Source organism: Zingiber officinale, chromosome 6A, assembly GCF_018446385.1.
Source record: "Zingiber officinale cultivar Zhangliang chromosome 6A, Zo_v1.1, whole genome shotgun sequence".
In the NCBI taxonomy this organism is placed as follows: Eukaryota; Viridiplantae; Streptophyta; class Magnoliopsida; order Zingiberales; family Zingiberaceae; genus Zingiber; species Zingiber officinale.
In genome coordinates, this window is record NC_055997.1 from 111,948,716 (window position 1) to 112,009,663 (window position 60,948).

General features: G+C 38.6%; 2 protein-coding genes and 1 long non-coding RNA gene across 3 annotated transcripts; all 3 read right to left on the reverse strand.

Annotated features, from left to right (window-relative positions):
- Positions 1-1,114: 1,114 nt before the first annotated feature.
- Positions 1,115-5,528, reverse strand: LOC121994310. The gene is made up of 3 exons (XR_006115677.1): positions 5,097-5,528; positions 4,921-4,991; positions 1,115-2,483 (listed from the first exon to the last, which is right to left on the reverse strand). It is a non-coding gene; the product is annotated as an uncharacterized LOC121994310 (long non-coding RNA).
- A 29,072-nt stretch (positions 5,529-34,600) lies between these two features.
- LOC121997455 (protein TOC75-3, chloroplastic-like) lies at positions 34,601-41,408 on the reverse strand. The gene is made up of 7 exons (XM_042551867.1): positions 40,195-41,408; positions 38,611-38,832; positions 38,370-38,477; positions 35,937-36,128; positions 35,608-35,856; positions 35,090-35,344; positions 34,601-34,990 (listed from the first exon to the last, which is right to left on the reverse strand). Exons 1-7 carry the CDS (start codon positions 41,314-41,316, stop codon positions 34,751-34,753), a joined length of 2,388 nt encoding a protein of 795 aa, XP_042407801.1. The 5' UTR covers positions 41,317-41,408; the 3' UTR covers positions 34,601-34,750.
- Positions 41,409-45,952: 4,544 nt separating this feature from the next.
- Positions 45,953-48,035, reverse strand: LOC121997456 (fructokinase-like 1, chloroplastic). Its single transcript, XM_042551868.1, has 2 exons — positions 47,143-48,035; positions 45,953-46,866 (listed from the first exon to the last, which is right to left on the reverse strand). Exons 1-2 carry the CDS (start codon positions 47,962-47,964, stop codon positions 46,174-46,176), a joined length of 1,515 nt encoding a protein of 504 aa, XP_042407802.1. The 5' UTR covers positions 47,965-48,035; the 3' UTR covers positions 45,953-46,173.
- Positions 48,036-60,948: the final 12,913 nt, after the last annotated feature.

Genomic DNA, 60,948 nt, shown 5'->3' on the forward strand with positions numbered 1-60,948 from the left:
TTAAAATTATATGTTACACCCAATATGAAGAATATTTTAAGTCTTCTATAGCCCTTATGTTGAGAAAGATAGGATAATTGGTCAATAAATAATGGATAAATAATGGAGAATTTCGTGCACTGAGTTATTTTTTTTATTTATCTAAGTAAATAGTTTAAGAAATTGATTTTATCCACTTTCCTCAATCAAAGTAAACAAACATAAGTAGATTGTGGATTCCTTTCCCTCTCCTTACCTCTAAGTTTGTTTCATCCACCCCCACCAGGTAAACAGAGCATAAGAGAATTGTGTAATTTGAGAAATCTAAAAGTCTTTCACTTCATAATAATAATTTAATTGGAGAGCTTTCAATTGAACTTTGGAGAATCCCAAATTTGACAACTATATTTATCAATGACACCAACTTCTCTGAACAACTGCCTATGGAAATGTGTGGGTTTAAAAGTTTGGCTAACATTGTCATCTATAACAATCAATTCACCGGAGTCATTCCTCAATGCTTGGGAATCAACAATAGTTTTATGGAACTTGATTTTAGAAATAATACTTTTGTTGGCAGTATCCCTCCCTATATCTGTTTTAGAAATCAGTTGATATTTTTTATATTGAAAAATAACAAGGTTAATGGGACAATACCTCCAGGAGTTGGGAACTATTCGAGTTTGCATAGATTGATTCTTAGTAACAACAATTTCAGTGGTTCAATTCCACAATTTTTTGTGAAATTAAATTTGTTGTATATTAATTTAAATTCAACAAATTAAATGGACAGATTCCTTACTCTGTAGGTAATATTGTGAATGTTACTAAGATAAAATTTTCAATGAAGAAGCTTGATGAACCGATCCCATGACAAATAAGAAGCCTAGCCAACCTTCAACGTTTAAATATGTCCTACAATAATTTATAGGGTCCATTGTTTTTTAAATTATTAGAATGTCGCAAGTTATTTGTGTTGGACTTGAAATTCAACTCTTTCAATGGAATAATACAGCAAGCCTTGAAAACTTATCTACTCTCTCTCATTTGATACTGCAAGAGAATCAATTTAGAGGAGAAATTCTGAATTTCCTATCCAAGTTAAATCAACTGATTCAATTGCAGTTTAGAGGAAACAAATTGTGATATAGCATCCCACCATCATTGGGCTCATTGCAAAACTTTAATACAGCCTTAAACTTCAGTGATAATAGACTAGTAGAACTTTCATTTGAGTTGAGTAATTTGAATATGCTACAGAGCTTGGATATTTCTTTGAACAATCTAACAAGAAGCTTGATGCCCTTGGCTGATCTCAGTTCATTTACGTTTATCAATGCTTTGTACAATGGCTTTAGCAGTTCATTGCTAAGAGGTTTGCTTAAGTTTGTAGAATCAATGCCAAGTTCATTTATAGGAAATCCTTGACTCTGCATCTCTTGTTAGACAGGAGATTCTACCTGTACAAACATTACTAAATATGAAATTGAAATTGATAGAGGAGCTCATGGAATACTTTACAAGACATCTCTTGACTCAAAAAAAATATATGTTATAAAAAAGATTACTTTTCCAAGTCAGAAACGATCATATCCAAGATTGATAAGAGAAATCCAAACTATTGGGAAAATCAGGCATAGAAATTTAATAAAATTGAATAAATTATAATTTGAATATAAATATGGACTTTTATTGGATCAGTATATGACAAATGACGGCCTTCACGATGTTCTTCATGAGATTAAGCCTGCACCAATCTTGTAGTGGAAGGTGAGGTACAAGATAGTTTTTGGCATTGCCCAAGGGCTAGATTATCTTCACAACGGCTACAGCCCTACGATCATACACCGCGACATAAAGCCGAAAAACATAAAGGTACAAGATAACTTTTGACATTGCCCAAAGACTAGATTATCTTCACAACGACTACAGCATTGCCCAAGGGTGTGGATGATCGCAAGGTTGTAGCTGTTGTGAAGAGAATCTAGCCCTTAGGTAATGTCAAAAGTTATCTTGTACCTTTATGTTTTTCGACTTTATGTCACGGTGTATGATCGTAGGGCTGTAGCCGTTGTGAAGATAATCTAGCCCTTGGACAATGCCAAAAGCTATCTTGTACCTCACCTTCCATCCAAGACTAGTGCAGATTTAATCTCATGAAAAACATCGTGGAGATTGTCATTTGTCATATACTGATCCAATAAAAGTTCATATTTACATTCAAATAATAATTTATTCAGTTTCATTAAATTTCTATACTTGATTTTCCTAATAATTTGGATTTCTCTTATCAAGCTCGGATATGATCGTTTCTGACTTGAAAAACCAATCTTTTTTACAACATATATTTTCCTTGTGTCAAGGGATACCTTGTAAACTATCCTATGAGCTCCTCTACCAATTTCATATCTCTGATCGAAATTCTCAGTGGCTTCAATTACTTTCTTTAGTAAGAAAGAGGAATCTTCATAAGAGGATGGGCATCATCTCTCTTTCTTTTACACCTGAGAAAGAAAAATTTAGCATGAATTAGAGCACGGGGCAAAATAGAAGCAACAACTATGATTACAATCACGATCTTAGATAAATCTTTGGAATTTTTATTTGGCATGTTGTATTGTTCTAATATGGTGATGTTTGAGCATGTAGAATCTCCTGTCTCACAAGAGATGCAGAGTCAAGGATTTCCTATAAATGAACTTGGCATTGATTCTACGAACTTAAGCAAACCTCTCGGCAATAAACCGCTAAAGTCATTTTATGAAGCATTGATGAATGTTAATGAACTGAGATCAGCCAAGGGCGTCAAACTTCCATTTAGATTGTTCAAAGAAATATCTAAGCTCTGTAGCATATTCAAATTACTCAACACAATTGGAAGTTGTACTATTAGTCCATTATCACTGAAGTTTAAGGCTCTATTCATGTTTTGCGATGAACCCAATGATGGCGGAATGCTACCTCCAAATTTGTTTCCTCCAAACTACAACTCAATCAATTGATTTAACATGGATAGGAAATCCAGAATTCCTCCACTAAATTGATTCTGTTGCAGTATCAATTGAGAAAAACTAAATAAGTTTGCAAGGCTTGCCGGTATTGTTCCATTGAAAGAGTTGAATCTCAAGTGCAACACAAATAACTTGCGACATTCTAATAATTTAAAAGGCAATGGACCGTATAAATTATTATTGGACAGATTTAAATGTTGAAGGTTGGCTAGTTTTTCTATTTGTTGTGGTATCGGCCCATCAAGCTTGTTCACTGAATGAAAATTTTATCTCAGTAAGATTCACAATGTTACCTACAGAGTGAGGACTCGGACCATTTAATTTTTTGAAACTTAAATCAATATACAACAAATTTAATGTCAACAAATTCTAAAATTGAACCACTGAAATTGTTATCACTAAGAATCAACATTTGCAAACTCGAACAATTCCCAACACTCAGAGGTATTGCCCCATTAAGATTATTATTTTTCAATATAAAACATATCAATTGATTTCTAAAATAGATATAGGGAGGGATGCTGCTGACAAGAGCATTATTTCTAAAATCGAGTTCCACGAAACTATTATTGATTTGCAAGCATTGAGGAATGACCCCCGTGAATTGATTGTTATAGATGACAATGTTAGCCAAACTTTTAAACCCACACATCTCCATAGGCAGTTGTCCAGAGAAGTTGGTGTCGTTGATAAATATAGTTGTCAAATTTGGGATTCTCCAAATTTCAATTGAAAGCTCTCCAATCAAATTATTACTCTGAAGTGAAAAGCTTTCTAGATTTCTCAAATTACCCAATTCTCTTAGAACCATCCCTTCTAGTTGATTCTTAGACAAGTGTAACGAAATCAAGTACTAGCATTGACCTATCTCGAGGGGAAACGACTCTAACAAAGAGTTATTGTATAGTATCAAGCTTTGTCAATAAGCCAAGTGTTGATGGTATTCTCCCCGACAAGTGATTGCCATAGGCAGAAAATATTTATAAATTAGTGCAATTACCCAAGCCAATGGAAGTTCACCATCAAATCGGTTGGAAGTCAAAATTAATCTTTCCAACTTGCATGTTGTTTTGAGCTAAAAGGGATGTTCCCCACTAGATCATTTTGACTCGTATCAATTGTTATGAAATCATTTATAGTCCTAGGAATAAGTCATGTCAAGTAGTTCGTATATAATAAGAGCTTGTCTAACTCATTGCATAGACAACTTGTCTAAGAACTGAGTCATTGAGGTTGTTGTCATTAAGATAAATAGTTTCAAAAACAGTCTGACACAAAAGAATAGGTATATTGTCACTCAGAGAATTATTGAAAAATGACGAGAATGACAACTTCTTGAGATTATGAAGGGTCACTAGTATCTCACCTGAAAGAAAATTTGTTGAGAGATTCAAGTATTCAAGAATGGTGCGCTTGCCTAATTTGGAGAGAATAAGTCCAGAAAGTTCATTAATACTATGATCTATTTTTCTCAGACTACTTAGCGACTCAAATTCATTGTCCAGCAAACTAGAAATTCAAAAATCAAGAAGCTCAAATGAAATCACAAATTAGGCTGTTGGAAATTAAAGGGCCAATAGAATCTCACAATCAGAGTTCAAGACGTTGCTTAGTTGAAAGACAGACAAGAGCAACAACACGAGAGGTTGAAGAATTAAATTCATTATCATGTTCACGGTTCCAAATGGAAACAAACAAGTCTGCCTCTCTTATGTATCCCATGTTTTCTTCCTACTCAAGCTTAGAACTAACTACACATAATAATAATTTCCAACATTTTCCGAATAAGAAATTGAAAAACGAGTAAGCAAAACCAAGTAAATACTAGAGAAGAAGAAACTGTCCGATATAGCAGAATCATAAAAGCACACACAATTAACATACTGGGGGTAAAATAACAAAGCAAGAGTTTTGAGGAAAAGAGGATCACCTTGCTTCAACGTACGTTGCTCTCGTTCGTTTACCCGTCGGTCCCCGTGCGCAGGTTTTTCAGAAAAGTCCCTGTACAAGAGAAATACTCCTCGATCGGTCAGTGTTGGTAAATGGAAGACTAAAATGTCTATCATCAAGTGGAGACGCGAGAAGAAATAGATAGGAAAGATATACCTGTACTCTAAATTTCTCTCTCGATCTCGTCTTCTTCTTCTTCTTCTCCCTAGTCGGGAGGCGAACCCTTCGAGTGCCCGCAACCCTCTCAGCTCAGCTCAGCTCAGCTCCCCTCGCAGGGATCCCCACTCCCTCCTCGGCTCTGCTCTCTGTAGTTGCTTTCTTTGAGCAACAGGCCAGTGGTAGCTGAGTTTAACTTGACTCTTGTGGTGATTGACGGTGGCGGCAGCAGGGGAGAGGAAGACGATAAACCCGGCCCGAGCTGGGGTACGCCTGCGCGGGACTTGTTATATTTCTGCCTCCAGTGGGGAGCCTCATCATCTTCTACTTCCCGAAATGGAAAGCCTTGGGAGGGAAGTTTCGGCCTTGCGACAACTTCTGTGGAAAGCCTCGTCATGACTTCAGTGGGAAGTCTGCACGGGACAGCGTGTATCTCTACCTCTACCTCCAGTGGGCCATTAAACACATGGGTCGACTTCAGTGCATTTTCCTAAAGATTTTTCTGAACATACAAAGCTATGTTAGCATCAACCATTATCAATTAGCTTTACCATCCCAAGCTTGATGCCACCACCGTAGGAAGATCCATGTCTAACGCAGGGATAGCGTATTGTCATCATAAAGTCTTGAGGTTTGAATCTCGATAAAATCGAGATAAATACCTTCTTTGTGTACTAGTTATTATTCTAAATGTTAGTAGTCATCCGTGATTTACCTCATCCATATTAGTCCTGGGACGGATTGATAGGGGCGCTGGGGACGAATGTATTCATCTTTTACAACCATATCTAACGTGGGGGAAAATTAAATCCGGTTTCCTTTCACATCCTTTGAACTGCCAAGGTCGTTCCCATGCTCAGCCAAAAAAGTATACTCAGATGTCTTTAGGGGAATCCGCAACTCAGCTGCGAGCTGAAATAGAATGGAAAAATAATCACGACTAGCACTCCAGATCTCTGGAAACAATAAGGAACCTAATGGAGATAGAGATTTTGAAGACGGGAGTGGGAGAAGCTTGTACCGCAAGAATGTTCCTGCAGGCACCCAACTCTACCATGTGACAGCCTCTCATTGGGTAGGGTCATCCGAGAGTAAATGCGTCGCAGCTCGGGAGGTCTCTGACACGGCCACAGTGAAAAGGTTGGGGGTGTTTTACCACTATAAATTTAATGTCCATGTTACACATTAAAATAATATTTTGTTATATAATTATTTTCATATTATTTTAGTATAAATTTAATGCAATCTAAATAACTGACGTTCAAAATAGTATTACTGCGGCAGAATTGTATTGTAAATTTGTAATGTTCACAACTGAAGAACCGAGATGCCCGGCCCAAACCGGATTTAAGCCCAATCCAAATTGATTAGGGTTCGTGAGTGTGGATTTCACCCCTTGCGATTTTAACTAGCTAGGTCCGGAAGTGGCTGTCAAGTTTTTGAGTTCAATCCGGCCCATTAACTAACTAGTTGGACTCGTGGTCCAGATAACTGGATTTAAAGAAACAACTGTCAAGAATAGTTGAAAGGGACTGAAAAGAGAGTCAAATTCAACACGATGAAATCACAAGTTTGAGAGCCACATTTCAAGAAATTATGTTATAGGAAAGACAGGCCGTGAAGTCTATAGCACCTAAAATAGATAGTTGTCGTAAATTCCCCTCTTTTACAAACTAATGGGCACATTTCAAGAAATTGAGCGCCATTGAGAGCCGTTAAATAGCCGTTGAGCAAAATAATGGGCATCAGACGCTGGCTTTCGTGCCTTTGGGCCATTAATTAAACATCAAGACAATTTTCACTTACTCAACAAATCGATACTTTGTACAAGGTTGAGGTAGATGAGCCTCCAAAAAGTAAGGTTATGAAAATCCAGATGTAGAGGTACCGATGACTTTGTGATTTTACATATTGTAAAAACTTTCTACTCATGATCTGTCTATCTATATTTGCTACTGTTGCAATACTCCTTACATGAAGAAGAAGAAAACTAAGAAAATAGTTGAAAGATATTGGGATTGGGATCTCACTAATGAAACCCAACCTATTTGGACGAGCATTACCTGAGATATGAAATTATCTAATATACTCTGTGGCTGTTCTTTGTTTAGTAATAAATATTCCATTTCCGCAGCAAAGAAATCGTAAAGATGTGACTTTTGATGAATATGTTGATCGGTTAGCTTCTCTGCACTTCACAACTGGGGTATTTGTTCTGCCACCCACCAGAATTTTAGTTAATAGTGAAGATTTTTAAATAAGAGTTTGTCATATATATACTTGTGTAGGCCTCACTTTTAATAGAAAGAATTTCAGATTGAAAAGAAAAAAGCTTCTAAATTGAGTTCCTATAGAGTTTCTGAAAAGGTTCACATTGTTTCATCTTTCGGGCAGTTTTGTGAGTGTTAAATTGTTGTGTTCTAAACTGCTTCTTTAAGTTCTACTCCAAAATTATTATCTGGCTTGTTGTATTGGTGATCCATAAGCTTAGTTTTTGTGACCTTGTGCTGTAGAAGTTGATTATTACAGGTTTTCAAACCTGGGATAGGTTTGTTCCTGGTTTTAGATGGCAATTGATTATTGTGAGGATCTTTTAGTGTTCTTAGGATATAATTGTACTAGTGGCCATGCTTGTTTTTTACTCAAAGAACCTTTTTCTTTTTCTGAATATGTCAAACTTGAAGAATTTGAAGTTTCCTGCCTATATTTTATGGATGTTTTGGTTGTGGTTTTCTTCTTCTTTCAGGGTGGAGTAGAATTTCAGTCCATTCTTTTTATGCCCTCTTTCAAGAAGGATGAAATCATTAACTCTATATATGTTAAGTGCATCTTCATATCTGATGACTTTGATGGGGAATTGGTATGGATTGGCTTCCTGAACATGTTGATTTGTTTCATTGAAACCATACTGACACTCTAATGTTTTTTATCAGTTCCCAAATATTTCAGCTTTGTGAAAGTTGTTGTTGATTCAAATGGCCTTCCCTTGAATGTGTCGCGTGAGATCCTTAGCTTCAAGAGAGTCGCATTGAAGGTGTTTCTGCAAATTATAAATTTCATAAGAAATGTATTAATCCATATATATGCACGTCCATTGCTAATTTCTTAGTTGTTCTCTAGTTGGGTATCATGAAAAAAAAATTAGTTCGAAATTTTTTTGATATGATATATAATTTACATCACTGAGAATGAAAACAAAGAACTAAGTCTTTTTTTTTTTCTTTTGCAGCAAAATCAAATATGGTGTTCTTGAAAATAATATTTTTTCCAGTTCTCATATTCTGACCCATCAAAATCTTTTTTAACGAGGATGGCAACGTTTGCTTGTAAGTAACTTGGGCATTCCATAATTAAAGATTTGAATGCACGTAAATCTTTTCTTTTTATTAGCTTCCTTGTTCCATATAAGCATGAGTGTTCGATGATCACTGATCTTTCTTGTCTGAATATTACAGGTAATTTGCAGGATTACCCCTGATGATCCTGATGCTCACAGAGCCATAGACCTGTTGTATGACATAGCTCTAATTTCCGGTGGTTTCACTCTGAATTGTATTCCTTATAATTGTTCCATGTTTTAGCGAATACATTGAATTCGTTCTTAACGATTTCTTTGATCTGGTTGGTTGCTTCTTGATCTTTTAGCTCGAATACATTCGCTCCTGCAAATGTGCAACATGAAACATCAAGCCACACCCTTCGTCACCACAATTACACACAAACACCTGAAGCTGAAATTGTTCAACCATTCGAAGCCACGGGCAAGAAATAAGTCTTAATTTGCATAATTTTATTAGTTACTTTCTCTCTCTTTCTGTTTTAGCCTGCATTCGTCCCTAATATTAGGCAACTGTAGGATCAAAGTCGAGGCTTAGTCGCAGTTTGCATGTAGGACAATTTTAGTTCTGTTTTGAACAGTTCAGTTTTGTGTTGTTGAGCTTAGTAAATTTGTAATAGAGGTGAACACAGCATCCTCTCGTCGATATAATCTCCCCAAATACAAAGAAGTGGAGACAATACTATAAAAATGTTAGGCATCCATCTCGTCCTCTCCAATCCAGCTGCAGTTATCATCGTGGCCATGAGGAATTAAGAGGAGGAGTCAAACAACCGTGACTTTCCGGGCTAATTAGGGTTATAACATAGCAGGACGGTTATCTCCGTGACCAGGAGGAGGATCGAAGGAATGTAGGTGATTCGGGCGGAAAATGCGACCGAATATCTCCTTTCTGCTCTCCTCCTCCTCCTCACGTGATAATCGTAATAACTCTGGATCATGTCCGAAAATGGGAAGGTGAAAAACTGAAGATGTAACAGCTTCGCTGACCAGTTGTAGACCTCGTTCCACTCTGCAAAATAAGTCACGTCAATGCCTAGCCAGAGAAAGGATCCCAATGTTGGCCCTCCAACGCTCAAGTCAGTTACCGGAAGTGTAGAAGGAAAGCGAAGAACAGTAATGTAGGCACAACAGTGAATAACGCATACCTTCACCGGTGACTGAATATCTCCTTTTCCCTCTCCTCCTCCTCCTCACGTGATAACCATAATAACCCTTGATCATGCTGCCCCCACGGGCTGGATCAGCTGGAGAGGTGCCTGATTCTTGCAGCTAAGGTTCTGGGGTCAAAGGTCGCCAGTTGCACACGGGGTTAAAATCCTGGTCTGCTGTGCCAAAAATTCCTGCGACCCCCAGTCACCTCTCTTGTCTAGCATTAACCGTGATTTACTCCCTCTGGAATCCTGGGGGGCCAGGCCCAGGGGGCCGCTAGGGTGGCGGTTCCACCTTTTGCAGCATAATAACCCTTGATCCGGTCCCCTCGGATGGGTATAGTGGCTAGCGCATGAGGTGTTGCCACCATGAGGTCTGAGGTTTGAATCTCGGCAAAGCCGAGGTAAATACCTCCCTTATGTGCTAGTCACTATTCCAAAGACTAGGAGCCGCCCGTGATTTACCACCTCCGTGTTGGCCTTGGGACGGATTGGCGGGGGCGCTGGGGGCGAGCGTATTCGCCTTTTTTGCCACCATAATAACCCTTGATCCTGAGGTGTTGCCATCATAATAACCCTTGATCCTGTCCGAAAATGGAAAGGTAGAAAGTTGGAAAAGTAATGGCTTCGCTGACCGGCTGTAGACCTCGCTCCACTCTATAAAATAAGTCATGTCAATATCGAATCAGAGAAGGGGTCCTGGCATTTGCCCTCTGACACTCAATCCAGTCACCGGAAGTGTAGAAGGAAAGCGAAGCAATAGTAATGTAGGCGCAACAGTGAATAACGCGTACCTTCATCGGTAATGAACCCCCTTTATATAGATCCCTGGTGGGTAACGTGCACGCTCCTCGAGGTGTGGACACATTCTCCAATATGTCTCATGAAGGGACATGTCAGAAAAATACCTCTGACCTCATACTTTAACAGGGCATGCATATCCTTACAAGACAGTAGAAGCTTCCATCGTACGATCCACCTGTCAACTATACCTTGTGTCAGCAACACTATCTCCAAGAATATCGAGTGATACGCCCACAGTCCCGCTGCTTGGCCAAGCGGGGTATCCGCTCAGCTAGGACTTGGCTCCGTTGATGGACAAATCTCGCTGCTTGGCGAGCAGGGTATCCGCTCGGCTAGGCCCCCTTCGCTCTGTCTCAGTCGTTCTTCCCTGCGATGACTGTGTAGTAGCATGACCTCCACGTTCGAACAAGCTCTCCGGTTTCCGTGGCATTCTGTTGTTCCATATTGAGCGTCTGAGTATCTTGTCATATTATCCCGAACTGGATAGGTGGTCCGCTCGGACAAGTCTCGCGTCGGTAAGGTATTAACTGTCCCGACTGACCGTTGCAATTATCCTCCGCTCGACCCTTTGACACTTTAGAGTTGACTATCTTGACTTTGACCTCCATATTGGCAATTGACCCCGTGCCAGGTGGGCCTTCCTATATCGCCACGTCAACCCTAATTAATCTAGAAGGACTCTGCTAATAACCTAGACAAACCAGTTGAGATCCTCTGGTCCACTTTTGCAGATCAGATGATGATCTTTTTGTATATATTGATGGGATTGATGGTCCCCACTTGTAACCATCAATTTCACCAATACATGTAAACGGAATATCCCCAGGTGACATTTTGTGGATTGAGGACCCGGCCTCCAAACAAATGCGGCTTCTCTGCACGGACACTGGCGATGGCTTCGACGATGCTATATCTTCCACCGCTCGACCTCGCCGGCAGACTGCTTTCCCCGCTCGGTCTTAGACCAGTGGTGGATGTCTTCTTCACATCCTTCAGTCGTCTTCCTCATGCGCCCTCAACAACCAGCGTCATTACTCTTGGCATGTGAATGACTTCTCGGATCCCCGACAATAAGCCTTCAATCAGTATCCTCGGCAACCCGGCGTTATCTCCCCATCATAACTAGATTCCAGAATATTCTTCTCAGCATAACCAAATAGAACTCCGTAACTAAATTTTAGAATTCCAGCATAACCAGATTACTACTAGGCCTGAGTAGTAGGCACTATAGTTTGTTAGTGAGTTCAGTATTGAATTAGATTCATCCTTACACTACATAGCATTGATAATGATTCATCTTTTATTACAACACTGAACTGTTCTGTTCAAAATTCTGTTCACAGTTTACCACTTCATCTTGCAAGCTTGCACATAAATATAGATATCAGAATGCTTTTTGCCTATTATTTGCAGTAATGTGCTATTGTGCTTTTTGTGAGAAAATCTTATAGAGGTTAAAATTTTATACCTTTAGATTGTCATGTTGATTTATGATGTTCATAACTACTGTGGTAAATGTTTAACAAGGTCAAAACTTCATAGGCTTACAAAATTTCCAGTTTACAAAAGCATCCAACCTAACTTTTTAAAGCACCTTTCTCTTATATTCTGATTCTCCTCTGCCTGGCTCCTCTTTTGCATTTTGAAAGATTAGGAGAATGTAATCTACCATTCCTCTCTATTCTTCCAAGTGCCTGTTGTAAGCTTATTGTATGAACAAGATCTCATCTGATGTTCTTATGATCCTAGTTGTCGAATCCTATTTTTTTCGCTATTTTACTCTATAGCTGAGTCGATTAAGCCCTGGTCTTTATACATGCTAAATGCGAGATTTTACTCAGGGTTGTTCACCTGCTTGAATAATGAAAGGAAAAGACAGTCACACCAAGAAAGAAAAGGATGAAAGTGTTATGCCCGGGTAGCTTCTGAAGTATGCAAACTGATCATCGAGTCTAGTGTTCGACACTATCTCCGTAAACGATATTGCTCTGCTACTGTGCTTAACGGATTGTTGCAATTCGTTCCCAAGATACAACGACGACGAACGTCTCGGAATCGTAGCACTCCGACTTCCGAGACCAGCGAACCTTCTAGTAGACTTCTTGGACTCTTGAATGCACAAGATGAGATGAATGCTTGAGGAAGAGAAGAGAGGATTGAGTGAATATTCCATCATCTGGAGAGTTCTATTTATACTGAAAGAAGAGGTTGAGTGTCCTTTGGGTGAGTGGATGTGTTCCTTGGGCTGGATCGATCTAGATCATTCATTCTGAAGGGTTGTAACCCTTCATCAAGCCCACTTTAATCTTATCCATCAGATCTGAGGAGTTGTGACCCTCAGATCCCGCCTATTGTCATCGGCCATCGGATCTGGATCCATTGATTCGATGCTTCAGATCAAGTCTCATCCCAAGCCGTCAGATCGTTACTCTTTGCGATCCAACGTTCTAGATCGCATCACAAGCGATCCATCATACCTATTTGATCAATGTTGATCAACGGTAGCCATCCATTCCCTAAGTCAACTGTCCAGTCATCTCCCTTTGCCCACGAGGATGCTGCATAGGTACTGTCACGTCAGGTACGAGCCTGACACGTCACCCGAGTGCCACGTAGGCACTGCAATGTCACCTAGAGCATAAATTTAAGCTCCTCAATGCTCCTCGCGATGATGCGAAGTGCAAAGTGCGCCTAAAAAGCGCCCATTGCGCACGTGGCGGGTGGCGGGCTCACAGGTGCGAGCACCTGCTCGCCCTGGGCTAAGGGAGCACCTGTCCTTTTATTTTTGTGTTAACTCCATTAACACATCTTCATTAATAAGTAGAGAACACACATCGAGAATTTTCGATGTGGGACTATTCTCCCATGTACTTTATTAATGAATAATAAATGTTATTTTGGGCCGATTTTAAACATTAATTTCTCATTCACCCTTAATCGGTTTTGAGCAAATTAATAGTCTAAATCTATCTACGCGAATCGTAGATTTCAATTTTGAAGTCAATTACGACTTTCAACAATTGATGGATTCCTTCCTCAAAATCGTTTTGGTCCATTTAAGGCCCCAATATCCAACAATCCCCCACATGAATGGAAATTAATGCAATGCGTGTATGCATGCTGACACTTTACAAGAGTCCAATTGATAAGTCACTGCATCGGGAGAGGTAGCTTGTGGCTTTGAACCTTCCGTAGTGAAATGCTATCGAGTATACTAGGCTGCGCAGTGAACGTGATGTCTTGAACTGCTCAGCTGTTGGTGTATACTTAGACAATAACACCCACACAGAGATCTATCTCACCTACTTTAGGTTCTCATGGTTGGTTTCGTTTCGGCCATGGATACCATCTTGGATTCATGAGTGTTTCATTGAAGCGGTCTGTCTTCACACTCACATAGGTGACACTTCTATCAAGAGTATCCTACCATACTCCACCTTATCAGGTATAAAAGTCACTAAAAGCATAAGCTTAACCTCACTACATGAGGTAGGACAACACAAATTCATCCTAGGATTGGGATAGAGATAAACTATCTAATGTGCTGGACCACAACTTCTGTAACTTTGTTGTCCCATTGAACCAAGATCTTGGGATCTCCAGTCAACAAGGTTGGGTCACCGCTACAGTCGTTTTCAGTTGTAGATTTTTAATCTCATTCATCTTGATGAGCAGTATACTTGATCTCGACTCAACCCCTTCGTTAGAGGATCTGTAAAATTATCTTTGGACTTAACATAGTCGATTGCAATCACTCCATTCGAGATCAACTGCCTAATGGTATTATGTCTACGACGTATATGTCGTGACTTCCCATTATACATATTACTCTGTGCCCTTCCAATCGTCGATTGACTATCACAGTGGATTAGTACGACAAGCACAGGTTTTCATCCAGCTCGAAATATTTTCCAAGAAATTCCGCAGCCATTCAGCTTCCTCAGCTGCTTTGTCTAGTGCTATAAACTCGGATTCCATAGTTGACCGAGCAATGCAAGTCTGCTTAGTGGATTTCCAAGATACTGCTCCCCCACCGATCGTGAATACATATCCACTAGTGGATTTGGAGTCTTTTGTATCTGATATCCAATTAGCATCACAATATCCTTCCAACACAGCGGGATATTTTCCATAATGTAATCCATAGTTCATAATATATTTCAAATATCTGAGAACTCGCATCAATGCTTTCCAATGGGTGTCGTTTGGATTACTCGTAAAACGACTCAGTTTGTTGACCGTACAGGCAATATCTGAACGTGTGCAGTTTGTGAGATACATCAAACTGCCTATTATCCGAGAATATTCCAACTGCGATATAGTCTCACCATGGTTTTTCGCTAAGTGTTGACTTAGATCCATAGGTGTTTTCACTGTAGAGAGATCGTACGCATTGAATTTTTTCAATACAGATTCTACATAATTGGATTGTGTTAAAACTATCCCTTCTGATGTCCTGAGAATTTTAATTTCCAATATAACATCTGCTTGACCCATATCTTTCATATCAAAATTTCTGATCAATATTTTCTTTGTAGTCATGATTACATCATGATTAATGCCCATTATTAGCATGTCGTCTACGTATAGACAGACAACTACATAGCCTTCAGGTGTGTTTTTGACATAAATGCATTTGTCACATTCATTTATTCTGAATTCGTTTGACAGGATTACTTTGTCAAATTTTTCGTGCCATTGTTTAGGCGCTTGCTTAAGTCCGTACAACGACTTAACAAGTCGACACACCTTTTTCTCATTTCCAGGAGCCATGAACCCTTCGGGTTGCTCCATATAAATTTCTTCTTCCAACTCACCATTTAAGAACGCAGTCTTAACATCCATTTGATGTATTTCAAGGTCATACAGTGCTGCAATGGCTATTAGCACTCGTATGGACGTAATCCTTGTCACTGGTGAGTATGTATCGAAGTAATTAAGGCTTCCTCTTGCTTGTACCCCTTGGCTACAAGTCTGGCCTTATACTTGTCAATTGATCCATCAGCTTTATACTTACGTTTTAGTATCCACTTACAACCTAATGGTTTATTATCAGAAGGAAGGTTTACTAATTCCCAAGTATGATTATTCATGATAGACTCAATTTCACTATTGACAGCTTCTTTCCACATTGGAGCATTGGGTCTAGAGAAAGCTTCACTAAATGTTCTTGGTTCCATTTCTGACATGAAAGTCATGAAATCTGGCCCGAACGATTTCTCAACTCTAGCCCGTTTGTTACGACGTGGCTCTTCACTTTGATCGTCAATAGTCCTTTTATAACAGCTAAGTTCGGTAACGTCATTTTTGTTTGAATTTCCGTTGTTATCACTTTCAGCGTTTCCCTTTTTATTTGGGAATACGTTTTCAAAGAATATTGCATTCCGAGATTCTATGGTTGTTCCCACATGTATATCAGGAATGTCTGATTTGTGAACTAGGAAACAATATCACTACTATTATGGGCATATCCGACAAATACCGCATCGAACGTTTTAGGTCCGATCTTTACTTGCTTTGGTTTAGGTACTTCGACCTTTGCCAAGCACCCCCACACTTTCAGGTATTTGTACGATGGCTCGCGGCCTTTCCATAGTTCATATGAGTTTTATCATTTTTCTTATGAGAGATTCTGTTGAGAATGTGATTTGCCGATAATATTGCTTCCCCCCACAAGTTTTGAGCTAAGCCTGAATTTATCAACAAGGCATTCATTATTTCTTTTAGTGTCCGATTTTTACGTTCGGCAACACCGTTTGATTGAGGTGAGTAAGGCGTCGTTGTTTGATGGATAATGTCAGATTCTGTTCAAAATTCATCAAACGGTGCACCATATTCTCCACCTCTATCGCTTCGAATTATTTTAATTCGTTTGTCAAGTTGGTTCAACTTCTGTTTTTATAGGTTCTGAACGCCTCTAGGCCTTCGTCTTTACTTCTTAAAAGAAAGACATAACAGAACTTTGTGCAGTCATCGATAAAAGTAATAAAATATTTTTTACCTCCTCTAGTTTGCACAAATTTCAAGTCACATAGATCACTATGTATTAACCCTAGAGGAGTTGTTGTCCTTTCCACCGAATGAAAAGGTAGTTTCGTCATTTTCGCTTTCACGCACACTTCACATTTGTGTGTTCCGTCAACATTGACGTTTGGTAATAAATTTAATTTGACGAGACGTTTGAGAGTATTATTATGCACATGTCCGAGTCGATCATGCCATAAATTAAAACACTCAACAACATAGCTGGAAGCATTTATTTTATTACCATCAAAATTTCGGAGTACAGGCATTACAACCATTTTGAATAGACCCTTTTTCTAGGTACCCCTTTCCTACGAAGACACCATTCTTCGTAAGTACAAAGTTTTCTGACTGGAACACTAGCCTAAATCCGGCCTTGACTAATGCCGCTCCAGAAACTAGGTTCGTACTGATGTCGGGAACATGGAGTACATCAATGAGTGTTAGCTCCTTTCCGGACGTCATCTTCAGAACAACCTTTCCGAGTCCAACAATTGGCGACGTCGTGAAATTACCCATATAGAGCTTCCTGCCATTTATCAGAGTATACTTGGAGAACATCGCCTTATCGGAACAGATATGACGAGTTGCTCCAGTATCAATGAACCACTGCTTCGGGTTGGTATCCACCAAGTTGGCTTCAAATACAACCGCAGTGAGATCCAAGTCCTCAAGAGAGGTTGCGACATGATTCGCAGCATCCTTTGGCCCCTTGGTTGACTTCTTTAGCCGTCTGCAGTCCTTGGACAGGTGTCCTGCCTTTCCACAGTTGTAGCAGGAGCCTTTGAATTTCTTTGCTTGAGCCTTCTTTTTGAACTGCTTCGGCTTTTTAGCGTTCGGCTCGACCAGGTTGGACATTTCGTTTATAGTCCGCTTGATTCCTCTGGAGTCGGATAACTTTCGATTATCCTCCTCTATTCGTAGCCTCAGGATCATGTCTTGCAGCCCTATCTCTTTTTGCTTGTGCTTTAGGTAATTCTTGAAATCCTTCCATGACGGAGGGAGCTTCTCAATTACCGCAGCAACTGCGAATGTCTCGTTCAGCTTCATGCCTTCGGCGTCCAGATCATGCAGTATTAATTGCATATCTTGGACTTGAGATGAGACGCTTTTTGAGTCCACCATCTTGAAATTCAGAAACCGACCGACGATGAATTTCTTCAATCCAGTATTTTCGGTCTTGTATTTCTTCTCAAAGGATTCCCACAAAGATTTCGCCGTCTCCAGAGAACAATATACGTTATATAACGTGTTGTCCAAGGCGTTGAGCATATAATTGCGACACAGAAAATCTCCGTGAGACCACGCAACGCTAGCAGCCTTACTACGTTCCGTAGCGGCTAGCGTGTCTTCGTGCAAAAACCGTACAAGGTTTAGCATTGTTAGATAAAACATCATCTTCTGCTACCATCTTTTGAAGTCGGTTCCGGTGAATTTCTCCGGCTTTTCTCCGTGCGGAATGGCGGTCGGAACGATGGTCGGTACGGCCGTCGGAATGTCGTTGGTAGCCATATCAGTTTGCACGAAATATCGTTTACGACTGTTATGCCCGGGTAGCTTCTGGAGTATGCAAACTGATCGTCGAGGCTAGTGTTCGACACTATCTCCGTAAACGATATTGCTCCGCTACGGTGCTTAACGGATTGTTGCAATTCGTTCCCAAGATACAACGACGACAAATGTCTCGGAATCGTAGCACTCCGACTTCCGAGACCAGCGAACCTTCTTGTAGACTTCTTGGACTCTTGAATGCACAAGATGAGATGAATTCTAGAGGAAGAGAAGAAAGGATTTAGTGAATATTCCATTATCTGGAGGGTTCTATTTATACTGAAAGAAGAGGTTGAGTGTCCTTTGGGTGAGTGGATGTGTTCCTTGAGCTGGATCGATCTAGATCATCCATTCTGAAGGATTGTAACCTTTCACCAAGCCCACTTCAATCTCATCCATCAGATCAGAGGAGTTGTGACCCTCATATCCCGCCTATTATCATCGGCCATCGGATCTGGATCCATTGATTCGATGCTTCAGATCAAGTCTCATCCCAAGCCGTCAGATCGTTACTCTTTGCGATCCAACACTCTAGATCGCATCACAAGCGATCCATCATACCTATTTGATCAACGTTGATCAACGGTAGCCATCCATTCCCTAAATCATCTGTCCAGTCATCTCCCTTTGCCCACGAGGATGCTGCATAGGTACAATGTCACCTGGAGCATAAATTTAAGCTCCTCAATGCTCCTCGTGATGATGCGTACGTGCGAAGTGCAAAGTGCGCCTACAAAGCGTCCATTGCGCACGTGACGGGTGGCGGGCTCACAGGTGCGAGCACCTGCTCGCCCTGGGCTAAGAGAGCACCTGTCCTTTTATTTTTGTGTTAACTCCATTAACACATCTTCATTAATAAGTAGAGAACACACATCGAGAATTTTCGATGTGGGACTATTCTCCCATGTACTTTATTAATGAATAATAAATGTTATTTTGGGCCGATTTTAAACATTAATTTCTCATTCACCCTTAATCGGTTTTGAGCAAATTAATAGTCTAAATCTATCTACGCGAATCGTAGATTTCAATTTTGAAGTCAATTACGACTTTCAACAATTGATGGATTCCTTCCTCAAAATCATTTTGGTCCATTTAAGGCCCCAATATCCAACAATCCCCCACATGAATGGAAATTAATGCAATGCGTGTATGCATGCTGACACTTTACAAGAGTCCAATCGATAAGTCACTGCATCGGGAGAGGTAGCTTGTGGCTTTGAACCTTCCGTAGTGAAATGCTATCGAGTATACTAGGCAGTGAACGTGATGTCTTGAACTGCTCAGCTGTTGGTGTATACATAGACAATAACACCCACACAGAGATCTATCTCACCTACTTTAGGTTCTCATGGTTGGTTCCGTTTCGGCCATGGATACCATCTTGGATTCATGAGTGTTTTATTGAAGCGGTCTGTCTTCACACTCACATAGGTGACACTTCTATCAAGAGTATCCTACCATACTCCACCTTATCAGGTATAGAAGTCACTAAAAGCATAAGCTTAACCTCACTACATGAGGTAGGACAACACAAATTCATCCTAGGATTGGGATAGAGATAAACTATCTAATGTGCTGGACCACAACTTCTGTAACTTTGTTGTCCCATTGAACCAAGATCTTGGGATCTCCAGTCAACAAGGTTGGGTTACCGCTACAGTCGTTTTCAGTTGTAGATTTTTAATCTCATTCATCTTGATGAGCAGTATACTTGATCTCGACTCAACCCCTTCGTTAGAGGATCTGTAAAATTATCTTTGGACTTAACATAGTCGATTGCAATCACTCCATTCGAGATCAACTGCCTAATGGTATTATGTCTACGACGTATATGTCGTGACTTCCCATTATACATATTACTCTGTGCCCTTCCAATCGCCGATTGACTATCACAGTGGATTAGTACGACAGGCACAGGTTTCATCCAGCTCGGAATATCTTCCAAGAAATTCCGCAGCCATTCAGCTTCCTCAGCTGCTTTGTCTAGTGCTATAAACTCGGATTCCATAGTTGACCGAGCAATGCAAGTCTGCTTAGTGGATTTCCAAGATACTGCTCCCCCACCGATCGTGAATACATATCCACTAGTGGATTTGGAGTCTTTTGTATCTGATATCCAATTAGCATCACAATATCCTTCCAACACAGCGGGATATTTTCCATAATGTAATCCATAGTTCATAGTATATTTGAAATATCTGAGAACTCGCATCAATGCTTTCCAATGGGTGTCGTTTGGATTACTCGTAAAACGACTCAGTTTGTTGACCGTACATGCAATATCTGAACGTGTGCAGTTTGTGAGATACATCAAACTGCCTATTTCCAGGAGCCATGAACCCTTCGGGTTGCTCCATATAAATTTCTTCTTCCAACTCACCATTTAAGAACGTTGTGTTAACATCCATTTGATGTATTTCAAGGTCATACAGTGTTGCAATGGCTATTAGCACTCGTATGGACATAATCCTTGTCACCGGTGATTATGTATCGAAGTAATTAAGGCTTTCTCTTGCTTGTACCCCTTGGCTACAAGTCTGGCCTTATACTTGTCAATTGATCCATCAGCTTTATACTTACGTTTTAGTATCCACTTACAACCTAATGGTTTATTACCAGAAGGAAGGTTTACTAATTCCCAAGTATGATTATTCATGATAAACTCAATTTCACTATTGACAGCTTCTTTCCACATTGGAGCATCGGGTCTAGAGAGAGCTTCACTTAATGTTCTTGGTTCCATTTCTGACATGAAAGTCATGAAATCTGGCCCGAACGATTTCTCAACTCTAGCCCGTTTGTTACGACATGGCTCTTCACTTTGATCGTCAATAGTCCTTTTATAACAGCTAAGTTCGGTAACGTCATTTTTGTTTGAACTTCCGTTGTTATCACTTTCAACGTTTCCCTTTTTATTTGGGAATACGTTTTCAAAGAATATCGCATTCCGAGATTCTATGGTTGTTCCCACATGTATATCAGGAATGTCTGATTTATGAACTAGGAAACAAAATCACTACTATTATGGGCATATCCGACAAATACCGCATCGAACGTTTGAGGTCCGATGTTTACTTGTTTTGGTTTAGGTACTTCGACCTTTGCCAAGCATTGACGTTTGGTCACATAAATCACTATGTATTAACCCTAGAGGAGTTGTTGTCCTTTCCACCGAATGAAAAGGTAGTTTCGTCATTTTCGCTTCCACGCACACTTCACATTTGTGTGTTCCGTCAACATTGACGTTTGGTAATAAATTTAATTTGACGAGACGTTTGAGAGTATTATTATGCACATGTCCGAGTCGATCATGCCATAAATTAACACTCAACAACATAGCTGGAAGCATTTATTTTATTACCATCAAAATTTCGGAGTACATGCATTACAACCATTTTGAATAGACCCTTTTTCTAGGTACCCCTTTCCTACGAAGACACCATTCTTCGTAAGTATAAAGTTGTCTGACTGGAACACTAGCCTAAATCCGGCCTTGACCAATGCCGCTCCAGAAACTAGGTTCTTGCTGATGTCGGGAACATGGAGTACATCAATGAGTGTTAGCTCCTTTCCGGACGTCATCTTCAGAACAACCTTTCCGAGTCCAACAATTGGCGACGTCGTGAAATTACCCATATAGAGCTTCCTGCCATTTATCAGAGTATACTTGGAGAACATCGCCTTATCGGAACAGATATGACGAGTTGCTCCAGTATCAATGAACCACTGCTTCGGGTTGGTATCCACCAAGTTGGCTTCAAATACAACCGTAGTGAGATCCAAGTCCTCAAGAGAGGTTGCGACATGATTCGCAGCATCCTTTGGCCCCTTGGTTGACTTCTTTGGGCGTCTGCAGTCCTTGGACAGGTGTCCTGCCTTTCCACAGTTGTAGCAGGAGCCTTTGAATTTCTTTGCTTGAGCCTTCTTTTTGAACTGCTTCGTATTTTTAGCGTTCGGCTCGACCAGGTTGGACATTTCGTTTATAGTCCGCTTGATTCCTCTGGAGTCAGATAACTTTCGATTATCCTCCTCTATTCGTAGCCTCAGGATCATGTCTTGCAGCCCTATCTCTTTTTGCTTGTGCTTTAGGTAATTCTTGAAATCCTTTCATGACGGAGGGAGCTTCTCAATTACCGCAGCAACTGCGAATGTCTCGTTCAGCTTCATGCCTTCGGCGTCCAGATCATGCAGTATTAATTGCATATCTTGGACTTGAGATGAGACGCTTTTTGAGTCCACCATCTTGAAATTCAGAAACCGACCGACGATGAATTTCTTCAATCCAGTATTTTCGGTCTTGTATTTCTTCTCAAAGGATTCCCACAAAGATTTCGCCGTCTCCAGAGAACAATATACGTTATATAACGTGTTGTCCAAGGCGTTGAGTATATAATTGTGACACAGAAAATCTCCGTGAGACCACGCATCGCTAGCAGCCTTACTACGTTCCGTAGCGGCTAGCGTGTCTTCGTGCAAAAACCGTACAAGGTTTAGCGTTGTTAGATAAAAAATCATCTTCTGCTACCATCTTTTGAAGTCGGTTCCGGTGAATTTCTCCGGCTTTTTTCCGTGCGGAATGGCGGTCGGAACGATGGTCGGTACGGCCGTCGGAATGTCGTTGGTAGCCATATCAGTTTGCACGAAATATCGTTTACGACTGTTATGCCCGGGTAGCTTCTGGAGTATGCAAACTGATTGTCGAGGCTAGTGTTCGACACTATCTCCGTAAACGATATTGCTCCGCTACGGTGCTTAACGGATTGTTGCAATTCGTTCCCAAGATACAACGACGACGAACGTCTCGGAATCGTAGCACTCCGACTTCCGATACCAACGAACTTTCTTGTAGACTTCTTGGACTCTTGAATGCACAAGATGAGATGAATTCTTGAGGAAGAGAAGAGAGGATTGAGTGAATATTCCATCATCTGGAGGGTTCTATTTATACTGAAAGAAGAGGTTGAGTGTCCTTTGGGTGAGTGGATGTGTTCCTTGGGCTGGATCGATCTAAATCATCCATTCTGAAGGGTTGTAACCTTTCACCAAGCCCACTTCAATCTCATCCATCAGATCTGAGGAGTTGTGGCCCTCATATCCCGCCTATTATCATCGGCCATCGGATCTGGATCCATTGATTCGATGCTTCAGATCAAGTCTCATCCCAAGCCGTCAGATCGTTACTCTTTGCGATCCAACGCTCTAGATCACATCACAAGCGATCCATCATACCTATTTGATCAACGTTGATCAACGGTAGCCATCCATTCCCTAAATCATCTGTCCAGTCATCTCCCTTTGCCCACGAGGATGCTGCATAGGTACAATGTCACCTGGAGCATAAATTTAAGCTCCTCAATGCTCCTCGTGATGATGCGTACGTGCGAAGTGCAAAGTGTGCCTACAAAGCGTCCATTGCGCACGTGGCGGGTGGCGGGCTCACAGGTGCGAGCACCAGCTCGCCCTGGGCTAAGGGAGCACCTGTCCTTTTATTTTTTTGTTAACTCCATTAACACATCTTCATTAATAAGTAGAGAACACAGATCGAGAATTTTCGATGTGGGACTATTCTCCCATGTACTTTATTAATGAATAATAAATGTTATTTTGGGCCGATTTTAAACATTAATTTCTCATTCACCCTTAATCGGTTTTGAGCAAATTAATAGTCTAAATCTATCTACGCGAATCGTAGATTTCAATTTTGAAGTCAATTACGACTTTCAACAATTGATGGATTCCTTCCTCAAAATCATTTTGGTCCATTTAAAGCCCCAATATCCAACAATCCCCCACATGAATGGAAATTAATGCAATGCGTGTATGCATGCTGACACTTTACAAGAGTCCAATCGATAAGTCATTGGAGAGGTAGCTTGTGGCTTTGAACCTTCCGTAGTGAAATGCTATCGAGTATACTAGGCTGCGCAGTGAACGTGATGTCTTGAACTGCTCAGCTGTTGGTGTATACTTAGACAATAACACCCACACAGAGATCTATCTCACCTACTTTAGGTTCTCATGGTTGGTTCCGTTTCGGCCATGGATACCATCTTGGATTCATGAGTGTTTCATTGAAGCGGTCTGTCTTCACACTCACATAGGTGACACTTCTATCAAGAGTATCCTACCATACTCCACCTTATCAGGTATAGAAGTCACTAAAAGCATAAGCTTAACCTCACTACATGAGATAGGACAACACAAATTCATCCTAGGATTGGGATAGAGATAAACTATCTAATGTGCTGGACCACAACTTCTGTAACTTTGTTGTCCCATTGAACCAAGATCTTGGGATCTCCAGTCAACAAGGTTGGGTTACCGCTACAGTCGTTTTCAGTTGTAGATTTTTAATCTCATTCATCTTGATGAGCAGTATACTTGATCTCGACTCAACCCCTTCGTTAGAGGATCTGTAAAATTATCTTTAGACTTAACATAGTCGATTGCAATCACTCCATTCGAGATCAACTGCCTAATGGTATTATGTCTACGACGTATATGTCGTGACTTCCCATTATACATATTACTCTGTGCCCTTCCAATCGCCGATTGACTATCACAGTGGATTAGTACGACAGGTACAGGTTTCATCCAGCTCGGAATATCTTCCAAGAAATTCCGCAGCCATTCAGCTTCCTCAGCTGCTTTGTCTAGTGCTATAAACTCGGATTCCATAGTTGACCGAGCAATGCAAGTCTGCTTAGTGGATTTCCAAGATACTGCTCCCCCACCGATCGTGAATACATATCCACTAGTGGATTTGGAGTCTTTTGTATCTGATATCCAATTAGCATCACAATATCCTTCCAACACAGCGGGATATTTTCCATAATGTAATCCATAGTTCATAGTATATTTCAAATATCTGAGAACTCGCATTAATGCTTTCCAATGGGTGTCGTTTGGATTACTCGTAAAACGACTCAGTTTGTTGACCGTACATGCAATATCTGAACGTGTGCAGTTTGTGAGATACATCAAACTGCCTATTATCCGAGAATATTTCAACTGTGATATGGTCTCACCATGGTTTTTCGTTAAGTGTTGACTTAGATCCATAGGTGTTTTCACTGTAGAGAGATCGTACGCATTGAATTTTTTCAATACAGATTCTACATAATTGGATTGTGTTAAAACTATCCCTTCTGATGTCCTGAGAATTTTAATTCCCAATATAACATCTGCTTGACCCATATCTTTCATATCAAAATTTCTGGTCAACATTTTCTTTATAGTCATGATTACATCTTGATTAATGCCCATTATTAGCATGTCGTCTACGTATAGACAGACAATTACATAGCCTTCAGGTGTGTTTTTGACATAAATGCATTTGTCACATTCATTTATTCTGAATTCGTTTGACAGGATTACTTTGTCAAATTTTTCGTGCCATTGTTTAGGCGCTTGATTAAGTCCGTACAACGACTTAACAAGTCGACACACCTTTTTCTTATTTCCAGGAGCCATGAACCCTTCGGGTTGCTCCATATAAATTTCTTCTTCCAACTCACCATTTAAGAACGTTGTGTTAACATCCATTTGATGTATTTCAAGGTCATACAGTGTTGCAATGGCTATTAGCACTCGTATGGACATAATCCTTGTCACCGGTGATTATGTATCGAAGTAATTAAGGCTTTCTCTTGATTGTACCCCTTGGCTACAAGTCTGGCCTTATACTTGTCAATTGATCCATCAGCTTTATACTTACGTTTTAGTATCCACTTACAACCTAATGGTTTATTACCAGAAGGAAGGTTTACTAATTCCCAAGTATGATTATTCATGATAAACTCAATTTCACTATTGACAGCTTCTTTCCACATTGGAGCATCGGGTCTAGAGAGAGCTTCACTTAATGTTCTTGGTTCCATTTCTGACATGAAAGTCATGAAATCTGGCCAGAACGATTTCTCAACTCTAGCCTGTTTGCTACGACGTGGCTCTTCACTTTGATCGTCAATAGTCCTTTTATAACAGCTAAGTTCGATAACGTCATTTTTGTTTGAACTTCCGTTGTTATCACTTTCAACGTTTCCCTTTTTATTTGGGAATACGTTTTCAAAGAATATCGCATTCCGAGATTCTATGGTTGTTCCCACATGTATATAGGAATGTCTGATTTGTGAACTAGGAAACAATATCACTACTATTATGGGCATATCCGACAAATACCGCATCGAACGTTTTAGGTCCGATCTTTACTTGCTTTGGTTTAAGTACTTCGACCTTTGCCAAGCACCCCCACACTTTCAGGTATTTGTACGATGGCTCGCGGTCTTTCCATAGTTCATATGAGTTTTATCATTTTTTTTATAAGGGATTCTGTTGAGAATGTGATTTGCCGATAATATTGCTTCCCCCCACAAGTTTTGAGCTAAGCCTGAATTTATCAACAAGGCATTCATCATTTCTTTTAGTATCCGATTTTTACGTTCGGCAACACCGTTTGATTGAGGTGAGTAAGGCGCCGTTGTTTGATGGATAATGCCAGATTCTGTACAAAATTCATCAAACGGTGCACCATATTCTCCACCTCTATCGCTTCGAATTATTTTAATTCGTTTGTCAAGTTGGTTTTCAACTTCTGTTTTATAGGTTCTGAACGCCTCTAGGCCTTCGTCTTTACTTCTTAAAAGAAAGACATAACAGAACTTTGTGCAGTCATCGATAAAAGTAATAAAATATTTTTTACCTCCTCTAGTTTGCACAAATTTCAAGTCACATAGATCACTATGTATTAACCCTAGAGGAGTTGTTGTCCTTTCCACCGAATGAAAAGGTAGTTTCGTCATTTTCGCTTCCACGCACACTTCACATTTGTGTGTTCCGTCAACATTGACGTTTGGTAATAAATTTAATTTGACGAGACGTTTGAGAATATTATTATGCACATGTCCGAGTCGATCATGCCATAAATTAAAACACTCAACAACATAGCTGGAAACATTTATTTTATTACCATCAAAATTTCGGAGTACAGGCATTACAACCATTTTGAATAGACCCTTTTTCTAGGTACCCCTTTCCTACAAAGACACCATTCTTCGTAAGTACAAAGTTGTCTGACTGGAACACTAGCCTAAATCCGGCCTTGACCAATGCCGCTCCAGAAACTAGGTTCTTACTGATGTCGGGAACATGGAGTACATCAATGAGTGTTAGCTCCTTTCCGGACGTCATCTTGAACAACCTTCTCGAGTCCAACAATTGGCGCGTGGAATTACCCATATAGAGCTTCCTGCCATTTATCGAGTATACTTGGAGAACATCGCCGTATCGGAACCGCTCTGACGAGTTGCTCCAGTATCAATGAACCACTGCTTCGGGTTGGTATCCACCAAGTTGGCTTCAAATACAACCGCAGTGAGATCCAAGTCCTCAAGAGAGGTTGCGACATGATTCGCAGCATCCTTCGACCCCTTGGTTGGCTTCTTTGGGCGTATGCAGTCCTTGGACAGGTGTCCTGCCTTTCCACAGTTGTAGCAGGAGCCTTTGAATTTCTTTGCTTGAGCCTTCTTTTTGAACTGCTTCGGCTTTTTAGCGTTCGGCTCGACCAGGTTGGACATTTCGTTTATAGTCCGCTTGATTCCTCTGGAGTCGGATAACTTTCGATTATCCTCCTCTATTCGTAGCCTCAGGATCAGGTCTAACCTCATCTTTGCTTGTGCTTTAGGTAATTCTTGAAATCCTTCCATGACGGAGGGAGCTTCTCAATTACCGCAGCAACTGCGAATGTCTCGTTCAGCTTCATGCCTTCGGCGTCTAGATCATGCAGTATTAATTGCATATCTTGGACTTGAGATGAGACGCTTTTTTAGTCCACCATCTTGAAATCCAGAAACCGACCGACGATGAATTTCTTCAATCCAGCATTTTCAGTCTTGTATTTCTTCTCAAGAGATTCCCACAAAGATTTCGCCGTCTCCAGAGAACAATATACGTTATATAACGTGTTGTCCAAGGTGTTGAGTATATAATTGCGGCACAGAAAATCTCCGTGAGACAACGCATCGCTAGCAGCCTTACTACCTTCCGTAGCGGCTGGCGTGTTTTCGTGCAAAAACCGTACAAGGTTTAGCGTTGTTAGATAAAACAGCATCTTCTGCTGCCATCTTTTGAAGTCGGTTCAGGTGAATTTCTCCGGCTTTTCTCCGTGCGGAATGGCGGTCGGAACGACGGTCGGTACGGCCGTCGGAATGTCGTTGGTAGCCATATCAGTTTGCATGAATCATCATACCTATTTGATCAACTTTGATCAACGGTAGCCATCCATTTCCTAAGTCAACTGTCCAGTCATCTCCCTTTGCCCACGAGGATGCTGCATAGGTACTGCCACGTCAGTGCAAAGTGCGCCTACAAAGCGCCCATTGCGCACGTGCGCACGTGGCGGGCTCACATGTGCGAGCACCTGCTCGCCCTGGGCTAAGGGTGCACCTGTCCTTTTATTTTTGTATTAACTCCATTAACACATCTTCATTAATAAGTAGAAAACACGCATCGAGAATTTTCGATGTGGGACTATTCTCCCATGCACTTTATTAATGAATAATAAATGTTATTTTGGGTCGATTTTAAACATTAATTTCTTATTCACCCTTAATCGGTTTTGAGCAAATTAATAGTCTAAATCTATCTACGCGAATCGTAGATTTCAATTTTGAAGTCAATTACGACTTTCAACAATTGATGACTTCCTTCCTCAAAATCGTTTTGGTCCATTTAAGGCCCCAATATCTAACAGAAAGTTCCACTAGAACTAGAAATGAGAGTAAAGAAAGATGGATGGAGTGCACTTGAAGAGTGCAATCACAATTTCACTGGTCCAAGTTAAGATCTAAGGTTCTAAACCTTATCTTATCTATCTTCCACTATTCGTACATATAAAATTAAGTATGGTTTAAACAAGTGTCTAAATCAGCATAATGCTTTATGTGGTCTACAGAAAGAGGCAAACTATCAGGATATGTTTTTCTTACATTGATTAATCATTCACATGTTCTCCACCTTTGGGCCATTACAAGTAGACACAAAGAGCTTAGAAACTAAATATCGCAACTTCTAAATCTATGAAAAGAATTTATGTTTACACAAATCACGGTGAAGCTAGGGAATGACTGTTCTTTGTGCAAATCATAGTCTAGAGGACGCTTTCCCCATTTTGGGGAGGATGGTGAATCATGAAAGGAACTGGTAGTAATTGTACACTGGCAAAATTAACTCTGGAGAAGCTTGGAGGTAAATGAGATTAAGTATATAATGGATGTTTTCACATAAGAGGATTTAAATTATCGACCGATATAAAACTATCATAGCAAGTTCTTAAAATAGACTTTGGAGAAAATGGCGATTCCTAAGAGTTGAAGTAGGTGATCCTGTTATGAAAATTGCTTACATCATTGTGTTCTTATCCAATGTTATTATACTTCAATCATAATCTAGCCACAGACTGATTTTATTATAGGGAATTTGAGTGGAGCTTAATCATGTTCTCTATTTCTTTGCCTTGCACCAGTGCGGCAGGAACTTCAAGCACACCGACAACTACACTCTCTCCGCCAAGTTCACTTACACCAAGCACCTTCACCCCGACGACAACCAACACTACAAATGGAGTTCTCGGAGGAATAGGCCCTACGGGAACAAGCGACAGAATCAACACTGGCCACGGGAGTTCTCTTCGAAAGGCAGGGAGATGGTCTCTCTCAACTCTACTTCTTCTTTTTCTTCCAACCCTGACTCTAATGCTGAAGCTACACTAGATTGGGAAAGCGATTTTGCGGTGGAAAAAAAAAACATTGACTACTGACTTAGGGAGTTAGAGTGGTTGAGGTTGTACCAGACTCATGTAATGACAACTTTGGTTGGTGATTATAAATGGAAGAACATCACCCACTAGCATTCATTGTGTAATGACAAGTGATGCGGCGATATAGGGAGCCCATCTGGCACAGGGTCAATTGTCAAAGTGGATGTCAAAGTCAAGATGGTCAACACCAAGGCGTCAAAGAGCCGAATGGAGGACCATTGCAATGACCGATCGGGATAGTTAATACCCGATCGGCGCGAGATATGTCCAGGCGAATCACCTGTTTAGCTTAGGATAATACGACAAGATAATCAAACGCTCAATATGGAGGAACAGAACATTGAGATTGGATAGCTTGTCCGAACAAGGGAGGATACACAGGCCAACAAAATGGAGGAGTCCCGACCAAGCGAGGAACCTAGCCATGGACGGAGCAAAAGGGTCCCGGCCGATCAACTGCCCCGCTCGATCAAGTAATGGGACCATCGTAATATTTCTCGACATCCTTTTGAGAGATAGTGTCGCTGACATAATGTATAATCGATAGACGGATCGTATGACGGAAATTTTTACTGTCTTATCATAGATATATATGCTCCGTTAAAATATGATTAGCCGTGAACATTGACACACGTAGGTATATACAGGTGATCATTATCCTTGGTAGTGTGAGTGCTTTTAACTAATTGATTTTCAGATCCTTAACTTGCTCCAATTTGTTGGACACGTCTTTGTAGGTATTTGACGAAAGCAAAGATGGAGATTGAAAAAACTCACCCAGGTGCAGAGCACGAAAACATCAATTCTTCTGCATGGACATTTTTTCCCCCTCGTAAACGTGGTTTTTTTGGATGTCTAGTATCATGGGCGGATTTGATTGCTGTATTTGGTGCTCAGGCTGTTTCTTTCTGTGGAGGATCAACTATTCCTCTTTAGTTAGGTCGGATAGATGTCAGGTGCATGGTTCTATCTCGTTTTGTTACTTATCGAACTTTGCATCTCTAAATACCAAATGCCAAGACAGACTTCAGATGGTAATACCATGTTAACAATGTGGTAGCTTGGCTATAAAAACAACTTCAAGAATGCAAATTGATTCTTCTATATTTCCTTTTTCTGATTATGGAAATTGTCGATCCTGCTCAATTCTTAGCTGAATGGATATAGTTCCTTCTAGGACACCAGACCCTGAAGGAAGGCTTCCTGAAGAAACTCTAGACGCCTCTGGTCTAAAGGAGTGTTTTTTGAAGGAAGGCTTTTCGTGAGTCCTGCATTTACATGACTGATTTAATTTTTAGTTCATCCCACGGAAACTTACATGATACCATTCTGCTAACTCTATAAATGCGAATACAATCATGTTTGTGACACGTAACCCATGAATTGTTATGCTTAGATGCAAAATTCATTATTCTCATCCTTGAATCATAAACATGAAAATGTTTATATTTTGCTGAAATAAATATGCAAGTTTGTTGGACACAAGAACTAGTTGCATTATCGGGAGCACATACGATCAGAGAGCTGCTTTTCCCACCCCCGCTGACACCCTCCCCTCCCCGGGCCCACCATAAAATTCAATAATATTTACCATTCTATCCTTTTTCTTATTCCTCTCATTCACGTTTCTTTTATTTAATTTTTTTAAGTTTTGTTTTTTTAACTAATTTTAGTTTTTATGAGTTTTATTTTTTAATAATTTTTTTATTATTTATTGAGTGGCAGTGCTTTTCGTAGATTTTCACACACACTCCTTTTCCAGCCCCATCATATTATTTACCCTTATATCATTTTTTAAAGTATTTTCTCGACAAAAAAATCATGCTTTTTTTATATTCGTAATATGAGATTGGATCTTTTGTCCCCAATTTTCTCTGTCCTCCTATCATACTCGTCGTCTCAAGCCCACTACCGGCGGCCTCTGGTCATCGCCCCGACCAGAACTATACCCTAGGGGAAGGTGAACCCCAGGGGGTCGCTATCAGGGCGATCGACGTCGAAATTCGGCTGAATTTAAATAGGGACTCATATCGCCGATAAAAGAAAGTTTACTCAAATTCGGTCGAATTTCGAGATTGATCGCGTCGATGGCGACCGTATTCACCTTCCCCTTAGGATATAGTTTTAATCGGGGTGGCGACCGAAGGCCGCCGGCGGTGCCACATACAATGGGCTGGGGCAATGAGTGGAACACGGGGACAGGTGATATTGAGATAGAGGATTCGATATCTTATAATCTTTATTTTTTTTAATAATAAAATTTAGGAATTATTATTTATAAAAAATTTGAAAGTAAAATATGGATAAAAAATAAAAAAATGATGAAAAAAATAATAAATAAAATTTATTTTAAAAAAAATTTAAGGAAGTAAATAAAATTGAAAAAAATAAACGGTAAACTAAAGAAAGTAAATAAAATTGGGAAAAAAAATAAAATAACTTATTATTTAAAGAAAAGGGCAAAAAAGTCATTTAACAAGGGAGAGAGAGGGGGGTGGGCTGTCAGAGGGGGTGGGAAAAACAATTTACTTCTGCTAACTCTATAAATGCGAATACAATCATGTTTGTGACATCGTAACCCATGAATTGTTATGCTTAGATGCAAAATTCATTATTCTCATCCTTGAATCATAAACATGAAAATGTTTATATTTTGCTGAAATAAATATGCAAGTTTGTTGGACACAAGAACTAGTTGCATTATCTGGAGCACATACGATCGGAGGCAAGGGATTTGGCAGTCCTGTTATTCGTTTTTCATTGTCTTCTAATTATTCATAATCTCCGGTATGATTGCTTGCTTAAGAGTGACGAGATGTGTAAATTGTTAAAACAAGAGTTGGATGCGTAGGGACGGACCAATGGTGGCTTCCATTAGGTTAAAGTTCATTGAGTAAATGTTAAAAAATCCAACATTCAAAAAAAAAAAAAAAAAGAGCAGAGGGGTCGGGTCTCACCCACTGAAAATAGCAGGTGTCGTCCCCCTGAAACATCATGAAGTCGTCCGGTCATCCCACTGAAACATCATGATGTTGTCCCACCCACTAAAACTCACAGGCGTCGGTCCTTCCCACTGAATTCACACAAAAGAAAAGACTCCCCCTGTATATTTTTTTTCTCCGTCCGAAGGCTTTCCAGTGAAGTCGCGGGCATCCCACTGAAGTCGTCGCTATGGATTCACTCAAAGGATATCTAACCTACTCCCCACTGAAGATAGGTTAGATATTTTTGCTCCTTGTAGAAACAAACTCTTGTTTCTTGATTTGGAAAGTAAGCGGAGAGTCTATTTCTACAAGAGCAAAAATATCTAACCTACCAAGAAACAGGAGTCTGTTTCTACAAAGAGCAAAAATATCTAACCTATCTTTAGCGGGAGTAGGTTAGATATCTTTTTGACTGAATTCATAACAACGACTTCAGTGGGATGCCCGCGGCTTCATTGGAAAGCCTTTGGACAGAGAATAAATATACAGGAAGAGCCTTTTTCCTTTGTATGAATTCAGTGGGAAGGATAGACGCCTGTGATTTTCAATGGGTGGGACGATATCATGATGTTTCAGTGGGACGATTGGACGATTTCACGATGTTTCATGCTCGTTTTTTTAAAATGTTGAATTTCTTAATATTTACTCAATGGACTTTAACCTAGTGGAAGCCACCATTGATTCAAGTCTTATTTTAACAATTTACACGTCTCGTCACTCTTATCTCTTGTCGCTATGATTCACTAAATGCAAAGAAACTAACAAAAGAAAAACAAGACCTAAATGTTGCAAGCAATCGTACCAAGAAGGGACTATGAATAATTAGAAGACACAATGAAAAACGAATATACCTGTGCGGGCAGCTCCCGGCGAATTACGGCAAGCTGATTGTTTCCTTCCACTGTTGGCTGGAAGGAGTTGCTGTTTGCCGGATGTTGCTGTTCCAACTGTTGGCTGCTGAACTCAGGCCGTGCTCCAGCCAAGGTGAAGCTCCGCCAGTAGAGTGCTGCCGCCCAAGAACAACGGCCATAGAACTTGTTGTTCGCCGGTCACAAAGCCGCATCTCCTTGTGGAAAAAAAAAAGTGTACGTGACAAACGAATACTCCTTGATCCGTCCGCTGTCATCTTCGAACGGAGGTAAAAGTGTTCCAAGGGGTTAAAATGGAGGACTAAATGTCTATTATCAAGTGGAGATGCGAGAAGAAATAGATAGGAAAGGTATACCTGTACTCTAAAGGTGCGTTTGGTTTGTACCGTTTTTATTTTCATTTTCTGAAAAACGTACGTTTTCTAGAAAACAGAAAACAACTTTTTGTCATTATCTGTTTTTCTAGAAAACGATAGTCAATTTTTTAGAAAACGCGCGTGGAAAACGCAAACCAAACACCGTTTTTCAGAAAACGCGCGTTTTCCAGAAAATGAAAATGGAAAACGCGCGTACCAAACGCCCCCTAATTTTCTCTCCATCTCGTCTCTTCTTCTCCATTGTCGAGTGCATCAATAGTCGCGAGACGAACCCTTCGAGTGCCCGCAACCCTCTCGGCTCGGCTCCACTCCCTTCTCGGCTCTGAGTTGAAGCAACTACAGAGGAAAACGAGAAACTCCGAGCTGTGGTACTGCTTTTTCTAAACAATTATCATTTACTAAACAATCAAATGTACTTTTCATGCATTTTCCTAAAGATTTTTCTGAACATACAAAGCTAATGTTAGCATCAACGAGTATCAAATAACTTTAATTTTCCATCTTTACATATGTTGTCATCAACAATATTGAAAATTTTTTAAAAGTGGGCACTAGAGATGGTTAAGGGTGCATTGATTGGTTCAGGCGATTTCCATAAGAATCAGATGAAATTTTTTCATAAACATGAACAGCACAGAAAGTAATAGGGTAGAACTTGAATGGGATACAAAAGAACTCAATATAATGGATACAAAAAGACTACAGTTCTTCAATTCACTCAGATAGAATTAAGAACTACTCAAAATCTCTCGCCGAATCTGAAGAACACGGCACCTGTGCCAGAATTGTGATCGACTGCATACTCTGCTCTTACCATCCCAAGCTTGATGCCACCACCGTAGGAAGATCCATGTCCAATGCGGCGGAAAAACTCAGTCGGGTTTCCTTTCACATCCTTTGAGCTGCCAAGGTCATTTCCATGCTCAGCAAAAAAGTACACTTGGGTGTTCCTAACAGGGATCCGCAACTCGGCCGCAACCTGAAATAGGATGGAAAAATAATCACAGCATTCCTTTGGAAACAACAAGGAACCTTTGGAGATAGAGATTTTGAAGATGGCAGTGGGAGAAGCTTTTACCTCAAGAATGTTCCTGCAGGCACCCAACTCTCCCATGTTGTAGCCTCTCACTGAGTAGGGTCCTCCGAGAGTGAAAGCATCGTAGCTCGGGAGGTCTCCAACGCAACCACCGTAATGTCCATGTAAAACTAAAACAGGTGGGGGCGATTTACCAGTACCTTCTTCAACTTGTTTCAATGGAACAAAGCGGGTTAATGTGAGCTGGTGACGATTGAAGAACGGAAAATTGCTACCAATTCCGAGACCTTGGTCCAACTACAATAAAAAAAACAAGTAATAAGATATTTTGATCAAGATGTGATGACCTTTTTATTTACTCTACAGAAATTATTGTTTTATAGAATGCCAAGATATGTGGCAAAGCATACAAACTAATCAAATATATGCGGCGATATGAACAAGGAATTATGTAAATATGTAGGCATGCCCATGTTTGTTTGCTTAATAAATGCAAATATTAGAAAATTAGAAACCAAAATCTAACACAACAATTGTAAAAAGGGCAAGTTCATATGTACCTGAAACACATCTCTCTCCCCGACAATGGCACCATTTAGAAACCTTGTCTTGTCACGTGTAATGTTTGCCTGAGCAAATGCCATCCGATCAGTGCCAGTCCCACTGAGGGTTGTAGGAGGTCCATCGATGCTCAAACCGCCAACAGGCAACGCTCGAACACCATGGGTGCACACAGTAGAAGTTTCATCCCGCGTCGTAATCTCCTCCATCACGAGTCCATATGTGAATTTGCTTTGTTGAGTGAAGTTCTGCGATGTTGATACAAGAATGGTATCCAAGAGAGAAATCACAGACTGGACTAGACTACTGATCCAACAGTAAAACATACCTCGGTCACATTGGCTTTCATTCCCATTCTGTCAATCCACACGGGTGGAACTTCCTCAGCACCTGGTCCACCAGTGAAAACAGGACTCAACTTCCTGCTGTTAAAGCAACTAACACGGAAGGTTCGATTGCGAGGATTTGTCACGCCATCCAGGTAAGGGTGTGCATAATCAAGCTTGAAAGACAGATCATCCTGAGGAAGAGAGCATTATGGTGTGAGTCAAACTAAACCATAGTTTCCATTATACTTAACAGATAGTCAGGTTCATAATTCCTTGTTTTAGCTTTGGTCTATTTTCTTAGTTCAAAATCCCGCTTATGATGGCAGTCTGTTATCCCAAGCATTTAGGCATCTAAATGCACATCTCAATCTGAGGGAGGGATCACCATATCTTGGCAAAACTTGATTGCCATAACTAAAAATAAACTTGATTGACAAACCAAGAAATTTTCCAAATTTGCATTGGGATTTATGCATACTGAGACATAACTTTAATGATTATATCAATGTCACATGTTATTGAAAAATTTTGAATTTATACCATCTTATAATAATGATATTATGCATGATTTTCTTTTAAAATTTTATGTACTTTTAATGTTTATATTTACACAGTTGTGATAGGTCAAATTACATGCAGAATAAGTAGATAACTTAAATGTTGAATGTCAGAAAAGATTCATATGAATCCATGATCTTTTGTGCACATATTCATTTTTCTCACGGAGTAGATTGTTTTTTATTCACACAAGGCATAAGCATTTATGTGTTTCATATGGCGGAAAGACCAAATAAAGGAAACAAGTGGTGGGAAAAGGAAGGAAACAAGTGGTGGGTAAAGGGGGTGAGTGGCGGAGCCCATAGTTTGCAAAAACCATGACTAGGATCGTGCAAAATCACTTTTTGCAGTAGGACCACAACAGGATCGGTAGGATCGTAACAGAATCGGTAGGATCGGAGCAGAATCGATGGAAGCTTTGAGAGGTCATAACTTTTGACTCGAATTGAATCACGGGGCCTATAATATATCAAATCAAAGCTCGTTCAGAGATCTTTAATAAATTTCAAAGTTTATCCTTAACCACTCTATTTCAAACCCAAAAAATATCATTTAAATCCTTTTCAGATGTCTAGAAGATTTTATCTTTTTTCATTATCTTTTTTTCATCTTATTAGGGTTTTAAATTGTTTAAACATATGTTTAATTATTTTTGAGTTAGTTTTTATCAATAATATTCTGTCATTTCTTTTCACCAAAATAATGAGTTTTTGGATGCCTGTTGTCTAATATTGTGTGGCATCAACCAGTATTTAGAAGATTATTTCCGACATTCATATTTGAATCAAAGGATTCAATAGCTTCTGTTATATACGTTAGGTGCTTTATTGCCTTTAAATTGAATTATCTTATAAACAAAGAAAATATTTTTGACATTGAATGTGTTATTATTATTGTATTAATAAAAATTTTATATTCTTCCATTTTATGATATGAAAATATAAATATTATTACTATGCGAGAATGATAGTTGAATTACAAGTTAATTTAAATTTGTACATGTAATAATGTAATTTGAGGTGTTGAGTGTAAATGATTGCATATATATATATACAAAATTAGTTATTTATTTATATGTAAATGAGATTTTAGATATTTTTTTCTAATTATTAATCATGTATGATAAGATTTTAAGGGTTTTTGGTAGAATCGTACGATTCTACGATCCGATCCTGACCCTAAATCGATTCTGCGTAGGATCACGATTCTACAAACTATGGCAAAGCCCATCCTGAATTTCATGCTGGTTTCATTCCTAATATTGATCTCTGTTCTTTCCCTCCAAATTTAGTACTCTCTCTTCTCTACGTCTACTCTCGCTCCCTCATAGGAAGCAAGGTGTAAGAATCTAAGCAGAATTCCAGATGAGTAATTCATGAAATCATAATACTTTATAAATCAGAATGGACTAATAATGAAGCAAGATTTAGAAAATCTAGAGTAGCACATACAGGAATGCTAAGATGGATGTGTGTAGTTACTAAAAAAACATAAATAAAAAATACCAATATTCAAGCAAATTCGGTGTATCTCAAATATATAATAAAATGAGCAAAAATAGTTTAAGATACTATGGGCATGTTTAAAGGTAACCAAAACATTTTATATTTTGAAGAGTTGAATCAATTACAGGGAAGGTGCAAAGGGTAAAGAGAGATTGGATAAAAATAATTTAATTGATTTGAATATTATTAGTTATAGAGTCTCACATAGAGCTAGAGCTCCAAGAAGAAATATGATTCAAGTAGCAAACCTATAGTTGGCACAGACATAACTTGATGGTGGTGGTGGTGGTGGTGACAGTGAATAACATAATTCAAAAATGTCACCAAAAGAGAACTATGTAATGTTATAACAAGGAAATGTGCATATACCTGAGGATTGAGCAGATTACCCGATGCCATTGAACAGGAAATTGATCTATTCAATCCTTTAATGTTACGGTGATCAAGTGAGACAGTTCCGCCAGGCTGAATAGATGCCTAGAAACAATAATGGCCAAAATTTTACGATAAGTGCAATCATTGTAGTATGCTACTTGCGTATAACTACTTTGTGATAGTTATCATGACAAAAGAAACAAGTTCAATCAGTGATGTCTGTGAATGAAATTACCAGAGTTGGCCATCCATTATGTCCTGGTACAAAACTCCATTCTGTACTTACTTCAGCAGACTTTTGGTCCATTTCTCTAAGTTTGACTTCAACTATGATTCCTCCATCATTCTTCTCGTCAGGTCGTGGATTCAACTCTATGTTAGAGAATAGACCAAGTGAATTCATGTTTCTCAAAACTTGCTTTCCTGCTTCCATGTTAAACACATGCCCTGGTCGAAGCTGCATCACATCAAAGGTATACATTATAATAAATTGGCCATAAATAAATTATCATATTCTAGCAGCATTAGACTAAATGTGCACCGGTAGGAAACAATGTCAAATGACTGTGAGGAATCCTTATTTCCTTGAATGCCTCATCCTGATTTTGCATCAGCAGAAGGGAAAAAAACAAAGTAACATGCAATTGTTATTAATTGAATATGTTTGTAGCTCTATAACCAAGCATAAAGTCGGCTAAAGAGGAAACTTTTTCATAAATATTAGGGTCTTGTCTGCACAATTCAGTATAGAATTATCCATATAAACTACAACCACAAGAAGTAAGTAGGTAGAAGTATCACTTGTTATTGATCAATGACTAGATTTACTAAATTGTATAAACTTAGTGGAACAAAATAAGCCATTAAAGTTATTGAAACCATACAAGTTGCAAATATGTTTTCTAGTTGATGAACTAGAGACAGATATGATCATGTGTGAAAAAGTAATATTTTATAAATCATCGTAGCTTTTTTTTAAGGGTCTTTAACAATGAGGTGTACCTACACCACATTGGTTGTGGGACAATTCCCCATTTGGAGCACGAGTGATAAGGAGCACCTCCAAACTTAGACCGAAAGTCCTTGGAATCTCACTTGCTTACCACTAGAACAAGCAAATGTTGGTATCTTGGCCTCTTTCCAATGCAAAAATAGGCAGTCTAAAAATAGTTTGGCACAGATTTCACCAAAAAAATATGTTTGATTGTGTCAATGTTCTCAAAAATTCAGGTGATTGTTTTGGAGATCTTCTAGGAGTGATTTAACATATAAAGTGCAAGAAACATGATTATGATCCACAACCACTAGACCCAACTTGTGCGAAAAAAATAAATGTTGCCACCAACAGAAGATTTCCTCCAATCAAATCCTACCTTTAACCAAATTCCAAGAGAATAATAACAAAATACTAGCATGATCTCTTCTTTTACTGCTCACAATTACTCAGGAAAAACAAGTTTCAATTCCTACTCTTTTAACTTTAGGAAAGATTTTTTAAAAAAAAACACTCCCTCTGGTCATTTAAAATAAAAATATAGGATTTCTAAATATTTACTTGATAGACTTTAACCTAGTGGAAGCCTCCATTGGTCCTTCACTACGCATCCAACTCTTGTTTTAACAATTTACAAGTCTCGCCACTCTTATCTCTTGTCGCTAATTCACTAAATGCAAAGAAACTAACAAAGAAGAAGACCTATAACCTAAACTAGAGTTGCATTTTAATTTCTGAGAAAAAGAAGAAAAAAAAATATCGCAAGCAATCATACCAGAGAAGAGACTATGAATAATTAGAAGACACAATGAAAAACGAATATACCTGTGTGGGCAACTCCCGGCGAATGACAGCAAGCTGAGTGTTTCCTTCAGTCGTGTTTCCAAGTTTATCCAAGAACTGGACGTCAAGTTGCGTGATATCACCCTCCACAACCTCACATACCAATTCCCTTGTGTTCAGGTTCCCAAAATTGACCACCTGAGCGCACGCATACCCTTCGTCGTGGTACCATTTTTGCACTCGGTCACGAATTGTTTGCAGCGTTCTAGCGCTCAACTTCCCCTTCTCGTTCAGCATCCGAACAATCTCCTTCTTCACGTCATCAGAAAGCAAGCACGGCCTCGACCGATCAATCCTCTTCTTGTACTCCCGGTCTTGTGCACGCATGAACTCCAATCTCTCTTTCTCCGTCATGTCCGCGTCCATCTCCATCACTTTCGTCTGCGGCAACAGTCCAACATTGATACATCGGAACGACTCAGCAGACATCCACGTGCTCTCAGTGAACGGCATCGTGATGGCCAGAGTGCCGTCGGGCTTCGTCTTGCCTTCGAGGTCGACCTTCTCGAACATTCCTGAAGAGGCTAGATTTTCGAGTTCCTTCTGGAGCTGAGCCTTGGTGTAGACGCCACCGGGACGCAGAGTCATCATCTCAAAGAAGGAGTCCTCCGAGCCGGAGACGATGGTTGACCGGCGTTTGTCGAAGAAGAAGATATCGGAGATCTTGTACCGTTTGAGGCCGCTCAGCTTGTTGAGCTGGACGACGATGTTGGCCGGGAGGCCATGGGAGTCCCACTCGGGCCTTTCGTCCTCCTTCGCATGAGCCGCCAATGGGGATAACAGGTTGGACCAGAACCCACCGCCATCACTGCCTCCGAACCAGCCGCCACCTCCACCACAGCCTCCGCCGTCAATAGGGGGCACAGGAGGAGGAGGGGAGGAAGCTAGCAGAACGAACCCCCCTCCTCCAGCCGCGGCGAAGGAAGCAGCAGAAATTGAAAATACAGCGAGAGATTTCTTGCAAGCTCCCCAAACGGAGGTTTTAAGTGCGAGAGATCGATCGTCGGAAGGAGCGGGAGATCTACGCCTCCGAGGAGAGGAAGAGGCGACGGCCGCTGTCTTGATTTGAGCGCCCAAGAGTTGGTTCTTGGCGAAGAAGGACATGGCGACGGTGGCCGACCAGGCGGCGCGGCGCGGAGGTGAGATGAGAAGTAGATAACTCCGCTGTCGAAAACTCGGAGAACTCGAAGCAACGAGGGAGACTTGAGGAGAAAGAAAAGGGTTTCTTCACTTGTGGGCCGGTTCACTTCTCAATGGGCCGGACCATTCTCAAATTTCATAGCCATTGTATTTGTAAATTGACGAATTCATCCCACGGTGCTCACTTGGTGAGTAAATGGCAGCTTTAATTATAATATGATGATGATATACATCAGACTCAAACGGACCTATACTCTGTTCAAATTCATTTCAGTTAGCAGTCAGCTATAAATTAATATTTCATATAGTCTAATAAATAAATAAATATATATGGAATCTTCCTTATATAAAGTTAATTCCTTTTAAATATTAAATATTAAATTGATAAAAATAAATATTATATTTGATCTTAATTAAAATATTAAGAAAAATATATTTTTTAAAATTATATAATATTTATAGAAGCTTTTTATGGTATTGTCAATTCTAAGATACATTACTAAAGGGAATCATCACAGCCTATGGAGGTGTATTCAATGCTGGATTTTTAATTATTTTGAATGACTTTTATGGATTTTAAAAGTCTTGTATTCAATCTAGACTTTTATAAACTCTATAAAAATCTAATGGTATCCAAATTGAATTTGTATAGAGTTTTAAAAAATCATTCAAGCTTGACTTTTCAAAATTTTATGGAAATCTTTTAGTATCCAAAATTTTATTAGATTTTCATAGATTCTTTTAGAATTCCTTGGATATAAATTTTAACAAATGAGAACTCTCCAAAATACTTGATATAAGTTTAAATATAAAATAAAAAGTCTTCTCCTCACCCTTAAGATTTCTATAGATTTCAAATCATTTTAATTTTTTACGAATAAGTTCTTTTCTCTTTTCACTCCTCGATTTTGATTATTTCTTTGAGTCTCGTCTAAAGTCTACCAATATAATAGTACAATCTACCAATATAATAGTAATCAAATAAAATTACTAATAAAATTTAAATTTATTTTAAGTATAAAAGGAAAAAACTATTCACGTAATTTTATTTTAGATTTTACTAAAAGTAATTATTAAAGGATATAACTTTTTAATTAAATAATAAAATATAGGTGTTTGAGTCTTCTAAAATTAATTTAGAAGGACCATCTAATCCCACAAATCAGGCATTGGACAAATAATAAATCTAGCAGTGGACAAATAATAAATCTAGCTAGTTTGGAGATTCAAATATACTTAAAAAACAGAATGATAAATTCAACTTGTAATAAAAAAATGATAAACTCAATTAATCTTAGAAGATTGACTTGATCTTATAAAATTTTTCATGGATCATCAAAGTAAATTAAGAAATACTTATAATAGATAGCTAAGAAATTCAATATCCTTTAAGTATGCGCTCTATTAAAAAAAAAATTATACAAATTTACTATAGGATAGTAGAATAAATACTTAAATATTCTACCGTTGTCAAGAGTCAGGACTTGCGGCCCCTGATAGAAATTTTTTTAATAATTTAAGAATCCAACTGTTTAATCGAGTATTCCAGACCGGAGCATCTTATACGTTCAGTATCGTCATCTTAGCTGAAAAGGATAAATGGCGAAGAAGGATAAATCACGAGGACAATAATCAAATTATGAATTGAACATCGGTTATCTAGATTGCCATAAATTTATACTAACGTGGCGTTTGATTCTCTCTTAAAAATCAGAATGAGAATAAGGATCATAGTATTATGGAATGGAAATAGGTATGAGCTTGGGTATCATTCTTAAAAATAATATTTGGTTAGTTGAATATTTTCAATAGGAATGAACATAAATTTTCTTTTTGACCCTTAGAGGAAAATAAGAGAAAAAAATTAGATGGGAGAGAAAGTTGAATATAGAGAAACATATGATGACAGAGAAAATGTGATGAGAGAGAATGTGTGATGAGAGCGAAAAGTGTGATGGAAAAAATGAAGAGAGAAAAAGTATAATGAGAGAAAATGAAGAGAGAGAGCAAGATAAGAGAGATTGAGAAGAGAAAAAAGTATGATGAGAGAGAAAGTGTGATAAAGGAGAAAGAGTGATGAGAAAAAAAAAGAGAGAGAGAAAGTGTGATAAGGGAAAACGAGAGATTGAGGAGCAAGAAATTATCATAAGAGAGACTATGTGATGAGAAAAAAATGAAGAGAGGGAAAGTATGATGAGAGAAAATGAGGAGAGAGTGTGTGTGATGGAAGAGAACAAAGAGAGAGACAATATGGAGAGAGAGTGGTAAGAGAGACTGAGGAGAGAGAAAATTGAGGAGAGAATGAAGAGAGGGGAAATGAGGAGAGAGATTGTGTGAAGGGAGAGAATACAAAGAGAAAATGGTAGAGAATGTGTGATGAAAAAGAAAATATGTTAGAGCATCTCCAATGGGGGATATTTGGAGGGGATATTTTTCCAAATATTCCCCCCTCTCAAATATCCCCCATTGTGAGTGATATTTGAGGGATGAATGGAAATCACCGGGCACACATGTGTGCCCGGTGATTTCCTCTTGTGGGATCCACCACAATAGTGGGCTTCCATTATTCTGAGTTTTTTATTTTTTTTATTTAATTAAATGTGGTGGGTCCCACCAAAATAGTGGGATGTCGTGACTTTTAGGGTTTTTTTTATAATTTAATTAAATTCATAACATTAAAAAATTAAACACACAAGAGTACGTTGGAAAAATTAAACGTTCGAAAAATAAGTAAACGTTTGGTAACGTCCAATTTCTCCCTATATATATATCTTTTCTTTAATCTATTTTCATCATTTTCATACCTATTGCCTACCAAAAATTTAGAAAGAAATTGATAAAAATTTTGGTCATTATTTTAGGGATTTGTTCAACTCTCCAAATATTGACGAAAATTCTAGTGAAGAAAGTTCTTGAGTCCGTCCTAACTTCTTCAATCCTCAATTTCCATTTCCCACTCAACATCCACCAAATTTCCAACCTTTTCCATACCCACCATCATATTACCATAATTTCCAAAGTTATTCAAATTCTTTGAGTGGCGACCCTCAAGCTCCGTTTATACATATCCTCTAGAATATTGGCAGAGTAGTCAGTATTTCATACAAACCTCATCTCATGGAATTAATCCGCTTCAATCACTAGAGATTCAATCAAATGAATCGAGAAAAGCTAGTGTTGATGCAATTGACAGTGATAAAGGTACACCTTATGCAGTCTCTGATTCATAATTTCCTCTATTCTCATCTGAAATAGGGTCCGACGATATTATTCTCAATCAAGACTAGAGATGGGCAACGAATCAAATGAAGACCATAGCAAGTAAACAATATGAACAGTAGCAGATGATAAGCTCATTGCAGCGGCCTACACAATTATAAGTGAAGATTTAATAGTTGATAATGCCCAGAAGAGTGAGTCATTTTGGAAACGAGTTGTGACATACTTCAATATCAATCGAGCTAAGGGAGCTAAAAAGAGAACTGTGGAGAAAGCAAAATCACATTGGGCTTTATTGAAAATGATCGTAAATAGATACAATGGAATCTACAATAAATAATGATCGACCAAGCGGATGGAGTGACGAGGATTTGATGGTGCGAGCTCATGAAGAATACAAGAGTACTTTTAAAACTACTTTCCAATATGAGCATGTGTGGAGAATCATGAAAGATAGTCCTTTGTATGCTTCTCAATCCTCAGAGCGACGGGCTACAAAAAAAAGTAAGAACATCAGAATCATCAAGTGCACATACTGACTCTTCTAATCCTAACACAACTGTTGATATAGATGATAGAGAAATTCGATCTCGTCTAATGGGACAAAAGGCAACAAAGAGAAAAGACAAAGAAAGAGTAGGCCTAATTGATGAATTGAATCAGGCTATGCAACAATCAATGACACATTTGGAAGAGTATAATAACAATAAGAAAGTGATCAACTCAACCAGGCACATCAACTCCTCGTAATGGACACACGAGGCATGATTGATGAACAATTTCAAAATCATCTAGCGATATATGAACAACTGAAAAAAAAAATTGAATATGTAGTTAATTTATATGGTTTATTTTATCTGCTGCATATTTATTTTATTAATTGTAGTTTATCATTATGTATTTTATTAATTAAAAATGATTTGTATTTCTATATTTCAATTTTAAATTTATAAAATATTTATATTTGTATGAACTTAAATTTATATATCTTCTATTATATTTTTCTTAAAATTAAAAGTAAGTTAATTAAATGGTCATGGGCCCTATAAATATTTGATTGATGAAATATTTGATTGTGGAATTAAGGATATTTGAGAATGAATATTTGATAAGTGAGATCCATAAATATTTGATTGGTGGGATATTTGAAAGTTGAGATATTTGAATAGTAGGATATTTGAAAGATGATGTGGAAATAGGGGCCACAAATACTTGGGAGAACTAGCTATTGTGGATGCTTTTAAGAGATAAAGTGTGAGATATAATGAGGAGAATGTAAGTTTCATCCATACCCAAATTTTTGGATTTCATTCCAAAATCTTGATTTCATTCTCATAATCCATTCCCTCACTCCTAAACCCATAAACAAATGCCACCCAAATAATATGAAAATACTTATAAAATAAAAAATATATATCTTAATGTATTAACATTGAATCAGACACTAATCACTTTCGTTAAAACAATAATCAATAAATTGCGCCCGCAAGGCAGATCAACGACAACGTCACCGTCGTCACCGTCGACCTGAGAAACCCGGCGTCGCCACAGCAACAATCAACAAGTCACTATATTCGTTTATCACATCGCCGGATTTGAACTTTACCACATTGAAGGAACATAAACTTGCTCTTTCAGATTCTGAGTCGCGCTCTCCGTCGGAAACCCTCTCACACCGCCAATTGTCCATTGCGAGATAATTCCCGCAGCGACTGCAAATCGGAGCTGCCTTTCCAACGCATCCTGTTCCTCGAACATCTCTGGATGTATCGTTAGCTTTCTCATGATCGCCGCAACCACAGCATCGCCGGAACCGGTCCTATCGCAAGTGAACGGAGTAATAAGCACATCCTCGGTCCCCACAACTGCTCCATCGAATTTGGGAGTGTAGTAATGTATGCGAAGCGTGCCGTCGGTCACAAACAAGATCTTTATCCCATCATGCCAAAGAGGAGCGATTTCCTCGCGAGTATAATGGTGATAGCTCCTCCTGTTGTAGGTCTGCTCGATGTCTTCACTGTAATACTGGGGTCTGTAGTTTCGCTTCTTCTCAAAGTACTCTTCGTCCAAGAGGAATTCCATCTCCGATCTCGACACCTCAATGAGGTCCGCTTTGCTCCACGCCTCCTTGATAAGTTCTTGAGTCTTATCTCTCGATTTCCACAGAGGCAAGGGCAGATTCAGATCGAAGAAAACGTTGCTGCTGTACTTCTTGGATAACTTGATCGCCCGAAACAAAGCTGGATGCATTGCAGGAGACAGTAGGGTTTCTGAGTTGAAATGGAAGATTCTAGCCTGCAGATTGCAAAAAGAATTTCTTAGCGATGTTTCCACCCTTCCTAGAATGAACATCATCAGATTTCTGAGATTAAATGAATGATTCTGGCCTGCAGATTTCGAATGAATTCCTTAGCAAAAAGTTTCGACCTTTCTACTTGATAATTATTTCGTTCAGGAAATTCGTCGAACACATGGAGAGATGGTACTCCGAACAAGATCGAGTTCTAGAATGAAGAATCTGCTTTAAAGCTCATAAAGAAGGGATTGAAGAATTTTAGTAGAGAGTCGAACCTCCTTTAGAACAGAAACGTCGATGTCGGATTTCAAGAAGGAATCCTCTGCACAAGGTCTGGCAGTTTCAGCCAGCAACCTCTTCCCACCGCCATCATAGTCCCTGTCCTCGAATTTTAACTTCATGTAGGAAGCTGCGGTTTTGGCCGTGGGATCGGCCTTCAGCGCCCGCGTCCGAACCTTCTCCAAGTTCATGCGGTAGATCAGATCGTCGCCGAAGTCGTCATCGCCGACCTTCCCCATGAAGGCCGCGCGACCGCCGAGGCGGGCGTGGGAGACAGCGACGTTGGAAGGCGGGCCTCCTGGCGCCCTGACGAACTCGGGCGGATCCCACTGGAGCTGCTTCCAGGTGGAGTACTGGTCCGGGTGCATCTGGCGCTCGGAGACGCGCACCGTCGGCACGAACTCCCTCCGCGCCGCGCCGAAGCAACAGATCAGAGGCGGGAACTCGTAGGGTAAGTCGATACCGTCGTCGAAGTCGGCCTCGTCGTCTTCCTCTCCCGCTGCGCTGGGATCTTCCCGTAGAGGGGGGTTTTTCGTTGAACGCCGCCGCGTTCTCTTAGTTGGTGCTGGAGAGGCGGCAGTTTCGGCAGATTTCTTCTTTCGGCCTCGGCGAGCGGGGGGTTTGGGGGCGTCGGAGGCTCCATTTCCGGCGCCATCGATGAGGGAGGCTCTGAAGGCGGAGGTGGTATTCCTTGATAGGTGTGTGGGACGGTCGATTGGGAAGAGGAAGCGGATAGAACGGTTAATATCTGCAACCAAAGTCCGAGTCCTCGACGGAGAAGGGACGGCGAAGGTGTTGGTGGTGAAGAAGGCGGCCATGGCGGAGTTTACTCTTCCGTGTTCTTACTCTTTGTAACTTTATCCACCCGTGCCGCAGACAGGAGACGCGACTTGATACACGATTTGTAGGAGAGAACTGCTTTTCCCACCCCCGCTGACACCATCCTCTCCCCGGGCCCACCATAAAACTCAAGAATATTTACCATACTATCCTTTTCCTTATTCCTCTCATTCACGTTTCTTTTTTTTTTTTTTAAGTTTTATTTTTTTTAACTAATTTTAGTTTTTATCAGTTTTATTTTTTAATAATTTTTTTATTATTTATTGAGTGACAGTCTGATAGTGCTTTTCCCACCTTCCGTTTTATTTTGTTTTGTTTTATTTTATTGTTTTTTATTTTTTTTAATCAGTTTTTTTATAATTTTAATTCTTTTTAATTTTTTTATTATATATTTATAATGTTTTATTTATTTTTTAATCGTAGATTTTCGCACACACTCCCTTCCCAGTCCCATCATATTATTTACCTTTATACCATTTTTTTTAAGTATTTTTTTTTTTGACAAAAAAGTCATACTTTTTTTATATTCGTAATATGAGATTGGATCTTTTGTCCCCAATTTTCTCTGTCCTCCTATCATACTCGTCGCCTCAAGCCCACTACCGGCGGCCTCTGGTCGTCGTCCCGACCAGAACTATACCCTAGGGGAAGGTGAACCCCAGGGGTCGCTATCAGGACGATCGACATCAAAATTCGGCTGAATTTAAGCAGGGACTCATATCACCGACAAAGGAAAGTTTACTCAAATCCAGTCGAATTTCGGGATTGATCGCGTCGATGGCGACCGTATTCACCTTCCCCCTAGGATATAATTTTAATCGGGGTGGCGACCGAAGGCCGCCGGCGATGCCACCGACGATGGGCTGGGGCAATGAGTGGGACACGGGGACAGGTGATATTGAGATAGACGATTCGATATCTTATAATCTTTATTTTTTTTAATAATAAATTTTAGAAGTTATTATTTATAAAAAATTTGGAAGTAAAATATGGATAAAAAATTAAAAAAATATGAAAAAAATAATAAATAAAATTTATTTTAAAAAATAAAACTAAGGAAGTAAATAAAATTGAAAAAAATAAACGGTAAACTAAAGAAAGTAAATAAAATTAGAAAAAAAATAAAATAACTTGTTATTTTAAAGGAAAGGGCAAAAATGTCATTTAACAAAGGAGAGAGAGGGGGGTGGACTGTCAGAGGGGGTGGGAAAAGCAATTTACTTTGTAGGGAGGCTCTTTTGTGTTTTACTTTTCTCACGCCATATGGCCATAGAGCATAATTGCTTTTCCCACTCCCTCAGTGCCTATCCTCTCTCTCTCCTATTAAATGACTTTTTATCCCTTTTTAAAACAAAAACAAGTTATTTTATTTTTTAAAATTTTATTTACTTCTTTAATTTTATTTTTTTTAATTTTATTTACTTCTTTAATTTTATTTTTTTATTTATTATTTTTTCATCAATTTTTTTATTTTTTATCCATATTTTATTTTTTATCCATATTTTATTTTTAAATTTTTTACTAATAATAACCTCTTAAATCTACTGTTAAAAAAAATAAAAAATTATAAGACATCCAATCATATATCCCAATATCACCTATCAACATACCCCATTCGTTACTCCAACCCACCGTGGGTGGCTTCCGGCCGCCATCTTAATTAAAACTATGTCATAGGAAAGGTGAATGCAGTAAGGTCATCATCGACACGATCGACATCGAAATCTGGCGGGATCTGAGCAAACTTTCATTCACTGTTGCTCTGAGTCCCTTCTCAGATTCGGCCAAATTTCGATGTCAATCGCGCCGATGACGATCCCCATAGGTTCACCTTTCCTCTAAGATATAGTTCTGGTCGAGGTGACGATTGGAAGCCATCGATACTAAGCTTGAGATGACAAGTGAGACATGAGGATAGAAAATTAAAGACAAAGAATCCGATCTCATATTACAAATATAAAAAATAGTATAACATTCTTGTCAATAAAATATTTAATAAAGAAAATAGAATATGAAAAATGATATAAAGGTAAATAATAGAGCGATCTGAGAAGGGAGTGGGTTAGAGGATGCGAAAATTTATAACTAAAAAATTATAAATATATTAAAAAAAATTGTTGAAAAGAATAAAATTGATAAAAAAAATTGATTAAAAAAACAAAACTTAATAAAACAAAACAAAATCAAATCAAATGGGGAGAAGAATAGAAAGGGATAAGGGTCAACAAAAAAATAAGTGGGCCGGAAAGGAAGAGTGTCAGAGAGGTGAGAAAAGCACAACTGAGCAAATATTATAGAAAAGTTCTAAAATTTAAAAAATGGAACATAAGAATAAAATAATAGATATAACAGTTACGGTCATTTAAAAACAAAGACTTAATATTTTATAGATATAACGAATAAAATAGATAGGAGAGAAAATAGATACGGTAGAGAATTCGAATTTAAAATTATAGTATATAATAAATAGAAAAATAAAAATAGAAGAAGTATTATTATAAATTAAAAAGAATATAGAACTATAGCTCTTAAGATAAAAATGATAAAAAAATTATAAACATAATTAATATATGTACCTCAAACAATGACGTAACTGGTACTGGATTGCACTGGGCTGAAACTCAGTGCAGCCTAGCAATTTTTAACACACTAATTCCCGAAATCCTTAGTTTTTTTTCACCGCCAGGTGAACACATCGAGCCCTCAGCCCAGTGCAATTTTTTTGCCACCCTCCTCGCAACGAACACATCGAGGCAGTGATCGTCATTCGTCGCCACTTTCAATCCTTCTTCAGCCACCGGTTCTCCTCGCTCAGCCTCTTATAATACCTTCTTAAGCACTGATAAGTGATAATCTCCATCTACATCTTCTTCGTCTTCTTCATCATTCATCAAAATCCAACCTTTTCATCAATTTCACCTAAGACAAAGAATCCCTCCTTTTTATTGCCTCTCCAAATCAATTGAAATAGGGAACACAAAAATGAATTGGGTATAGGGCACCTTACCTCGTTCTCCGTTCTAGAACAGCAATTTCCACTTCTTCTTCATTTTTTTTTATGATTTGTGAATTCTTTGGTTCCTTCATCTTCCTTGCTTCACCCTTATGGGAATTCCGTGTGTGATGGATTTACCAGAATACTAGTAGAGAATAGAGATTGTTCGCTTTGCCCTAATTTTTTTAAGGAAAGTTTTTTCCAACCTAAGTTAAATTTCTAAAAATTTTAAAACATTCTGTCAATCTAAATGTGATACTCATTATTATTTGTGATGGTTGTGGTTGAAAAAAAAAAAGTTGAAGGTCTTAAGTTTACTTCTAAATTCCCACATTTGTCCCCTTTTGAAGTCCTTTATTTTTGTGTTTGATTTCAGGCATTTCAAGTTTCAGCATAGCATTGGATTTTACGGGTAGGCAGTGGACTTCTCTTTATCTTAAAGTGACAATCACAACCTCACAGGTAATTTTAGATTTGTAATTGTGATTTTATTTGAAATTATTTAAAATTTTAAATTATCTGAAAATTATTATTCTAATACTAGTGAATGTTGTGATATTATAAATTAATTTATTCATGTGTTTGAGTTTGTCATAAAATGAATAATATGATTGAGTTTGTTATAATTGATTGGTAGTTGTTTTTTGTTCTTAAGTTATAAATAATTAATTTGTAGTTATTTTTTTTCCTTAGGCTATAAATGGAACACCAACAACCTTCAATTAAAAAGTCAAAAACATTACTGTCATTTTTTAGGAAAAGAGGTGATCAATCTGAATCTGATAATCAATTGCAATGTGATATACCTCTTAGACCAACAGTTGGATCCTCTACTTCTGGTTTACAACCTCATTTTATATCTAGGCCAATAGAACAAAGAGAAGAAGAATGTGATATTTCTTCTATTGAACAAGATCCAGGATTACGAAAATTGATTTATGAATACTCTGTTAATGAGCGGGATGAGATTAGAAGAGCATTTATCAAAGGAGGTCCTTATCAACCCAAACTTATTGAGTATCCAAGAACAAAAATTGGAAAGAAAAATCATCAATTTCAATATGTTTGGTTCAAACAATTTCCTTGGCTAGAATATTACCTTCAAAGGACAAAGCATATTGTTTTCCATGCTTTCTTTTTTAGAATACAAGTAATCCAATGGCTCGTTCTGCACTTGTTTCTGAAGAGTTTAACAGTTGGAAGATAGTTAATGATGGAGAAAAATATGTATTTCTTATTCATGTTAGTTCATTGTCTTCATCACATAATAGATGTGTGAAATGTGTTCAGGATTTCATGAAACCAAAGCAAAATATTGACAAAGTGTTGAATGCTCAATCTACGAAAGAAATTATAAAGAATAGGTTGCGCCTAAAGGCAACAATTGAAGGTTTATTATGACTTGCAACTCAAGGATGTTCTTTTAGAGGTCATGATGAATCAGAGAGCTCCTTAAATTGTGAAAATTTTATTGAATTGTTGAAATTTCAAGCACATTTAAATGATGAAATTGAAAAAGTTGTGTTACATAATACTCCGCAAAATGCTAAATACACTTCTCCACAAATTGAAAAGGAAATATTGCATATTGCTGATCCTGTTCGAACTATGAGTTGATGAAGGCTGGGAACGTAGCGCTCTTTGCTGACTTCGTGTAAACGGCGGGATGAGATGGACCTCCGACGAACCTGCAACAAAGTCGGGCCGGAAAGGGGTTCCCGCCGACGACCCTACGACGCTCAAGTCAAGCGAGAAAAAAACTGGAGCAAGACAATGAGAACTGTACTATATTGTGGATGATTGCATACCTCCGCTGAAGCTTAGGGGTCCTTATATAGGACCCCGGGGAGGTGCGTGCACGCTTCCCGAGGCATGCACGCTTCCCCAAACATACCTCCAACATGGATGTCAGAAAAATATGTCTGACGACATTCCGCAACCATCCGAGCATATCCCTGACGGGACAGTGGAAACTTCCATCGTACGATTCTGTGTACGACCTGGCCGTCGACCATGCCGATTGTCGGCGGCGGCTGTCTGTAGGCTGATCTCCCCAGCTGTCCCTTTTGTCTTTTTCTGTCTTTCGTCTATCCCTGGGTCAGGCGGGCCGACCGCTCAATGCCCCAGGCGCGCGGGGATGTGAGTGTATCGGACCGAGCGGGAAGGCCTCCGGTCATGTGCTCGGATGAGATTGTGCCACCTTGATCTGCGACTCAGCCGAGCGGCTTGGCCGCTCGGCACAAAAATTCCTGTTGGTTAGTCCTAAGAAAATCGTATCGGTTTCACTGTACAAAATTTTTTTGTACAAGTGTCGAACCTTTCCTTAAATAACCTATTGTGTTCTTTAGAAGTTAAATTAGGAATCGCAGACGAAACTTAACATCATTGATTCCAAATTTAACTTATCTGTTCTTAATAATTTAGATTTGAATCGCAAGCGGAACTTAACACTATTGATTCAAATCTACCTAACTTATTAATTCCATAAATATTAATTTTCAAAATTGGCTTCCAGGACTACATGGCGAGGCACATGACCTTCTTGGATATGGGAGCAACCACTACCGCTTAGGCAAAGCCTTTTAAGGAAAGCTAATATTTATTTCCTTAAATAACTCTAGGTTAACAAAAAAGAACAATCGAATCACAAATTCAAAAAAGAAAAAAACACAAACTCGAAAAAATTATTTCGAAAACTCTAGAATCATATGTCTCTTGTGTTTGGTATTTCCATAAATAACTATACAAAGAAAACTAGTATGATGCGGAAAACAATTATTAGTTATACCTTTCTTTGTAAGCAAAATAACCTCTTGATCTTCTACCGTATTCCTCTTCTTATCTCGGACGTTGTGTGGGCAACGATCTTCCGAGACGAGAACCACCAAGCTCCTTCTTCTCCAAGCTAGATTCGACCACCATTAATTCTCCATGAGAAGTAAAGGTCCGACCACCACCACCAAGCTCCAAGGGATGCTAGAAACAAAGTCTTCTTTCTCTCCTTCTTCTCCTAGCTAGAACCGGCCACCATGGAAAGCTCTCGTGTTGATGTCGCCGACCACAAAGGAGGAAGAGAAAAGAAGGAGAAGAGGAGACCCTAGGGCCGGCCACACCAAGGAAGAAAAGAGAGGAAGAAAAGAATACAATCGTTCACCATGAAGGCACCTCTACCCCCTCTTTTATAATCCTTAGTCTTGGCAAATAAGGAAATTTTAATAAAAACTTCCTTAATTCTTTTGCCATGAAAAGGAAAATTTAATTAATTAAAAATCAATTTTCTTTTCTCAATTCATATGGCCGGCCACTTTCTCCCCAAAACAAGGAAAGTTTTAATTAAATCAAGAATTAAAACTTCCTAATTTGTTTCCAAAAATTTATAAAAATTTCTCCAATAATTTTTCCCTTCATGGTGATTTATAAAAATAAAATTTTATAAATTAAAATCTTTCTTTTAAACATGTGGATAATTTTCAAAAAGGAAAGTTATCTCTAAAAAATTAAAATCTCTTTTCAATCTACAAATAAGGAAAGATATCAAAACTTTTCTTAATCTTTTGTAAAAACTAATAAAAGAGAATATTTAATTTTTAAAACTCTCTTTTAAATTATGATCATGGTTAAAAAGGAAAGTTTTCTTAAAATTAAAATCTCCTTTCAATCTACAAATAAGGAAAGATTTCAAATCTTTTCTTAATCTTTTGTAGAAAACTATAAAAGGAAAAATTTAAATTTTAAACTCTCTTTTAAAACCATGATATCCATATAAGAAATAATTTTAATAAAAATCCTTTTTAATATTTTAGTGGTCGGCCACCTAAACTTGGGACCCAAGCTTTGGCCGACCACCAACTTGGCTCATCCACTTGGTCTTGGCCGGCCCTAGCTTGGGTTCCAAGCTAGCTTGGCCGACCCCATTAGGATGGGTAAGAAGGTGGGTATGTGGTGGGTATAAATCTATATATACAAGAGGCTACGATAGGGACCGAGAGGAGGAATTGGTTTTGGTCTCCCGATGAAATTAAGCTTCCCGTGTTCGCCCCGAACACTCAACTTAACTTCATCAATAATAATTCATACCACTAAAGAATTATTATTGAACTACCGCACCAATCTCAAATTACATTTTTGGGCTCCTTCTTATTATGAGTGTGTTAGTCTCCCTGTGTTTAAGATGTCGAATGTCCACTAATTAAGTGAGTTACTGACAACTCATTTAATTAATATCTTAGTCCAAGAGTAGTATCACTCAACCTTATCGTCATGTCGGACTAAGTCCACCTGTAGGGTTTAACATAACAATCTTTATGAGCTCCTCTTGGTGACATTATCAACCTAGATTACTAGGACACAGTTTCCTTCTATAATCAACAACACACACTATAAGTAATATCATTTCCCAACTTATCGGGCTTATTGATTTATCGAACTAAATCTCACTCATTGATAAATTAAAGAAATAAATATCAAATATATGTGCTTATTATTATATTAGGATTAAGAGCACACACTTCCATAATAACTGAGGTCTTTGTTCCTTTATAAAGTCAATATAAAAGAAACCACCTCTAATGGTCCTACTCAATACACTCTAAGTGTACTAGTGTAATTATATAGTTAAGATAAACTAATACATAATTACACTACGACCTTCCAATGGTTTGTTCCTTTCCATCTTGGTCGTGAGCTACTGTTTATAATTTATAAGGTGTTGATAACATGATCCTCTGTGTGTGACACCACACACCATGTTATCTACAATATAAATTAATTGAACAACCACATTTATCATAAATGTAGACATTTGACCAATGTGATTCTTTTATTTCTAAATAAATGTTTATACAAAAGCTAGGCTTTTAGTATACATTCTAACAATTCCTTTACCTTGCGTCAAAAACCCGACCTGTGGTCGAGTTGTCTTTCGTCCGGCTTAGGAGATTCCGCTCGACAGGACTTTAGGGTCGACCCTCTTGACCTTTGACTCCTACGTGTTACTGACCTCCTCCTGGGCGGGCCCCCCGTCCTTACCATCGGATCACTTGCTAATAAAGTGAGAACAATGATTCGAGATGAATTGGGAGATGCCAAGTTTTGTATTCTTGTTTATGAAGCTCAAGATGAATCTAAAAAAGAGCAAATGACCCTTATTTTCAGATTTGTTAATAATTCTGGATTTTTGGTGGAATGTTTCTTTGAGATTTTGAGTGTTGAGGACACAACATCAGCAAACCTTAAGAAATCAATTTCTAACATCTTTGTTCAACACAATATTCAAATCGACAACATGAAGGGACAAGGGTATGATGGTGCAAGTAATATGCGTGGTGAATGGAATGGGCTTCAAACATTATTTCTTAGAGATTGTCCATATGCCTATTATGTACATTGTTTTGCTCATTGTTTACAGTTAACATTGGTTGCAGCTGCTAAGGATGCCCTTCTATTTGGCAATTCTTTTCTTATTTGACTTCCATTGTAAACTTCGTCACCTCGTCTCCTAAACGTCTTAGTGATTTACAATCTGCTCAACAAGAAGAGATTGTATATATGTTGGCTATTGGTGAGTGTGAGTCTGGTACAGGAGCTAATCAAATTGGTACATTGCATAGACCTGGTGCTACTCGTTGGAGCTCTCATTATGATTCTGTTAGGAACTTAATAGACATGTATAGAACAACTTGTAAGATCCTTGGAAATCACAGTGAAAATGGGTCAAATGGTACAATACGTGGGGAAGCTTGTGGTTTATGCAACATAATTATGAGTTTTGAATTTGTATTTGTGTTGCTTTTGATGGAAAATATCTTAAAAACCACTGACATTCTTTGTCAAGCTCTACAAAATAAATCACAAGACATTATGAATGTTTTAAAATTTGTCTCAACCATAAAAGTCATCCTTCTAAAATCTAGAGAAGATGGTAGGGATGAATTTTTTTGAGAAAGTAAAGACTTTTTGTGAACGACATGATATTGAGATGCCTGATATGAGATGTGGTTATAAAGCTAATCGTTATTGTCAACAACGGGATCATGTCACAGTTGAGCATCATTATCACTATGATATTTTTAATGCTGCAATAGATTTTTAAGTGATGGAACTAAATTGTAGATTCAGTGAGGCAACAATGGAACTTCTTGCTCTTTGTTCAGCTTTGGATCCTACTGATTTATTTAAAAAATTTAATATGGGCTATATTTGCAAGCTTGCATCAAAATTTTATCCGGTTGATTTTACTCAACAAGAAATTCATGCTTTGAGAGTTGAATTGGAACACTATCAACTTGACATAGTTTGTGATCGTGAGTTTCAACAAATTCCTACTCTTTCTACATTATATAGAGAAATGATTGTGACCAAAAAGGCTAAGAGTTATGTTATGATTTAGAGATTGATTCGTCTTGTCTTAACTCTTCCTGTATCAACTACAACGGCAGAGAGAGCCTTTTCATCCATGAAATTTCTCAAAACAACACGTCGCAACAAGATGGATGATGATTTACTTTCCGATTGCATGATTCTTTACATAGAACGACAATTGTCTGAAAAAATAGACTTGGAATCAGTAATAGATGAGTTTTATACTCTAAAATCTCGTCGAGCATAGCTTAAGTAGATGAAGTATTTTGTATGTAATTTGAACTATGTAAAAGGATATTGGTATATAAATGTTATATGTTTGTTAAATGTTTAATATACATGTATGTTTTATTATTGTCGTAATTTAGCCCAGGGCATTTGAAGACCCTAGCTACGTTATTGACCTCAAATAAGATTAGATAAAAATATCAAATCAAGATTTTAGGATAACATAAATGAAATATTATAAAATATTCTATTAAAAGAAATAATTTTAATAGGAGTTGATCTAAATGAATATATCGGAGTAAAAAATAAGGAATATCAAAAGGTGTATAAGGTTGGATTATGAGTTTAGAACAAAAAATGAATAAGAGAAAACTATATTAAATTTTGTGATACCATATGACCCTATACTAGCTAATACAGTTTTTTAATAAAAGAGAAGAACACTTGGTATGTTTAAAAGTGAGAGTAATAAATCGTAAATTGACTTTCTTATGGTTAGGAAGAGAGATAAAAAAATTTGTAAAGATTGTATGGTCATCCTTGAAGAAAGTTTAACTATCTAACATATATTAGTAGTGTTGGATATACACCTCAATCATAATATCAATAAAAGAAAAATATACATGGCTCCTAGAATTAAGTAGTAGAAGTTAAAGGAATGGAAGCAAAATATATTTAAGAAAAATATAATAGTACAAGCATTAGGTAAAATATATTGTGACTCTAATACAACATGAGATAAGTGTTGGGACGTGACTCTAATACGACATTGTTGGGGTTGCAAGGTTGCAAACATAGTCCCATATTGGAAACACATGGGAAAGATCATGGGTTTATAAGAGAAAAGATATCTCCATTGGCATGAGGCCTTTTGGGTAGAGCCCAAGAGAAAAACCATGAGGGCTTAGGCCCAAAGTGGACAATATCATGCTATTGTGGTGATATCTAAATTCTTTTCGATCCTACAATTGGTATCAGAGCCCGGACTGCCAGAAGGTTTAACCGCCGACTGTGCATAAGAGCTATGGTCTGATTGAACAATGTGGGTATAATATTGACCTCGAATAAAGAAAGTGGGGGCTCCTATGTTCGGATCAAGAGGACCAGACACCGGGCAGGAAGTCCTAATAGGTCGGGTGGACCGAGAGGCAGGAAGTCCTAGTAGGTCGGGTGGACCGAGAGGCAGGAAGACCTGGTGGGTCGAGGATCGGACGTGGGAAGCCTATGGTCCTTTGTTTGAGGGGGGGATTGTTGGGGTTGCAAGGTTGCAAGCATAGTCCCATATTGGAAACACATGGGAAAGATCATGGGTTTATAAGAGAAAAGATATCTCCATTGGCATGAGGCCTTTTGGGTAGAGCCCAAGAGAAAAACCATGAGGGCTTAGGCCCAAAGTGGACAATATCATGCTATTGTGGAGATATCTAAATTCTTTTCGATCCTACAGACATGAGATAAGTGTTGGGACTTTTGCATCCGCTAGAGGGGCTGAATACCTTTTCACCCAAATCGTCGCTTCTTACGCCCGTTATACACAACGGAAATACAAAACAAAACAAATAAGAAAAAACTAAACCCTAGAAGATAAGAAACACCAAGCAAACCTTAACACGTTTATGTAACATGGTTTGAAGATAACTTACTCCTACTCCACTGCTGTCCGTAAAGTGGACAATCCTGATCCGTCAATAGATGACTCCCTGAAAACCTCGGCTAGTTCAAATAGCTCTTTGCGGGTGGAGAAACCTTACCACAACCTCACATAAGCACGCTTGATCACGCAAGAGCTTGGAAGACTCTAAAAGGAATTAATGAAACATCCCTTACTACTTGGGTATGACCAGACCATACAACCATAAAAGAATAAAAAATAAATAAATAAATAAACAACTACTCTGGTATGTGATTTGCTAGAAACTAATCCATAAATTCCACATTCAAAGGAAACTAATCCATACACTCCGCCCCCGAGTCCACTATCCCATTTTGGACGACATCTTCCTCACCTGCAATCATGAAAGGATGAGTCCACCGACCCAGCAAGTATAATCCGCTAGTAGATATATAACATAAATAACAAATTGAAGCATAACGTAGGAAGCATAGAGTCGATATCTATTATACATGAATGAAATCATAAAGTTAGCTTAAAAGAAGAGAAACTGAATGGTGTGGAGCATGATAACAATAATACATAGAAACAACTACAATCACAGGTAAAACTTATTAAACATGTACATAAGAGAAAACTTGACGGTAACCATCATTCGAGCATATTTATTCCGTCCATGATCATACTCTAGAGGTACCTCCTAAAAGAGTTGGATCCACATGGTTTACATCAGCATATATTACTTTATCATTTCTATTTGGAGGAGTCATCCTCGGAGCTCATCCCGAGATATTCATCCCGTATTGTTACCACACATGCCCCAATAGTTTAGATCTTAAAAATTCACCAAACCAACATGATTTAATTCATAGCATATAGTACCAGTAAGCATGCATAGATCCTATACTGTCATTCTTGAAGAACTTAACCCACCACTTCAATCAGTACATGTATAGCCCAAGCTTCATGAGGAAATAAAACACAAAGATAAATCAATTCACACATTGAAATTCTGTCAAAAAAAAAATAATAATAAAATAAATAACCCATCCAACATCAGAAATAAAATCCAACAAGAAAACTAATGGAAGAAACTTCTAGACGTTCAACCAGAATACACAGCAAATGGATAAAAAAAACAAAGGAATAAGCCCACAACAGATTCAATGCAGTTTTCACCCAGGCTTGCAATTTGCAAAACTGAAATAGTTACTTTAATTCGGAAACAATTTTTTTTTTGAAACAAAGAAAACATGGAAATGCATCACTATGCAGCATCGACCACCGCATACCAATATGAAAGAAAACACAATGATCTTCACTAAAATAATTCTGAATTAGATCCACTCTTCCATAAGCACGCAACCTCTACATAGAAGACGAAGGTGGACCATCTAAGACAAGAGGAAAAACATAGAATCTTATAGAAATCGCCGCAGCAGAAAACCTAAGTGATAGCTCTAAATGTCAAGATCCATCAAGAAACGGCATGACTCTAAACGCAGACGAAAGACCTAGGTAGTCAAAGTGACCATCAGGGGAGGCCAGATTTTCTGGTCCGTAATTTATGGATCAGGGGATGGTCCACTATTGTAGACCCTTGATTTGGATGGACCCTACCAACTTAAAGGTGGACTCCATCCAAATCAATGGTCCTCATACAATGGATCATCCCTTGGTCCGCAAATTGCAGACCAGAAGATCCGGCCCCCCATCAGGGATGAACATTCTCACAACTCAAAGCCATCAAAATTAGTGGATACCTTA

Bases quoted from the DNA above. Each gene is read 5' to 3' on its own strand.
- LOC121997455 (XM_042551867.1), bottom strand. From the start codon at position 41,316: ATGTCCTTCTTCGCCAAGAACCAACTCTTGGGCGCTCAAATCAAGACA. The intron at 35,857-35,936 runs GTATGTTTTACT...TCAACATCGCAG, and splicing joins TGAAAGCCAATGTGACCGAG to AACTTCACTCAACAAAGCAA. The intron at 34,991-35,089 runs GTAAAAGCTTCT...ATCCTATTTCAG, and splicing joins CCTGCAGGAACATTCTTGAG to GTTGCGGCCGAGTTGCGGAT.
- LOC121997456 (XM_042551868.1), bottom strand. From the start codon at position 47,964: ATGGCCGCCTTCTTCACCACCAACACCTTCGCCGTCCCTTCTCCGTCG. The intron at 46,867-47,142 runs GTTCGACTCTCT...TGCAATCTGCAG, and splicing joins ACGTTTCTGTTCTAAAGGAG to GCTAGAATCTTCCATTTCAA.